This window comes from Coregonus lavaretus (genome assembly GCF_964263955.1).
Source record: "Coregonus lavaretus genome assembly, chromosome: 3".
Classification (NCBI taxonomy): Eukaryota; Metazoa; Chordata; class Actinopteri; order Salmoniformes; family Salmonidae; genus Coregonus; species Coregonus lavaretus.
This window is the reverse complement of record NC_139990.1, coordinates 32,411,765-32,483,679: the sequence shown is the minus strand read 5'-3', so window position 1 is coordinate 32,483,679 and position 71,915 is coordinate 32,411,765. Positions and strand designations below refer to the sequence as shown.

The following is a 71,915-nucleotide window of genomic DNA, read 5'->3' as shown; positions in this document are numbered from 1 at the left end:
CTTTTGCCTTATGGCAAGGTGCTCCATCATGCTGGAAAAGGCATTGGTCGTCACCAAACTGTTCTTGGATGGTTGGGAGAAGTTGCTCTCAGAGGATGTGTTGGTACCATTCTTTATTCATGGCTGTGTTCTTAGGCAAAATTGTGAGTGAGCCCACTCCCTTGGCTGAGAAGCAACCCCACACATGAATGGTCTCCGGATGCTTTACTGTTGGCATGACACAGGACTGATGGTAGCGCTCACCTTGTCTTCTCCGGACAAGGTCTTTTCCGGATGCCCCAAACAATCGGAAAGGGGATTCATCAGAGAAAATGACTTTACCCCAGTCCTCAGCAGGCCAATCCCTGTACCTTTTGCAGAATATCAGTCTTTCCCTTATTTTTTTTCCTGGAGAGAAGTGGCTTCTTTGCTGCCCTTCTTGACACCAGGCCATCCTCCAAAAGTATTTGCCTCACTGTGCGTGCAGATGCACTCACACCTGCCTGCTGACATTCCTGAGCAAGCTCTACACTGGTGGTGCCCCGATCCCGCAGCTGAATCAATTTTAAGAGACGGTCCTGGCGCTTGCTGGACTTTCTTGGGCGCCCTGACGCCTTCTTCACCACAATTGAACCTCTCTCCTTGAAGTTCTTGATGATCCGATAAATGTTTGATTTAGGTGCAATCTTACTAGCAGCAATATCCTTGCCTGTGAAGCCCTTTTTGTGCAAAGCAATGATGACGGCACGTGTTTCCTTGCAGGTAACCATGGTTAATAGAGGAAGAACAATGATTTAAAGCACCACACTCCTTTTAAAGCTTCCAGTCTGTTATTCTAACTCAATCATCATGACAGAGTGATCTCCAGCCTTGCCCTCGTCAACACTCTCACCTGTGTTAACGAGATAATCACTGACATGATGGCAGCAGGTCCTTTTGTGGCAGGGCTGAAATGCAGTGGAAATATTTTTGGGGGATTAAGTTCATTTTCATGGCAAAGAGGGACTTTGCAATTCATCTGATCACTCTTCATGACATTCTGGAGTATATGCAAATTGCCATCATCAAAACTGAAACAGCAGACTTTGTGAAAATTAGTATTTGTGTCATTCTCAAAACTTTTGACCACAACTGTAGTTACACAGGTGACATGCTGGTAAAAATGAGGTAAAACGGATTTCAGTTTCCCTGCATTAAATCACAGGCCACAAGAAGCACACTATTGGAATGCTCACAATATTGTTTCTACTCTTTGGGCTGATGATTGAATACAAAGTAGCCTATCGTTCGTCTCATTTGACCATCTGACTACAATGTTTCATTTACGGTGTTATTTGTGAGGTTTCCCTCCATGTCCTTTGACATTGTAAGTAAGTCAATAAGTCACCTGGAGGGTAAAGGAGATTCCAGGATCTGCTGTTTGAAGCAACTGATGTGACAAACACCATGCATATGCGTGCTATACTGACTGTAACTACTCCATCAATTAATTAAGTCAGTGGTGTACTATTGTCAGTATGTTTCACATACACACTCCACTGCTTTACAATTTTTTTTTTTTTTTTAAGCCAGCTTTCTCTGGAAACTGCAAGAATGGTCCTTCCTCCTGTGCAAACAAAAAGGGCCCCAGAGCGCCACCCCTATTAATTCACAGTAAGCATAGGAGTGTTCAAAGTCCATGCATGCAATCCCTGTTAAACAATCAATCAACAGACAGGAGAGGGGTGCTGGGTGTCACACAGTGACTGTTTTGTTTGGAACATCTCTCTAGTGTAGCTGGCACTGAGGCTTCCCTGTGTGAAAACTCTTAAACCCTTTTGTACCAAGAACTGTCATCGTAAGTGAAAATAATCCCAACCCCCCAAAAAACAAGGCATCTCCTGTGCCTAGGATTGTGTAAAATGTGTGATGTTGGGCACAGATCTTCTCTCCCTGTGCATTAATTTGATGATCTGGCTGTGCACAACTATCAGTGTCACAGTCAGTGTGTGTTTTAAAATAACCAAGCAGGTAGTGTTGTCATGCTGGCCTCTTGCCCTCAAACAGACTTCAGACACAAAGGTGCCTCAGTAAAGTGAGAATCAGGCCCTCTTGTTTACATGCCATTTCTAACAAAACTAGCAAACCTGCCAGTAATGACTGTAGCAGTGATGTCATAGTGGCTCTGAGAGCCGTTCACAGCAAAGCCCATTGCCTGTATTGTAATTAAACCTACACAGTATCTTTCCCACTCTACTAGTATCAATGGCTGCATCTATGCCACAACAGCTGCTCTGCACTGTCAAAGCTTGTATTCAGATAGCTAATGGATTCATCTGGGAAATGTCAGGAAGTCCTGCAGTAGGTGTTTGAAGCATCTGTAGATTCTTCTTTGTGTTATAAATTATTATACACCAGGCCAACACATTGTTGGAAATGTTGATGGGTCATATAAGGTCGTCAATGTATTAAGTGTCACCAGCTCACTCCTGTTTTCATGGCTGAGTGACTATGCAAATATGGATGGATGCACCAGCACACCAAGATCAACATGACATAATAATCACATCACAAATAATCACAGAAAAATTATGGCTGCAAATAGTAATCCTCTTTTACCTATTGTCTAATGATATTTAATCCCCACAATTTAAATTCACTAACACAACAATACATTCCGTACAAATATTTGAGGCAGCATTCCTTTACTTTAATCGTTTTGGACGTAATTTTGGTATGTGATCTACCAAAGAATGTCTTGACGTCAGACTGTACCTGACACCAAAAAAGCCTTGTCCCTTTGTCTAAATGTCTTTCTTTCTTTCTTTCTTTCTTTCTTTCTTTCTTTCTTTCTTTCTTTCTTTCTTTCTTTCTTTCTTTCTTTCTTTCTTTCTTTCTTTCTTTCTTTCTTTCTTTCTTTCTTTCTTTCTTTCTTTCTTTCTTTCTTTCTTTCTTTCTTTCTTTCTTTCTTTCTTTCTTTCTTTCTTTCTTTCTTTCTTTCTTTCTTTCTTTCTTTCTTTCTTTCTTTCTTTCTTTCTTTCTTTCTTTCTTTCTTTCTTTCTTTCTTTCTTTCTTTCTTTCGCAGAATGTTGACCTTGCTCAGGGAGCTCAGTGACTGGGTCTGGCAGGACCGGCTGTGGTTCCCAGCGGGCCTGGGTTGGGCCGACCTCAAGGACCGGGATGGCCAAGTCTTCGCTAAAGGAAGGGATCTCTGGGTCATCTTCCCCATCGCAGTATGCTTCCTGATTATCCGACAGATATTTGAGAGGTCAGTACTCAAGGCCCAATACCAATAATCCTTTGGGCCCTGGTCAGAAGTAGTGCACTATAAAGGGAATAGGGTGTCATTTAGGACAAAACCAATACCTCCCCCTCCTCACATTGCAATGGCCTCGCTATGTTCCATTATTTTTGCTGTTGTTTTTGACCCGTATTGCTCAAATATTGTTTGCCTGTTCATCTAGCTATGTTGACTTATGTGTTCACTGCAACAACCAGAACTGATTTACAGTCCCTACAACACTTTCCTCTCCTCCTTTGCTTCCTTTGACTATCCAGGACCGTAGCCGTTCAACTTGCCTCTTTACTTGGAGTGAGGGAGAAACCGCGTGTCAGAGCTGCTCCCAACATCACACTGGAATCCTTTTTCTGCAATGCATCAAAGTTCCCCTCACAGGTAATTGCACAGCATAACTGTAATGCCAACACCTTCCTAATCCTACATGTAGGAAACTACCATACAGTTCCACTGACCAAATCCAAGTGACCACTCAGTTCAATAGTTCACACAAATGCCACACAACTCCTTAGTCAAATCCAGGCACGATTCCTACATTAAATCAACCATTATTTAAAGTGCATTTAAAATCGCAACACACTTTACAGTAAAACAATATAATGAAGGAGACATTAGCACATAAGATGTTGAAGGGATAATCCACCCCAAACCACTAATTCCTATGATTAACATTTACATTTACTTCATTTAGCAGACGCTCTTATCCAGAGCGACTTACAATTAGTGAGTGCATACATTATTTTATTTTTTTATATTTTATTTTTTTATACCCCCCGTGGGAATCGAACCCACAACCCTGGCGTTGCAAACGCCATGCTCTACCAACTGAGCTACATCCCCTGCCGGCCATTCCCTCCCCTACCCTAACGACGCTGGGCCAATTGTGCGCCGCCCCATGGGTCTCCCGGTCGCGGCCGGCTACGACAGAGCCTGGATTCGAACCAGGATCTCTAGTGGCACAGCTAGCACTGCGATGCAGTGCCTTAGACCACTGCGCCACTCGGGAGACAACAGTGTTAAATAACACTAATATGTGAAAACAACAATGTTTTTTGTGAACAAATGTTTCATTTTGTTGTTATAACAAGGTTGGTAGCAACATGTGAAAATCATTGGAAATCTGTTGCAGTTCAAGTCGACTACAAACCCCACAATGCAATGTTCTCTCTGGGCTGGTTGGCTAGCTAAACTCAGCAAAAAAAGAAACGTCCTCTTACTGTCAACTGCGTTTATTTTCAGCAAACTTAACATTTGTAAATATTTGTATGAACATAACAAGATTCAACAACTGAGACATAAACTGAACAAGTTCCACAGACATGACTAACATAAATTGAATAATGTGTCCCTGAACAAAGGGGGGATCAAAATCAAAAGTAACAGTCAGTATCTGGTGTGGCCACCAGCTGCATTAAGTACTGCAGTGCATCTCCTCCTCATGGACTGCACCAGATTTGCCAGTTCTTGCTGTGAGATGTTACCCCACTCTTCCACCAAGGCACCTGCAAGTTCCTGGACATTTCTGGGGGGAATGGCCCTAGCCCTAACCCTCCGATCCAACAGGTCCCAGACATGCTCAATGGGGTTGAGATCCGGGCTCTTCGCTGGCCATGGCAGAACACTGACATTCCTGTCTTGCAGGAAATCACGCACAGAACGAGCAGTATGGCTGGTGGCAATGTCATGCTGGAGGGTCATGTCAGGATGAGCCTGCAGGAAGGGTACCACATGAGGGAGGAGGATGTCTTCCCTGTAACGCACAGCGTTGAGATTGCCTGCAATGACAACAAGCTCAGTCCGATGATGCTGTGACACACCGCCCCAGACCATGACGGACCCTCCACCTCCAAATCGATCCCGCTCTAGAGTACAGGCCTCGGTTTAACGCTCATTCCTCGACGATAAACGCGAATCCAACAATCACCCCAGGTGAGACAAAACCGTGACTCGTCAGTGAAGAGCACTTTTTGCCAGTCCTGTCTGGTCCAGCAACGGTGGGTTTCTGCCCATAGGCGACGTTGTTACCAGTGATGTCTGGTGAGGACCTGCCTTACAACATGCCTACAAGCCCTCAGTCCAGCCTCTCTCAGCCTATTGCGGACAGTCTGAGCACTGATGGAGGGATTGTGCGTTCCTGGTGTAACTTGGGCAGTTGTTGTTTCCATCTTGTACCTGTCCCGCAGGTGTGGTGATCGGATGTACCAATCCTGTGCAGGTGTTGTTACACGTGGTCTGCCACTGCGAGGACGATCAGCTGTCCGTCCTGTCTCCCTGTAGTGCTGTCTTAGGCGTCTCACAGTACAGACATTGCAATTTATTGCCCTGGCCACACCTGCAGTCCTCATGCCTCCTTGCAGCATGCCTAAGGCACGTTCACGCAGATGAGCATGGACCCTGGGCATCTTTCTTTTGGTGTTTTTCAGAGTCAGTAGAAAGGCCTCTTTAGTGTCCTAAGTTTTCATAACGGTGACCTTAATTGCCTACCATCTGTAAGCTGTTAGTGTCTTAACGACCGTTCCACAGGTGCATGTTCATTAATTGTTTATGGTTCATTGAACAAGCATGGGAAACCGTGTTTAAACCCTTTACAAAGAAGATCTGTGAAGTTATTTTGATTTTTACAAATTATCTTTGAAAGACAGACGTTTCTTTTTTTGCTGAGTTTAGTTAGCAAACGTAGCTACACTACACACAAAAATACCAAAGTCAATATTAGCATGTGAAGTAACTAGCTAGCTGTAAAATCGCTTGAAAAAAACGGCACTATCAATTTAGGAGTCTAACTTGCAGTTCATCCTTCCCATGTTTCCCAGAGACACACACGGTGCATTGAAAGATGGTACTTGAAGGAGAAACTGAGGGTGCATTCGTAAATTCACTCTAGCTATCAACTCCGGTTTCAGAGCACTATCGTCTGAGTGTGCCAGAGAGCAGAATAACTGAGGAATTTACGAATGCGTAACACCCATTGAATATGACCGGTGTCAGTCAACGTTGGCAAAAAAAACGTAATTAAATGATTGCCTGCAGCACAGTTAGTCACCAATGCTCTAGATGACATGTAAACAACCTAACCAGCTCTGCTAAGGTGAGTAAAATGGTCAGAGGGAGTTGTTCTCTCATTCGTGTCTGGAAGTAGCTAGCTAGCTAGCCAACTTTAGCCAGTTAGCTTAGGTGCTTGACTGCCGTTGTGAGGTCAGATCGCTCGGATCAACCCTACTGGACAATCTGACAACCCTCTGAATTTACGAATGGCCAAAGCGCACTCTGAGCGCACTCAGGCACTCCAGAGTGAATTTACGAACACACCCTGAGTTGAATAATTTGGTAAACTGTTTAGATTGAGCACATCTAAGCGAAATATATACTGTACTTCGTCATGACGATATAAACGGATGGATATGTTCTAGACAAGTAAACCATCTATTGGCTAATTTGGCGATCTGGGGTGAAGGTAATTATTTTAAAAGCGTTATGAAATGTGATGTTGTGTTATCCCCCATCTCCTGTGACGAGAACCATGTAGCTATGACACATTCATACACGATTTCCTGATTTCACAGAAGGGCCACAAAGAGGTTTAATCATTGTGCGATCCGGAATGGCTCATAGGAGCAGGAGCCTATCTTGATGTACAAGTACACCCCCTGAACAGGACGCTAGTCTAGCTCAGGGCCTTACCCCCAATTTACAGTCTGGACTCCCAACCTTCCAATCTCAGGGCGGACACTCTAATCACAAGGCCACTGAGTTGGTACACTGATTAAACATAGGCCTTCACCAAATTGACAGGAGTTTCATATTATTATTTATTTTGGGGGGTAGATTATCCCTTTAATTTAAGTCTGTTGCTCTTTAACCCTCGTTTCACTCTGTCAGAGTTCAGTGGAGGAGTTAACTAAACAGTCGGCCTGCTCGGTGCGGCAGGTCCAGAGGTGGTTCCGGCGGCGGAGGAACCAGGAACGGCCGAGCCAGATCAAGAAGTTCCGGGAAGCCAGGTACCCTCAGCAGCAAAGTGCAAACCCACAAGCCTTATGTTTCTATCTGTGGTTATACAGTTGGAGGCTACAGTCATTTCTGTATTGAATATGGTTGAAATCAATTGTTTTAGCAAAGAAAGTATAGTACCGCTAACTGAAATGAATAGTAGCGGAGCAGATGAAAATGGTTGAATGGAACTTGCACTTGCCAACATTTAATGAATTAAACAACCCTTATTTATTTCCGACGTGGGCGTATTTCTATTGTGTAACATGTTAGGTGTCATGTGCCTTCTGTAAAAGTGCCTGTTATTGTCTTTACCGTGATTTGACGCGAGTCTTATTCACCTGATCAAAATACAAGCTCTCTTGTATAGTTTACAGGTAGTTGTAGCTTATGTTTTACTTTGTCTTGAAGGAGCCGTAGTTTGCATTGTCTATCTGTGTGTACATATGACATTGTTGTAAGCTGTGTGAAATTGTGTTCTGTTCATATGGGGTTTCTGAGGTTGCTGTGTGTTCTCTTACAGTTGGAGATTTACCTTTTACCTTCTTGCTTTCATTGCTGGCCTGGGTGCCCTAATTGATGTGAGTACCACCATTTACTGTTGGCATATATTTTCTCTAGCAATGCTTTGCCTCTGTAATGTTTTATACATTTGAGTGTGCCATTTTGTGTTTGTTGTGTTTGAGACCGAAATCCTCACTAATATGTGAATCTCTTCCCAGAAACCATGGTTCTATGACATGGAGGAGATGTGGAATGGCTTCCCCACACTGGTATGTCCATTCTGTGTCACCTTTTTTCATCATATTTTCTATAAGACTGTTGGTCTCTAAATCTTAAATTGGTTTTAAATGTTTAGTTGGTCACAAGCAAAGGAGTTTTCAAAGGTTTCCAGTACGTGCTTGTTTATCAAATTGAATGAGCTGCCTGATAGAAGATACCAGCTTGGCATTTCTAGACACCTTTTCTAAATGTTACGAAAATGTAGGCATGTACTACTTTAAGTCACTTTGGATAGAAGTGTGTGCTAAATACCATATTTTTTTATATTCAATGTTTGGTCTTCCCTCTTATAGCCACTGCTGCCTTCTCAGTACTGGTACTACATGATTGAGCTGGGATTCTACATATCACTGCTCTTCAGTGTGGCAACAGATATCAAGCGCAAAGTAAGTGGAGCCTAATTCAGAAACCTTTACAATTTACATACAGTACCATTACAATGGCAACAGGAGAGACTGTTGTCAAGAGGGCAGAGGGAGAGAGAAGAGACATAGCTAACCACATCTCTGCAGATGTCAGTTTGGGTATCACAACTAAGTTATATGACCTTCAGTTCACCACAAAAAATATAGTAGTTTCGGTTGTAAGTAATTTCCCCTCTTCCTTGTTGTGTGTATGTCTCAGGCAGGGAGGGGTGTTGATGTGTCTAGGGCATCTGTGGGTTAATGTGTGACTGGCGCACTGTGGAAAGGTATGGCAGTGGAGACTGATTGACCATGTTCTCCAGCCGTATTTATTTTCCAGCCGGCGAGTCCAAATGAAAGGTGGCAACTCTTCAAAACAGTCAGCAGACTTGACTGAAATCCAGTCCTGTTTGTCGGTTGATTTGACAGACACAAGGAATTAATAGGGCTGATCCAAAACAATGGTTTTAGAGACTTGTTTGGGATAACTTTTTTGTTGTTACATTAGCTCTAATTGCAGTGGAATTCCGAATTGGGCATTTTTGCTCGCCTCAAGCTCATGGCTAGGGTTTTTAGTTCAGTTGTAATTGGAAAGTGCACATGGATACATGCACTCAGTGTTTCCATTATCCATTTAGGCACATTAATAAATTGGCGACAGCCTGTATGACTTCCCATCTGTTTCATGTGTCAGGTAGCCAGCATGGATAGAATGCAAGTATGTACTAATTTGCCATGTAATAATTATCATGTGCGAACTATCGCCACGGTCTGTGTCATGGTGAAACTTGCACTCCTGTAGATCTGAAATAATTGGCTGGTGAAACTTGCATCCAGCCAACCAGAAAAGCAAGGCGAAGCAATTCAGTCAAGACAATTCTTGTCCTGCAAATAAATATTCAGCAGTGTTAAAGCTCTCATTAAAATAACTGTAGTTCAGAACAACGCATCCAAAATAAACTTGATAATCAAGTTGCGAGTGAGGAATGTCATGACCATGGTGCCATATCCATCAGAACTATAACTAGTTTCAACAAGATTTTAAAGTGAACAACTACCACCTCCCTCTGTTATGACTGAAGCTGATGTGCAGTGCACAAAGTAAACATAACATTTGCATAACTGACACTCCCCCTCTCTCTCTTCCAGGATTTTAAGGAGCAGATTGTTCACCATGTGGCCACTATTCTGCTGATCAGTTTCTCGTGGTTGGTCAACTACATCCGTGCCGGGACTTTGATCATGCTGGTGCACGATGCCTCAGACTATCTACTGGAGGTACAGCCCCCCACCCCATACCCAATCGTATTACTCCAACAATGCAATACAATGTCATGCAAAAAGGCATCTGGCTATTTCACCATTACAAACCTAAAGAAACTATATCCATTCCATGATAAGTATAGAAGAGTGAGTGTTATTTCTATATGGACAGTAATTGTATTATCATTATAATAATAAATGGTGCTTACAGAATTTCTACTCTCACAGAACTGGTCATACTGTTAAGCCTGCCATCTAGAGGAGAATATTATAGGAAACGGCAACCGAATCGTTATTTCTTTTATTTTATTCTTCTTCTTCTGTTGCTTCTTTTTAGTCAGCAAAGATGTTCAACTATGCAGGATGGAGAAAGACCTGCAACTACATCTTCATCCTGTTTGCAGCTGTGTTCATCCTTACCCGCCTCGTCATACTCCCCTTCTGGTAAGATGCTCAGATCTTGGATGACACTCATCTGCATCCTAGAGGTGGACACATATTAAGCCTAATCCTGGACTAAGAAGCGTTTTCAACTGAGCTTTTCCATTGAGCTTGCTTTTTAGTCCAGGACTAGGTTTAATCTGCGTCTGGGAAACTGCCTCCATATGTCTAAAGAACCGATAACTAAGTGTAAAGTATTATTTGTCATTTTTCAGTGATACAGGATGCAATGCATTCTAGTGATTTACTTAGGTTGTTGTCAAAATGCTTTTGACTGCTAATGCAGATCTGTATTGACTAGATCTGTCTGTTTCTTCCCCCAGGATCATACATACTACGTGGGTGTACCCATTGACCCTCTATCCCCCTTTCTTTGGGTTCTACTTCTTCAACGGGCTGTTGTTTGTGCTGCAGTGTCTGCACATCTTCTGGGCTGGCCTCATCCTGCGCATGGCCATCAAGTTCCTACCCGGAAATGTACGTATTCCCAAACCTTATCACTATAGGGAGGTTTCCTGGACACAGATTGAGCCTAGTCCAGAGCCCTATATGTGGTTTGAGGAGTTAGTAAGGTATCTCTGAGTTCAACTCGGGATAACCGGTACCACAAACGTGACTCACCTTTTAGCCAGGTACATTTCTTTGGCAATGAATCCTTCAGAACTAACCTGCTCTTGGGCAGGTTAACTCAGGGCTAACTCCATTTATTCTGAATGAATTGTCTGAGCTGCGAGTTGAGGACCAATAAAATCATATTCCCTCTAGTAAAGATTGCATCATCATCACCTTCAAGACGACTGATTAAATATTTTATTAGTCAAATGTATTTTTGTGTTCAGAAATAGTAAATGTTAAATACCTATCACATTACACATTTAGTAATGACAGAATGCATTTGAAATTCACGCATAGTAAAACTTGTGTACGACTTAATACAATTATTTTATTGATAGGAGTGGGGAAAAAGGTGCTCAAACCACGTAGGGCTCTGGAATATTAAGCTTTTAGAAAACCCTGAGTAGATCTAGCTTCAATCGTAGTATACCCCTAAGGACTAAAAAGAAAACTCAGAGAATTTCCATTGAAAGTGCTTTTTAGTCCAGGGTGAGGCTTAATCTGTGTCTGGGGAAACTGCCCCTATGTCAAACTGTTCTGAGCCTTACTGCTCTACTTTCAATCACCCAACTGTACATGTAAACCTACTGTTCGACATCACCACTCAAACTCAACGTTTACATACAATTATTTTGATATGTAGTTGTCTGACCTAGCTAACTTAAAGCTAGAGTCCTTCATTGAAGCAATAACAAATCGGACACCCCGCCTCTGTTTTGGTAAAAAGTTGAGGGATGGGCCTGGAGAAAAGTAACCACTCTCAAATTCATAGACTGGGCTATGGATGCAAGGACTGATTATCCATTATATAAAAATGATAGTTTTAACCATGTTTATTACTGTTTGTTTACATTGCTTATAAACATTGTTGTAAAATAAGCTTGTATTTTGGGTTCTGATGTGGTACGACAGTTTAACTAAGCTCATGAGGCATTTATAAGTTATATTCTTCAAGAATCAATAGGTACATTTATATGCAGTGCCTTCAGAAAGTATTCACACCCCTTGACTTTTTCCACATTTTGTTGTGTTACAGCCTGAATTTAAAATTGATAAAATGCAGAATTTTTTGTCACTGACCTACACACAATACCCCATAATGTCTAAGTCGAATTATATTTTTTGACATTTTTACAAATTCATTCAAAATTAAAAGCTGAAATGTCTTGAGTCAATAAGTATTCAACCCTTTTGTTATGGCAAGCCTAAATAAGTTCAGGAGTAAAAAATTTGCTTAACAAGTCACAAGTTGGATGGTCTCACTCTGTGTGCAATAATAGTGTTTAACATAATTTTTGAATAACTACCTCATCTCTGTACCCCACACATACAATTATCTGTAAGGACCCTCAGTTGAGCTGTGACTTTCAAACACAGATTCAACCACAAAGACCAGGGAGGGTTTCCAATGCCTTGCAAGGAAGGGCACCTATTGGTAGATGGGTAAAAAAATAAAAATCACTACAAAGATACAGGCGTCCTTCCTATCTCAGTTCCCGGAGAGGAAAGAAGCTGCTCAGGGATTTCACCATGAGGCCAATGGTGACTTTAAAACAGTTTTATGGCTGTGATAGGAGAAAACAACTGAGGATGGATAAACAACATTGTAGTTCAGGGATGGGCAACTTTGATGGGGGTGGGTTCCACAAAGAAAACGGAACTCGGCCCCGTGTAGCTCAGTTGGGAGAGCATGGCGTTTGCAACGCCAGGGTTGTGGGTTCGATTCCCACGGGGGGCCAGTATGAAAGATGTATGCACTCACTAACTGTAAGTCGCTCTGGATAAGAGCGTCGGCTAAAATGATTAAAATGTAAATGATGAGGGGCCGCAGTGGCCCACCACCACCTTGCAAGCAAAACATTTTAGCGGCCCCCCTCGTGACAGCGAAGATGAAATAAATCAGTTAATTTCCTGCAATGATGCACATTTTGCCATGGGGCGTAGAGAAAATGTTGCAGTTTTAAAGCAAGTTTGATGCAATTCTACAAATTTTGCCATGGGGCAGAGAAAAATTAGCAGTTTTACAGCTGATTTCCTGCTATTCTACACATTTTGCAATAGGGTAGAGGCAAATGTTTGCAGTTTTTAATATGATAACTGATGATCAGTAATTTGACCTTACTACAAGTTTAGATAGCTGGATGCTAGATTAATCTACCAATCTAAAAAAAATATATGCTGACATGGGCTAATTGAGTGACTGCTGATGCACAACCAAATTTCGAAATTGCACCTTGTGTATTTTATTATTCTAACTCAACAGTTAAAAACATTTTATATATTTTTAATTGGTCCGTGGGCCTACAAAAGGGCAGCTAGTTTCCCATCCCTGTTGTAGTTACTCCACAATACTAACCTAAATGACAGAGTGAAAACACTGAAGCCTGTACAGAATACAAATATTCCAAAACGTGCATCCTGTTTGCATTAAGGCACTAAAGTAAAACTGCAAAAAAATGTGGCAAAGAAATCAACTTTGTCCTGAATACAAAGCGTTATGTTTGGGGCAAATCCAACACAACACATCACTGAGTACCTCTCTTTATATTTTCAAGAATGGTGGTGGCTGCACCATGCTATGGGTATGCTTGTCTTCGGCAAGGACTAGGGAGTTCTTTAGGATAAAAAGAAACGGAATTGAGCTAAGCACAAGCGAAATCCTAAAGGAAAACCTAGTTTAGTCTGCTTTCCAACCGACACTAGGTGACAAATTGGTGGCATAGTTACAGTTTTGACTTAAATCGGCTTGGAAATCTATGGCAAGACTTGAAAAGGGCTGTCTGGCAATGATCCTGACCCTGAAGAAGGCACAGTGATGCCGAAATGTTGGTGGTTTTTTACCCAATAAATAACTGGGAGTTTATACATTAACTCTTTATTTGTTGTTATAGCTTACAGTTTATTCTCCGTTAGTCAGCACCTCTACACAAAGTGATGTTCTCTAGGTGTGCGCCAGCTCATGCTTTTTATTTGTATAGCAATTATCATCAACCTATTTGACAGAGCTTGAATAATTTTTAAAAAAAATAATGTGCAAATATTGTACAATATTGTGGGCAAAGCTCTTAGAGACTTACCCAGAAAGACTTGCAGCTGTAATCACTGCCAAAGGTGATTCTAACATGTATTAACTCAGGGGTGTGAATACTTATGTAAATGAGATTTCGGTATTTCATTTTCAATAAATTAGCAAATATTTCTAAAAACATGTTTTCACTTTGTCATTATGGGGTATTATGTGTAGATGGGTGAGAAAAACAATCTATTTATTCAATTTTTAATTCAGGCTGTAACAACAAAATCTGGAATAAGTCAAGGGATATTAATAATTTTTGAAGGCACTGTAACTTTAAAAAAAATTTGTTACCTTTTGCGGCATAAAGTCATGATATTTTCATCTGATTTGTCAATCACTTCAAAAGGGCTCCTTTACTAGGCTACCAGCGCACGTTCATCCACACGCAACATATTTCCAGCCTCCAAACAGTTGTGAATGGAAAGAGGCATCGGTTACACAAACACCAAAAAGTGTAATGACATTTGGCAATTGTCATTAGGCCAGAATTTATGCATCCACTGCTGTCCGCACGTGTCTGGGCCACTCATCTGCCTTGGCAAAATGTCGGTCTTCTCTTCGAACCACATCGCATTTTGGAGCGTAGACTATACCACCTGTTTTCAAGTCCATTCGCTCATTTTTCATGCCTCTGACATACGGTAATGATAAATAATGGTGTAGTAGCCTACAGTTTTCTTGACATTTTGTTTTCATTATAGGCTCATGTTTTACCAGTATGGCGTACCCCCCACTATTTATTTTGCCGGGACGCCGTACCACCTTACTCTCACCCCTGGTTAGTACTAGTAGCCTAGTCAATGCAATATTGGCACACAACGGCATAAATGTAAACCTTGAATTTGTAGGTTTAAAATATCCCTCTGGTGGCCAGGGTTGACCTATTTTTTAAGAAATGCCGTTGGTTGGTGGATAAAGTCTAAGACAGTGGTCACCAACCTTTTTTGGAGTCGAGATCACTGAGTCAAAAGGCAAGCCGACCTCTACCGCTCAGATGTTTTTTAACATGATTAAAAAAAGTTATGTTAAGCCTATGCAACATTAACCTATTAAAAACATTACTGTAGTAATGGGGTTTGTTTAGTAGGCTTTAGGCCCAATACATTATCACCACATGTTGGCTTTGCTTGAATTGCCCTGACAATGCATTGTTGTTCTCTCAGACAATTTTTGTTTTATATATTTCAACATTTGAGGTAGGCTATATGATCACACCGGTAATAGATCAGTTGTTGTGTTACTTGTGAGGCACAGCTGAGTGAGCATAAATGTAAATAATTAGCTTTTTTATTTTACTGGGTTGATGGTGTCTGCCTCTGATGGTCAGTCTCAGCAGAGGGAGACGGCAACAAACTCAGAGGGCCGCTCTCCCTTTCCTCTGCTGACACTGACCAAAAAGGGGGGACAGTCTTCTTGTTGTTCAATTTAGTTATTTCCTTTAGACTTTGCTGAGGCCATATGGTTGTTTTTGTCTGTCTACTTGGCATTGTTTAGAAGGGCTACTTTGTCTGTCTGTATAATTATTCCATTGCTGATATGTCTGTCGCTTGCTGGTAGGGCTGGCCACGACAACAACAACAAAATCTTGGTCGACCGAGAGTCGTCGGTTCTTTCAACCAATCGATTGGTCGAAATTTTAAAACATGTATTCTTACTTATCTAGACACACCCTATGTTTGAATAAAATCAACTATATGTAGGGTACTGAGCTTGTCTGATGTTTTAAGCAATGCGATTTAAAAATGAAGACACACAAATTACTAAAGAGGGAGCCAGAGATCAATATAGCCTAACCAGAAGCAAAAAAAACGGTTACCGATGCTCCTCCTCCCACTAGAGCATGTGAGCTGAGTTGAGAGGTTGGAAATCCTGCTCATGGAGCGGTGTGCAAGCTCCTTTCCAACCGCTCCGCTCTGCGCTCACAACCCGCACTGCCGCTCCAAATTCGCTCCATTCGTTAAAATCACAATTTAACCAACACCGATCTATTTTTGTGACTACCTGGACCTACCATTTGGTTTTGAAGTATTGAAACCAAAACCATATGGATTTGAATGAAAAGTATTTGAATAAACATGAAAAGGTGAATGTAAGAAGCTAACATAATTTCAAATAGGCTACATGTTATATTAAACAGCATATAAACACTAAATAGGTCAGGAGCCAGACAGGGAGCCTAAGAAGGAACGGAAATGAATTATTTCGGCTATATTATTTCAAGGCTATAGCCTACAAAGAAATACATTGTGAAGCAATGTAGTGGTCGGCCCTACTTGCTAGTATTATTTATTCTCACCCAGCCATGTTTACCAAGCGACAGGTCATTGGAAAATAAAATGACAAATGTAGCTTGTACAAATGTTGTGGTTGAGTTATAGGCTACAGTTTCGATGTAGCCTTTTAACTGAGGATCTAAATACATAACCCCATGAAACTGATTTGAGATCAAATGGTTGGTATGCAGATGCTGCATGGACATTTCACCTGTAAAATTTGAAGAATTATCATTCACTATTGACAGTGAGAAATGTGAAGGGAGGTTCTCTACGAGTAGATCAGAGAATATGCACAAAGTAGAGAGTCCTGCACATGTGCAGAAGCCCCGGGACCTCCAGCCGCTAGGAAGGGGGGTCCAGAAACTTAAGTGCCTTAACTTAAATGCACTAATTGTAAGTCGCTGTAGATAAGAGCGTCTGCTAAATGACCTAAATGTAAATGTACTCTCTCTCCCATCAGGATATCGTTGAGGATGAGAGGAGCGACAGGGAAGAGACTGAGTCAGACGAGGAGGACGAAGACCATGAGAAAATGAAAAATGGATTTGTGCAGAATGGCAATGGCCACACAGTGCATAACAACAACCACCGCCACAGCAAAATGGAGTGATTTGTTACAGAGACACCAAGGAGGATGTGTCTGGAAAGGGGAAGAGCAACTCTCACGCGGCCTAGGCCATGAGGCCAAAGTAGGGCAGAATGGAAGGTGGAAAAGCCACACACACACACACACACACACACACCGCTGAATGATATATACACAAATAATGCTAAAGATTACACTCCTTACGAGGCCCAGATGGGTTTCACTGCTCTGTAGATCACACTAGTTGAAGGAGGGGGGAGTTCAGGAAAGACTGCAATGGAAACAAACTGTGTGCATGGTCTATGAGCTGTCCAGTGCCTTAGCAACAAACTGTTATTCCCTATTATTTCTATCCATCCCCCTCTATTTCTTACTGTTCTCTGAGTCCTTACATTGCAAATAATTCACTAAGGCAGGATTTCCCAAATTGGGTCCTGGGTCCTGTGTTGGTTATTTGAATCAGCTGTGTAGTGCTAGGGCAAAAACCAAAACGTGTACCCAGAGGGGGCCCCAGGACCGAGTTTGGGAAACCCTGCACTATGGTGCCTAGCTGTACTCGCAGCTTCCCATCCTGAGTTATGGAAAGCGATATAACTAATTGTTGTTCACAGGGGCATTCCCTTCCTGCATGCTTGGTTAACGCTCTGAGTATTGCTAGACTTAAACTTGACTGTTCAAATGCTGCCTTCTCAGTACACTGACACCCGTCCCAGATAATGACACACTGAGGTAAATGACATGCCATGTGCTAACACTTAAAACTGCCAAGAGAGATGAGGTGCTCTTAATGACCACAACATGGTACAGGTCAGTGTAAGTGTTCAAATCACCATGTCAGACCACTAAAGCATACAGTAGCGATAATGGAAAATGAGTCTTTGTTTTTTGCACCTACCATTTTGTTATTGGATTGTAGTAGAGCAGGCACTACTATTGTTGTCATGGCATTCTTATTCAACCTGGACTGTGCCAGTGTTGTTAATGTTCTTTGGTAAAATGTTGTTGAAAAAAATATGGCGGTTAATAATTAAGTTGTTTTAACGGTTTAAAAGCTGGCAAGTTTGGTTTGCATTGTGTGGATATTTGTCTTAGTTTATGCCGGTCTCCAAATGAAATGGCTCTTGGGGAGCAGAAAGCACACAGCTTGAAATAATACTTTTTAAATGTTTGTTCATGTTTTGAAAATAACTTTTTAGTTATCAGATTTGATTTTGTTTTATTTCTTTATTTAAAAAGTCCAGTCACTGATCCAGACACATTTCAGAGAAATGGTCCAACCTACCCAAACCAGTCCAACACTTAATTCAACCAGACTGGAGGAGAATATATTCATTAAAATCTGTATTTTTCTGCCCATTCGTCCAAAAATGCACTTTATGGGTTTCAGTTATGGGTCAGCATAGACCCAATACAACATAAAGCAAAATGAACATCCAGGCCATACTGTATGTCTATTTGAGTGAGTTGGATTATGATTGGGGCTTACAATTACACTACAGTTTTCATTTCTTATTTATTTCATTTTGTAAAGCGTTTGGTTCAATTCATTAGGTTTTTTAATAAAATGGGACACCAAAGTATGTTTTATTTCAGTTTTGCAAGTGCCTTATCTGTTATGTGTAAAAAAGAATCTCACAATGTCTCTTTTTCAGTCTTTTTCATTTCCTGTCTAGCATCTTTCTCTTTCTTTATTCTCCAATATGGACTAATTGGTCACAGGTGGTACACTATATAGGAAATGGTGTGCCATTTGGGATGCACTTGATCTCCCTGCAGTGCTGTAACATGTTATTTGTTCCCCTTCACTTCTTCATGTCTCAACGCAAAGACCAATCCCTATGACCCTCCCCCCTTCCCTCAAAAACGCTTTTCCCCTACTAGTGTTTTTATTTTGTCATATTGCAAAGATATGATAAAGGTTATTGTGGATGAAATGGTTGTCTTCTGTGATTATTTATTTCTGAATACGTTTTGTGTGTTGTCTGGTTCAAAGTACAAACCATGGAAATTCCGTAAAATGACTGAATGGTCCCGTCTGCTTTCCATTCCTAATTCCTCATGCTAATTATATTGTGTCACTAACCTTCCATTGTCCTAATGCGGGCTAGCTACAGTCATATCAGATGGGGGTAAAGTTAATTTGACTGAGTTGCCGTCTCAAGGGGATAATCTCAATTGCATACTCCTCGCGGCCTCTCTCCTTGCATCCTTCTCAAAACCCATTGGAGAAGGTCAGAGGGGAGGGACCTCTGGCTTTCTCTTACAATGGGTTTTGAGATGGATGCAAGGAGAGAGGACACCAGGAGTATGCAATTGAGATTATCCCAGAGTCTCTGTTGGACGTAAAAGAAGCAGTGATCACTGCTGCATCCGGCTTCCCCATCTTCTCTTAGTCATCCTCCATACAGCTTCGCGGATCAAATTATATTTTTCACTAATCTCATCCTCCAGTCGGCTCTCTTTTTCTGTCGAACCTACATGCGGTAGCAATTGAGCCTGGGAACGAGGTCACTTACTCACTAACATTGCTGCCCCTTTTCTACTTACTTGATTTGTACTTGGGCTATTTCAGACATTTTAATTAGAACGAATGAATGCCTTTGGCCATGTTATTAAGGGTTTGTTTGCATAACCAAATGTTACTTCTCCTTTGAAGATAAGAGTAATGTTTCTCTGTTGGTGGTGGCTCCAGTAGTCTGGTTTAAATTTAAATGTGCACATAAATGCTAGAGAGTCATTTAGCAGACGCTCTTATCCAGAGCGACTTACAGTTAGTGAGTGCATACATTTTTTTTTTTTTCATACTGGTCCCCTGTGGGAAACGAACCCACAACCCTGGCGTTGCAAATGCCATGGGGGGCAATACGTTTTGGATCCTTAGGCTAGGCCTGCTTAACAATGGTATAGTTTGAAAAGCTTGTCAGCATTTGAGTGGCTGCAGATCTAGCCAAAAGATAGTGGTTGGACTATTGAAGAATATTGTTTTGATATTTCTTCTTATCCATATGTCAATGAAACCAGATACCATACTCTCTCTTAAGGTCTTCCTGACAGGGAAACAAAGGACAGGGGTAATTGATTCACATGTGAACTCCAGGGAACATTATTCAACTCCTGTTAAACTATTTATAAAGGCTTTAGCGCCAGGGGGAGGTCGCATGTGCCCATGGATGTGTGTGTTCCCGAGAGTGTATGTGTGTCTGCCTGTGTATGTGTAGAGTATTTTGTGGGGTGCACATTTTTCCTCTGATTGTGACAGGGTGGGAGGATGAAGAGATCTGTAATAGAAGGATTGTGTTATGTAAGAAAAAGCAATAAGAGGGGAGCTGAAATTGAGAGATCCCTGAGAGCTTTGACAGGTGGGTTCATGTTAAAAGGGGTTCGGAAAGGTTCTGTGAAACAACAGGGAGACAGATAGACCTGTGCCATTTCTTCATACATATGAAAGACATAAGCAGGGACGGTGAGTTTTAATCTATGTTTTATGTTATCAGATTCATTCGGAGTTATGCTCTTTGCGTTTAAGAGGGAGATTGTCATTACTGTTTGTCATTACTTGTATAACCATCAAAATAGAAATGTGTGTATCTTAGTTGTTTAGTTGAGTCCATTCAAATGCTATTTTGCCACAGTTGGAGCTTTTCATATGTGTAAATTTTTATTATAGGACTACTGCTAAGTACTTTGACTGTTTTGTGTAAACACAAACGAAATGTATTAATCGATATGAACTATATCTCTTGTTGCAATTTCATATTAACTGTAAAAATTGTGTTATGTTTAAGATGCTTAAAATAAACAATACTTTTATATACACGTGTGTACAAAATATTGAAAAGAGAAACACATTTAAGTATTATCGGAATATTGAGAATATCAAAGGGTGCTCCTAAATATGTACAAAGTACTGTATTAGCTCTCTTTCTTTTTTTTGGTCTATTTCTTCTCCGTCAGAGCAACATGTTTGTATGAGTGTATGTCTTCTTTGTGAGCAATACATTAACAAGGGTACACGTACACCTCAGAGCCAGTGAGTGTGTTTGATTAAGGTTAGACTGATAATGATGTTTCCTCTCCCATAGGAGGACACTCGCTGGGCTGGGGGCCAATGTGGTGTTCACTTATGCTGCAAGTGACTTACCTTACAAGACTTACCTTGGATCTCTAATGAGATATAATATGATTTACATTGCAATTTCATGACAAGATATTACCTACCTGAGAAGACGACAACTTACCTGGCAACTGATCTCAACATACAGTGAATATACATTGGAAGACAAGCCATAGGAAAAGCAGCTAACTCTCAGTTTTCTTAATTTATCCTGTTCATATAATAAATAATATGCCATTTAGCAGACGCTTTTATCCAAAGCGACTTACAGTCATGCGTGCATAAATTATTATTTTTTTGTGTATGGGTGGTCCCGGGGATCGAACCCACTACCTTGGCGTTACAAGCGCCGTGCTCTACCAGCTGAGCTACAGAGGACCATCCAGGACAACTATTATCTGCCTAAGGAATCCCACACCTGGGACCTGTAACACAAGCATCTCTCAACCTACTACTGACCCTTACCTTGTTCAGTCACATGGACCAGCACCAGCCAGCTCCCCCTCTGTCCAAGCTGGAGGTGGATGTGGACCTGGGCTTTGCTCTCTTCTTTCTCGTCCTCCTCTGCTTCTTCCTGCTGCTGACGGTGGTGCGCTGCGCTCAGACAGTGGTGGACCCTTATGGCGCCATCTCAATCTCCACCTATCAAGAGGAACAGATCACCAATTAAGAAGAGAGGCCCCCACAAAAGAGAGGCCCTCACAAATCATGTGCTGGAGAGAGTTGACATTCTGCCACTCACCATGCTGGAGATATACAGCATGAATCCCTTAGCTGTGTGAAAAGATAGGCTAAATGAGGGATGTGGCCATGAAGTGCTTTGAAAGGCTGGTCATGGCTCACATCAACACCATTATCCCATAAACCCTAGACCCACTCCAATTTGCATACCGACCCAACAGATCCACAGATGATGCAATCTCTATTGCACTCCACACTGCCCTTTCCCACCTGGACAAGAGGAACACCTACGTGAAAATGCTATTCATTGACTACAGCTCAGCGTTCAACACCACATTGCCCTCAAAGCTCATCACTAAGCTAAGGACCCTGGGACTAAACACCTCCCTCTGCAACTGGATCCTGGACTTCCTGACGGGCCACCCCCAGGTGGTAAGGGTAGGTAACAACACATCTGCCGCGCTGATCCTCAACACGGGAGCCCCTCAGGGGTGCGTGTTCAGTCCCCTCCTGTATGCCCTGTTCACCCATGACTGCATGGCCAGGCAAGACTCCAACACCATCATTAAGTTTGCAGACGACACAACAGTGGTAGGCCTGATCACCGACAACGATTAGACAGCCTATAGAGAGGAGGTCAGAGACCTGGCCGTGTGGTGCCAGAATAACAACCTCTTCTTCAACGTGATCAAGACAAAGGAGATGATTGTGGACTACAGGGGAAATAAAGAGGACTGAGCACGCCCCCATTCTCATCGACGGGGCTGTAGTGGAACAGGTTGAGAGCTTCAAGTTCCTTGGTGTCTACATCACCAACAAACTATCATGGTCCAAACATACCAAGACAGTCGTGAAGAGGGCACGACAAAGCCTATTCCCCCTCAGGAGACTGAAAAGATTTGGCATGGGTCCTCAGATCCTCAAAACGTTCTACAGCTGCACCATCGAGAGCATCCTGATTGGTTGCATCACCGCCTGGTATGGCAACTGTTCGGCCTCCGACCGCAAGGCACTACAGAGGGTAGTGCGTACGGCCTAGTACATCACTGGGGCCAAGCTTCCTGCCATCCAGGACCTCTATACCAGGTGGTGTCAGAGGAAGGCCCTAAAAATTGTCAAAGACTCCAGCCACCCTAGTCATAGACTGTTCTCTCTGCTACCGCACAGCAAGCGGTACCGGAGCACCAAGTCTAGGTCCAAAAGGCTTCTTAACAGCTTCTACCCACAAGTCATAAGACTCCTGAACAGCTAATCATGGCTACCCAGACAATGTCCCCCCCTTTTCTTAAAACTGCATTGTTGGTTAAGGGCTTGTAAATAAGCATTTCACTGTTGTATTCGGCGCATGTGGCAAATAAAATGTGATTTGATTTGAGTTTATATCATTTAAATTAGCAACAAACTTTGGTTTATTTGGGAGATTCAGCAGAAATAGCTAGGCCAGTGTATAATACAAGATGATCACCACTGAAATTCGGCATGCCACCCCGAATCCTCTCCAAATACTACTGCTGCACCATCAAAACTTGAATCAGAATAATTTCCACAATGGCAGCTGAGTTGCACTGTTCATTTGTATCCTTTTGTAAATCAAGTTTTTGCATGACCTGTACTATATGTATTTCTCTAGTCTGTACATTCCCTGATGAGTGATTCATGTTTAATGCGTTGACTGTATAGGGTTTAATGCCAGACAATCTTATCAGATCATGCAATGTTTACTGTATCAGAGGTTGATACTCTTTTTTATTTTATGAAAAATTAGAAAATCAGAGCATGTGGAAGTTGTCACAATTTAGGCTGAGATGTATGGAGGTAAATCATTGTCATAATGATTTGAGCATTTAGAATATATTTATAGTTGTAAACACAATTTTCAAATGTGTAACTGATGAGTTGTGAACATGAAAAAAAGTCATGTGTAGTTGTAATCGCATTTGCAAACTTGTATGTTAATATGTGAAAGCAATAATTGCATCTGTACACCTGCGCATGTCAAATTCGCACGCTCAGACTTTTCGCACCATGACAAAAATATTTGCAGAGAAAGAGAAAGAGAGAAAGAAAAATAGAGAAAGAGAACATGAGCTCTGGGAGGTGGGACCTGTTTCTTCTAACCAATTAGATTAAGTTTTCATAGACCAGCATACTCTATACTGGTCGGTTGGTGACAGCTCACATGGGCCGTGTTGTCTGGAGCAACCACCTGTCAATCACGACATGCGTTACCAGTTTCCTTAAGGAGACGAGAATATTGGGTAGGATTTAGACCTTCCTTGTCTCTGGTCTACACTCCAGTCCAGTTGGTGGCGGTAATGCACCATAAAGTTGTTTGCCAACCACCATAAAAAATCCACAGACGAAGAAAAATAAGTGTCACCAGTTTACCACTGACTAATTGTGCAATGTCCACCAAGAATCATAGCTGTGTCATGGCGGGTAAGTTTAAATGTCTTTCTTTTATGGCTAGGTAGCAAGCTTTTTATTCTTTGTAATATGTTTTTGAAAGCTATTGTCCAAGTCATTGTTATTAAGAGTTTGTAATGCTAACGTAGTCTGATACTACCTACCAAAATCTATTAGGTAAAGTTATTTTGCATGCTATTTTTAAACTAGCTAGCTTGATTCTGTATGGAACCATAACTACACTGAACAAAAATATAATCGCAACATGCAACAATTTCAATTCATATAAGGAAATCAGTCAATTGAAATAAATTAATTAGGTCCTAATCTATAGATTTCACATGACTAGGAATACAGATACGCATCACAGATACCTTTAAAAAAATAAGTTAGGGGCGTGGATCAGAAAACCAGTCAGTATCTGGTGTGACCACCATTTGCTGGAATATTGGCGGGAACTGGAACACGCTGTCGTACAGGTTGATCCAGAGCATCCCAAACATGCTCAATTGGTGACATATCTGGTGAGTATGCAGGCCATGGAAGAACTGGGACATTTTCAGCTGCCAGGAATTGTGTACAGATCCTTGCGACATGGGGCCGTGCATTATCATGCTGAAACATGAGGTGATGGCAGCAGATGAATGGCACGACAATGGGCCTAAGGATCTTGTCACGGTATCTCTGTACATTCAAATTGCCATTGATAATGCAATGGTGTTCGTTGTCCATAGCTTATGCCTGCCCATACCATAACCCCACCATCACGGGGCACTCTGTTCACAACGTTGACATCAGCAAACCACTCGCCCACACAACGCCATACCCGCGGTCCTTCTTCTGCCCAGTACATTTGAAACTGGGATTCATCCATGAAGAGCACACTTCTCCAGCGTGCCAGTGGCCATTGAAGGTGAGCATTTGCCCACTGACAACGAGCACACAGATGAGCTTTCCTAAGACGGTTTCTGACAATTTGTGCAGAAATTCTTCGGTTGTGCAAACCCACAATTTCTTCAGCTGTCTGGGTGGCTGGTCTCAGTCGATCCCGCAGGTGAAGAAGCCGGATGTGGAGGTCCTGGGCTTGCGTGGTTACACGTGGTCTGCGGTTGTGAAGCCGGTTGGACGTAAATTCTCTAAAAATACGTTTTGGCGGCAGCTTATGGTCGAGAAATTAACATAAAATTCTCTGGCAACAGCTCTGATGGACATTCCTGCAGTCAGCATGCCAATTGCACGCTCCCTCAACTTGTGTGACAAAACTGCACATTTTAGAGTGGCCTTTTATTGTCCCCAGCAGAAAGTGCACCTGTGTAATGATCATGCTGTTTAATCAGCTTCTTGATATGCCACACCTGTCAGGGGGACGCATTATCTTGGCAAAAGAGAAATGCTCACTAACAGGGATGCAAACAAATTTGTGCACAACATTTGAGAGAAATAAGCTTTGTGCGTATGGAACATTTCGGGGATCTTTTATTTCAGCTCATGAAACATTGGACCGGGAATCAGAAAGCAGGTGAGTTTTAATACTGACAAGATACAAAAGAACAAACATGGGAAGCGTACTGAACGTGAGAGAAAAACCAATAACACCTAATGACTGACGACAACAGAGGGCTAAATAAAGGGGAAGTAATCAGGGAAGTGATGAAGTCCAGGTGTGCCAAATGATGAGGCGCATGTGTGCGTAATGAAGGTTGCCAGGTGTGCGTAATGATGGGTTGCCAGGACCGGTGGTTAGTAGACCGGCGACATCGAGCACCAGAGAGGGGGAGCGGGGGTAGACGTGACAGATCAACACTTCACATGTTACGTTTATAATTTTGTTCAGTATAGTTCAAGCCACTGTCAGCCACATTAGAATATAAAGGTATTATTGGACTGGTGCCCAGATATCACTAATGCTACATGAGTAACAGAGAGGGCAGTACAGACTTAATTTTGTTAAGTATTAATTGAGGACCCAGGTGAGGAGGGACACAATTTTGTTGGCCGCCAGGTCCTCTGTAGCCAGTTCCTGCACCCTCATGGACACCACGTTGTGGTAGAGCTTGAAGAAGAAGCACTGCTCACTGTGGCCTCCAGCCTTGCCCATGGCGCGCTGCAGCACTATCAACAGTTGCTTGGCCAGGTCGTCCGACAGGCCCTGCACCTTGCCAATGTAGTTTCGAATGAGGTTCATGTTGTTCGTGTTTATTACTGCCCGTGCGGTACTGATCGTACATGAGGTCATTCCATGAGCACTCCAGGTTCATCAGCTTGTGGCGGCCCTCCAGCAGCTCGGCTTGCTCTATCATTAACAGAGTGTCTGCCACCATCTCAGGCATTGCATAGGGAGGAGAAATATGAATACACAAATACATTGTAACTGTACAGTGTCACATACACTCAATAACTGGTTGTGCCACCTTTAGCTGCAATGACTCCAACCAAATGCTTCCTGTAGTTGTTGATTTGTCTCTCACGTCGCTGTGAAGGAATTTTGGCCCACTCTTCCATGCAGAACTGCTTTAACTCAGTGACGTGTGGGTTTTCAAGCATGAACTGCTCGTTTCAAGTCCTGCCACAACATCTCTATTGGGATTAGGTCTGGACTTTGACTAGGCCATTCCAAAACTTCCAATTTGTTGCTTTTTAGCAATTTTCATGTAGACTTGATTGTGTGTTTTGGATCATTGTCTTGCTGCATGACCCAGCTGCGTTTCAGCTTCAGCTCACAGACGAATGGTCTGACATTCACCTGTAGAATTCTCTGATACAGAGCAGAATTCATGGTTTCTTCTATTAAGGCAAGTCGTCCAGGTCCTGAGGCAGCAAAGCATCCCCAAACCATCACCTTTGGTTAATTTGTGGTCTGTATATTTTATCATTTCATTGAGGATACCATCAACACCACAGGCCTTATTGGGTTGGAGGGTTTGTATTTTGTCCTGTAGTTCATTCAATGTAATTGTAGAATCCAGTGGGTTCTGGTAGTCTTTAATAGTTGATTCTAAGATTTGCATTTGATCATGTATCTTTTTTTGCTGTTTGTTCTTTGTTACAGGGCCAAATGGATTGGAGAAGTGGTTTTTCCATACATCTCCCTTTTGGATAGATAGCTCTTCGTGTTGTTGTTTGTTTAGTGTTTTCCAATTTTCCCAGAAGTGGTTAGAGTCTATGCATTCTTCAATTACATTGAGCTGATTTCTGACATGCTGTTCCTTCTTTTTCTGTAGTGTATTTCTGTATTGTTTTAGTGATTCATCACAGTGAAGGCGTAGGCTCAGGTTTTCTGGGTCTCTATGTTTTTGTTTGGATAGGTTTCTCAATTTCTTTCTTAGGTTTTTGCATTCTTCATCAAACCATTTGTCACTGTTGTTACTTTTCTTCGGTTTTCTGTTAGAGATTTTTTGATTTGATAGGGAAGCTGAGAGGTCAAATATACTGTTTAGGTTTTCTACTGCCAAGTTTACACCTTCACTATTTACTTTTACATCATTTAGCAGACGCTCTTATCCAGAGCGACTTACAGTTAGTGCATACATTATTATTATTATTATTTTTATTTTTTCATACTGGCCCCCCGTGGGAATCGAACCCACAACCCTGGCATTGCAAACACCATGCTCTACCAACTGAGCTACCTCCCTATTACACTGGAACGTTTTATCCAGGAAGTTGTCTAAAAGGGATTTAATTTGTTGTTGCCTAATTATCTTTTGGTAGGTTTCGACATTACTTTCCTTCCATCTATAGCATTTCTTAATATTATTCAGTTCCTTTGACTTTGATGCCTCATGATTGAGTATTGCTCTGTTCAAGTAGACTGTGATTTTGCTGTGCTCTGATAGGGGTGTCAGTGGGCTGACTGTGAATGCTCTTAGAGACTCTGGGTTGATGTCAGTGATGAAGTAGTCTACAGTACTACTGCCAAGAGATGAGCTATAGGTGTATCTACCATAGGAGTCCCCTCGAAGCCTACCATTGACTATGTACATACCCAGCGTGCGACAGAGCTGCAGGAGTTGTGACCCGTTTTTGTTGGATATGTTGTCGTAGTTGTGCCTAGGGGGGCATATGGGGGAGGGAATGCTGTCACTTCCAGGTAGGTGTTTGTCCCCCTGTGTGCTGAGGGTGTCAGGTTCTTGTCCAGTTCTGGCATTTAGGTCGCCACAGACTAGTACATGTCCCTGGGTCTGGAAATGATTGATTTCCCCCTCCAGGATGGAGAAGCTGTCTTCATTAAAGTATGGGGATTCTAGTGAGGGGATATAGGTAGCACACAGGAGAACATTTTTCTCTGTTGAGATCATTTCCTTTTGAATTTCTAGCCAAATGTAAAACGTTCCTGTTTTGATTAATTTAATAGAGTGAGTTAGGTCTGCTCTATACCAAATTAGTATACCCCCTGAGTCCCTTCCCTGTTTCACACCTGGTAGTTTGGTGGATGGGACTACCAGCTCTCTGTAACCTAGAGGGCAACCAGTGGGTCCGTCTCCTCTATACCATGTTTCTTGTAGGATGACAATGTCTGTATTTCCGATTTCTTTGGTGAAGTCCAGGTTCCTGCTCTTTAGGCCAAAGGCAGATGACCTCAGGCCTTGGATATTCCAGGATGAAATAGTGATGGCTTTGTGTTCCATAAAGTGTCTAATGTTGTTGGTCATGTGGTTTGGCTCATAATAATGGCTGGAATGGAGCGAATGGAATGGCATCAAACACATATAAACCAACTCTTTAGTATTATCCCAGTTTACCTATTTGCTTATGGTCTTGCCTAGCGAACAGTTTTTTAAATTATATGAAAAAAAAATATTCAATTTTATTTGGAACGGCAAGCCAGACAAAATTAAACGGGCCTATTTATATAATGAATATGAATTCGGAGGACAGAAATGATTAAATATTAAAGCATTAGACCTATCACTAAAAGCTTCAGTCATACATAAGTTATACTTAAATCCAAACTGGTTCTCTAGCAAATTAGTAAGATTGTCTCACCCAATGTTCAAGAATGGCCTTTTTCCCTTTATTCAGATTACAACCACTCACTTTCAGTTATTTGAAAAGGAAATAATCTCCCAGATATCACTATTTCTAAAACAAGCCATAGAAGTTGGTTGCAATTTCAATTTAATCCTCCAGAAACAACAGAACAAATAATGCAACAAATATTGTGGTTAAACTCAAATATACTAATTGACAAAAAAACTTCTTTTTTTTGACAAAATGTTTAAAAAAGGTATAATCTTTGTAAATGATATCATCGGTAGGACTGGTGGAGTTATGTCGCACATGCAGCTAACAAAAACATATGGAAATGTCTGCTCTACCCAAAATTACAACCAAATAATTGCAGCCTTACCGCAAAAATGGAAGAGGAAAGTGGAAGGAGGAGAAAGTAAGGAACTTGTCTGTCGGCCTTGCATTAAAGAACATAATTGGTTAAGGAAAACTGTGATAAATAAAAAGGTATATCAGTTTCATTTAAGGACCAAAGGATTGACAGCTGTCCCATATAGATTGCAAAATAGTTGGGAAGAGATTCTTGACGTACCGATCCCATGGCATAGTGTTTATGAACTGATACGCAAAACGACACCGGATTCAAAACTTAGAATCTTTCAATTTAAATTATTATATAAAATGATTGCTACCAATAGAATGTTATTTATATGGGGGATACAATTTTCCCAGCTCTGCAGATTTTGCTGCGAAGAGACAGAATCATTAGATCATTTGTTTTGGTACTGTCCATTTGTAGCTTGTTTTTGGACACAGGTCCAGGAATGGCTAAAGGATTGCAATATTTACCTGGAGCTAACCCTGCAGATAGCTGTGGTCCTCTGTAGCTCAGCTGGTAGAGCACGGCGCTTGTAACGCCAAGGTAGTGGGTTCGAACCCCGGGACCACCCATACACAAAAAAATGTATGCACGCACGACTGTAAGTCGCTTTGGATAAAAGCGTCAGCTAAATGGCATATTATTATTATTATTATTATTATAGCACTACTGGGTGATCTGAAAAGTCATAGTCAATCGATCAATAACATAATAATACTATTAGCAAAAATGTTTATTTTCAATTCACAATCTGTAGAAACAATGAGAATAGAAAGGTTCAGAACTTTTGTAAGACATCACAGTACAGTTGAAATATATATGGCAAATAGAAATCCTATATGGATGGTGTTAAAAGATAGATGGGAAGTGTTAAATGGAATTGAAGGATGGGACTAATAACAACTAACAACAAACAATAACAAGATAACTAATAATGTAGGCACGCTGTGTCCATAATAAGTGCATGGGTTGTAGGTTGGGAGCTTTTGTGAAGGAGCACAGTTAGAAAGATATGGCATATAGAAGCAAACCGGATGGACATCATGAAAATGATCGGAGAGGTTGAGAGCAGAAGAAGTTCAGGAGAAAGAACAAACAAAATGTAATTACTGTAAAATTGACTGTGTCCATAAAATGTAGATAGTGGGTATGGGCTGGAAGTAGAGGCCTAGGCGTTGTTGTTCACTAGTTTACTCCAAGTGGGGAAAGGGTGGCGGGGTTGGAAAGTAATAAAGGGGAATATATATATTTTTTTAAAGGATATGTATGTGTGTGTATGTGTATATATATATATATATATATATATATATATATATATATATATATATAAAACATGGGGGATTGGAAGTGAACAGCACCAGCTGTTCCGGATGACTATGTGATCACGCTCTCCGTAGCCGATGTGAGTAAGACTTTTAAGCAGGTCAACATTCACAAGGCCGCAGGGCCAGACGGATTACCAGGACGTGTACTCCGAGCATGTGCTGACCAACTGGCAAGTGTCTTCACTGACATTTTCAACATGTCCCTGACTGAGTCTGTAATACCAACATGTTTCAAGCAGACCACCATAGTCCCCGTGCCCAAGGACACTAAGATAACCTGCCTAAATGACTACCGACCCGTAGCACTGACGTCTGTAGCCATGAAGTGCTTTGAAAGGCTGGTCATGGCTCACATCAACACCATTATCCCAGAAACCCTAGACCCACTCCAATTTGCATACCGCCCCAACAGATCCACAGATGATGCAATCTCTATTGCACTCCACACTGCCCTTTCCCACCTGGACAAGAGGAACACCTACGTGAGAATGCTATTCATTGACTACAGCTCAGCATTCAACACCATAGTGCCCTCAAAGCTCATCACTAAGCTAAGGATCCTGGGACTAAACACCTCCCTCTGCAACTGGATCCTGGACTTCCTGACGGGCCACCCCCAGGTGGTAAGGCTAGGTAACAACACATCTGCCACACTGATCCTCAACACGGGGGCCCCTCAGGGGTGCGTGCTCAGTCCCCTCCTGTACTCCCTGTTCACCCATGACTGCATGGCCAGGCACGACTCCAACACCATCATTAAGTTTGCAGACGACACAACAGTGGTAGGCCTGATCACCGACAACGATGAGACAGCCTATAGGGAGGAGGTCAGAGACCTGGCCGTGTGGTGCCAGGACAACAACCTCTCCCTCAACGTGACCAAGACAAATGAGATGATTGTGGACTACAGGAAAAAGAGGACTGAGCACGCCCCCACTCTCATCGACGGGGATGTAGTGGAACAGGTTGAGAGCTTCAAGTTCCTTGGTGTCCACATCACCAACAAACTATCATGGTCCAAACACACCAAGACAGTCGTGAAGAGGGCACGACAAAGCCTATTCCCCCTCAGGAGACTGAAAAGATTCGGCATGGGTCCTCAGATCCTCAAAAAATTCTACAGCTGCACCATCGAGAGCATCCTGACTGGTTGCATCACCGCCTGGTATGGCAACTGCTTGGCCTCCGACCGCAAGGCACTACAGAGGGTAGTGCGTGCGGCCCAGTACATCACTGGGGCCAAGCTTCCTGCCATCCAGGACCTCTAATCCAGGCGGTGTCAGAGGAAGGCCCTCAAAGTTGTCAAAGACTCCAGCCACCCTAGTCATAGACTGTTCTCTCTGCTACCGCACGGCAAGCGGTACCGGAGTGCCAAGTCTAGGTCCAAAAGACTCCTGAACAGCTAATCATGGCTACCCGGACTATTTGCACTGCCCCCCCACCCCATCTTTTTACGCTGCTGCTACTCTGTTCATTATTTATGCATAGTCACTTTAACTCTACCCACATGTACAGTGGGGAAAAAAAGTATTTAGTCAGCCACCAATTGTGCAAGTTCTCTCACTTAAAAAGATGAGAGAGGCCTGTACTTTTCATCATAGGTACACGTCAACTACAGTGGGGAAAAAAAGTATTTAGTCAGCCAACAATTGTGCAAGTTCTCCCACTTAAAAAGATGAGAGAGGCCTGTAATTTTCATCATAGGTACACGTCAACTATGACAGACAAATTGAGAAAAAAGAATCCAGAAAATCACATTGTAGGATTTTTTATGAATTTATTTGCAAATTATGGTGGAAAATAAGTATTTGGTCAATAACAAAAGTTTCTCAATACTTTGTTATATACCCCTTGTTGGCAATGACACAGGTCAAACGTTTTCTGTAAGTCTTCACAAGGTTTTCACACACTGTTGCTGGTATTTTGGCCCATTCCTCCATGCAGATCTCCTCTAGAGCAGTGATGTTTTGGGGCTGTCGCTGGGCAACACGGACTTTCAACTCCCTCCAAAGATTTTCTATGGGGTTGAGATCTGGAGACTGGCTAGGCCACTCCAGGACCTTGAAATGCTTCTTACGAAGCCACTCCTTCGTTGCCCGGGAGGTGTGTTTGGGATCATTGTCATGCTAAAAGACCCAGCCACATTTCATCTTCAATGCCCTTGCTGATGGAAGGAGGTTTTCACTCAAAATCTCACGATACATGGCCCCATTCATTCTTTCCTTTACACGGATCAGTCGTCCTGGTCCCTTTGCAGAAAAACAGCCCCAAAGCATGAAGTTTCCACCCCCATGCTTCACAGTAGGTATGGTGTTCTTTGGATGCAACTCAGCATTCTTTGTCCTCCAAACACGATGAGTTGAGTTTTTACCAAAAAGTTATATTTTGGTTTCATCTGACCATATGACATTCTCCCAATCCTCTTCTGGATCATCCAAATGCAGTCTAGCAAACTTCAGACGGGCCTGGACATGTACTGGCTTAAGCAGGGGGACACGTCTGGCAATGCAGGATTTGAGTCCCTGGCGGAGTAGTGTGTTACTGATGGTAGGCTTTGTTACTTTGGTCCCAGCTCTCTGCAGGTCATTCACTAGGTCCCCCCGTGTGGTTCTGGGATTTTTGCTCACCGTTCTTGTGATCATTTTGACCCCACGGGGTGAGATCTTGCGTGGAGCCCCAGATCGAGGGAGATTATCAGTGGTCTTGTATGTCTTCCATTTCCTAATAATTGCTCTAATAGTTGATTTCTTCAAACCAAGCTGCTTACCTATTGCAGATTCAGTCTTCCCAGCCTGGTGCAGGTCTACAATTTTGTTTCTGGTGTCCTTTGACAGCTCTTTGGTCTTGGCCATAGTGGAGTTTGGAGTGTGACTGTTTGAGGTTGTGGACAGGTGTCTTTTATACTGATAACAAGTTCAAACAGGTGCCATTAATACAGGTAACGAGTGGAGGACAGAGGAGCCTCTTAAAGAAGAAGTTACAGGTCTGTGAGAGCCAGAAATCTTGCTTGTTTGTAGGTGACCAAATACTTATTTTCCACCATAATTTGCAAATAAATTCATAAAAAATCCTACAATGTGATTTTCTGGATTTTTTTTCCTCAATTTGTCTGTCATAGTTGACGTGTACCTATGATGAAAATGACAGGCCTCTCTCATCTTTTTAAGTGGGAGAACTTGCACAATTGGTGGCTGACTAAATACTTTTTTTCCCCACTGTATGACAGACAAAATGAGAAGAAAAAAAATCCAGAAAATCACATTGTAGGATTTTTAATGAATTTATTTGCAAATTATGGTGGAAAATAAGTATTTGGTCAATAACAAAAGTTTCTCAATACTTTGTTATATACCCTTTGTTGGCAATGACACAGGTCAAACGTTTTCTGTAAGTCTTCACAAGGTGTTCACACACTGTTGCTGGTATTTTGGCCCATTCCTCCATGCAGATCTCCTCTAGAGCAGTGATGTTTTGGGGCTGTCGCTGGGCAACACAGACTTTCAACTCCCTCCAAAGATTTTCTATGGGGTTGAGATCTGGAGACTGGCTAGGCCACTCCAGGACCTTGAAATGCTTCTTACGAAGCCACTCCTTCGTTGCCCGGGCGGTGTGTTTGGGATCATTGTCATGCTGAAAGACCCAGCCACGTTTCATCTTCAATGCCCTTGCTGATGGAAGGAGGTTTTCACTCAAAATCTCACGATACATGGCCCCATTCATTCTTTCCTTTACACTGATCAGTCGTCCTGGTCCCTTTGCAGAAAAACAGCCCCAAAGCATGATGTTTCCACCCCCATGCTTCACAGTAGGTATGGTGTTCTTTGGATGCAACTCAGCATTCTTTGTCCTCCAAAACGACGAGTTGAGTTTTTACCAAAAGGTTATATTTTGGTTTCATCTGACCATATGACATTCTCCCAATCCCCTTCTGGATCATCCAAATGCACTCTAGCAAACTTCAGACGGGCCTGGACATGTACTGGCTTAAGCAGGGGGACACGTCTGCACTGCAGGATTTGAGTCCCTGGCGGCGTAGTGTGTTACTGATGGTAGGCTTTGTTACTTTGGTCCCAGCTCTCTGCAGGTCATTCACTAGGTCCCCCCGTGTGGTTCTGGGATTTTTGCTCACCGTTCTTGTGATCATTTTGACCCCACGGGTGAGATCTTGCGTGGAGCCCCAGATCGAGGGAGATTATCAGTGGTCTTGTATGTCTTCCATTTCCTAATAATTGCTCCCACAGTTGATTTCTTCAAACCAAGCTGCTTACCTATTGCAGATTCAGTCTTCCCAGCCTGGTGCAGGTCTACAATTTTGTTTCTGGTGTCCTTTGACAGCTCTTTGGTCTTGGCCATAATGGAGTTTGGAGTGTGACTGTTTGAGGTTGTGGACAGGTGTCTTTTATACTGATAACAAGTTCAAACAGGTGCCATTAATACAGGTAACGAGTGGAGGACAGAGGAGCCTCTTAAAGAAGAAGTTACAGGTCTGTGAGAGCCAGAAATCTTGCTTGTTTGTAGGTGACCAAATACTTATTTTCCACCATAATTTGCAAATAAATTCATTAAAAATCCTACAATGTGATTTTCTGGATTTTTTTTTCTCAATTTGTCTGTCATAGTTGATGTGTACCTATGATGAAAATTACAGGCCTCTCTCATATTTTTAAGTGGGAGAACTTGCACAATTGGTGGCTGACTAAATACTTTTTTTCCCCACTGTACATATTACTTCAACTACCTCAACTAGCCGGTGCCCCCGCACATTGACTCTGCACCGGTACCCCCCTGTATATATAGCCTCCCTACTGTTATTTTATTTTACTTCTGCTCTTTTTTTCTCAACACTTTTTTGTTGTTGTTTTATTTTACTTTTTTATTAAAAATAAATGCACTGTTGGTTAATGGCTGTAAGTAAGCATTTCACTGTAATGTCTGCACCTGTTGTATCCGGCGCATGTGGCCAATAAAATTTGATTTGATTTGATGCAGACAATTACATTGATGGAAGTTACAATCTATCTGCAATATTAAGCTGATCTACCCCCCCCCCCAAAAAAAAAAAAAAACTGTGTTTGATGTATTTGATACTATTCCACCAATTCCGCTCCACCATTACCACAAGCCACCTGCAGGAACCAACCCTATGAACCATGCCAATGTAGCTTTTTTGTGTAGCAGTATATAAGAGTACTGAAGGGACAGCCCTGGCAGAGCTTGTGGCAGACTTGTACTTTGTATGTGTGTTTGTTGTAACCGCTCCAGTTAACTGATAATAAAGAGTGATTCATTTAATATTGACTTTAGGTGTCCCTGGTGTTCAATTTCCACCACAGTATGCAATTGAGATTTTACAAAGATTATGAATATACTGACAAGATACATGTCTCGTTGTCCACAAAGGGGCACGGCGGGCTGTCTAGCTCCCGCCTATCTTTTCTTTGGATTGGTGGATACATCTCATTGTTGTAATCTTTTTTTGAATATTCGATGAGGGTTGTTGACGTCAACCACCTGTATTCAATGGTGAGGGACGCTATGCTACTAGCCTCATACCATGAATATGCATAGCCATCGCAAGGCACATCCGATATAAATAGCTTATTTTCAAAGTTGCCGGGATGTCACGTGTCCTACTTATATCAGTACACTAAAACAAATTAAGCATTATGAAACTTCTATTCGATCAAATAAACACCACGTAGAAAATAAGCCATTCATTAAAAAAAAAAAAAAAAAAAAATTGACACTTTCATTGACCTCGATACAAAAACACCTTGCTTGGTGGGCGAAACAACGAAAGAACGCCACCTGCTGGATGGAGACAGATTTTCCGTTGAGTTGGGCCTCGCTCTTCCTCTTTGTATCTTCCCAGACACTTGAGGAACCTTCATGTATGGAGTGACCACTTCTCACATCACAACGTGGAGCAAAGAAGAACGCCTAATGAGGATATGACATCAATATATAATTTTACAAACATTATGGGCAACATTATTAACTAGATACATTCAACCAAATATATTACAGTAGATTTTTGCTGTAGCTACTAGCTAGGTATTATACACTGTCTGCAGTGCACACATCTATCCATCGAAGGAGAACACAAGGGGGTAACGTTACCACCCACTGCCATGTTTGCAAGCGTCTTCTAATTCATCACGGCGGTGGGGTTAGTAATAGTTAGTCAGCCTGCACGTCTGGTGCTTTTATTTCGACCAGAGAATATGCATGGGAAATAGGACACACTACCTATACACGATATATACACTGCCTGCGTTAAAAACACAAAGGTTTAAGAACCGCAGCATGTTGAAAAAAATAGGCGAAACGGAACAGCCGGCGATATACCCTCCCCCTTGCCTTGGTTGCTAAAGCTAATTTAGCTAGCTGACTGGCTAAAGCTAACGTTCATTTAGCTAGCTGACTGAGTTAACGTCGTTCGCGGAAGTGGACAGTGAATGTTTTTTTTGCGGGAAGCTTCAGGTGAGAACATAAAGGTTTTTGGAAAACAATTTGGTTAACCGAAGAAAGAGTATTCAGCCATAGTTAGCATGTAGCTAGCTATACAAGTTTACATAGTTACCCGTAAAACATTTGGATTAGCTACCCGTAAGACATTTGATTTGGATTAGCTAGCATAGTAAATAGCTACTAACGTTAGCTAAATATCGAGTTGAGTTTAACTTTGCTAAGCTAGCTAGCTAACGTTACTACCGGTCGCATTAGATACGCTAACGTTAGTCTGATTAATCAGGCTTTAATACACAATTCACGTTAATTGGTTTACAAATAATTGTTTATTACAGCCTGTTTAATCAGACTACGATAACGTCAGCTTGCTACCTCATAACATACACTTTCTTCGCCGTCGTTGGACAGTTTGGACCTTTTCCATTACAGTAAAATAATCATTCGTTTATAGCTGCATGTTCTTTTAAGCTTACGCTTGATACCTCTTTGAACTAATGAAAGGCGTTGTGTTTGTCTTGTTTTATCAGCAACTGTAACATTTCACGGGCCAAATGTGTTGATTTGTTGGGCACATGCCATTGATGATCTGTTGTTCAATCAAATGGCTCAATGTTTACATTACTCAGTCAATTTAAATATCTAAACAAATAACGAAAACAACATTTAACTGCAGGCTATGCTATGAGCTCTTAGAAAAACGGATGGATATTGTCATGTTTTGTCAACAGGACCAGAGCACAGACCTACTGCTGAAAACCTGAGAGCACCCATTAGAAGGAAGCTTTCACAGTCTCCCAAGTCATGGAGAGTGGGGATGATGAAATGGAGATGACCGTGGGGGAGCTTCAGGGCTGGATACAGGAGGAGGTGGAGAATCAAAACTTGGTGAAACTCAGGAGGACCCAGCTGGCCCAGATGCAGAACCTAGTGCAGCGGAAGGAGAAGCAGGCCCTCTGCACCCGCAGCCTTTTCAACACCGCCTGCGAGTAAGTGTTTTTCAGCCTGTTGGCCTAAGTTTTTAGCCTGGTCCTAGATCTGCTGTCATGTTGACTTCTTGTCACTTTCTCATGCCAAATAGAAATGTTTGGCTTGACCGTGAGCAGTGGCGTTGGCAAGAGCACAAACAGATCTGGGATCAGCCTGTAAGTGTTGTTTTTTGGTCTGCAATGCTTGCATCTTATTTTTATTGCAGCTTATTGGATGACTGTCATTCATATTCCATTGACCCAGCTCAATGTAACATCGATAGGTTTAGGCTACTACATGATACTAGAATTTTCCCTATACCCATCATGAGGTTGCCACAACCTAGCTACGAATGAAAGTTTATAACAGGTCAGAGAGAGAGACAAATTGGAGTAATCAAGGCGACAGACATTGACAAATTCAGTACCGCCTTGCACACTCTTGCCTACATCTAGCTGATCTAGGATGTAATCATTAGTCCAAACGTTGCAAACAAGAGTTTCTATTGACAATATTCAGGTAGGTTTATCCCCGTTTTGTTCCGAAAATCGGCAGAATGAAAACAAGGGGTGTGCAGAGTACTCAAGTGGCGGCAGGTAGCTTAGTGGTTAAGAGCGTTGTGCCAGTAACCGAAAGGTCACTGGTTCTAATCCCCGAGCGACTAGGTGAAAAATCTGTCGATGTGCCCTTGAGCAAGGCACTTAACCCTACTTGCTCCTGTAAGTCGCTCTGGATAAGAGCGTCTGCTAAATGACTAAAATGTAAATGTACTCTGACAAAACATGTATTGTAACGGTGTCGTAATTATCAGTGATCAGAATAATTCACTCACTTTAAGTCACTCACAGTCAATCGTCTCATGGCACAAGTGTCCCCTTCTCCAAACATCATGTATGAATTAGAATCCGTAGCTAGTCATTGTTGTTCAATATACCTATTTCGTATCGACTTTGCTGAGGCGATATGGTTGTTTTTGTCTGTCTACTTGGCATTGTTTAGTAGGCCTACTTTGTCTCTGTATAATTATTCCATTGCTAACAACGTCTGTCATTATGTTGTGATCCAAGCCCATGGTTGCTATTATTTCTTCTCGCCCGGGCATGTTTACAGAGCGACAGATCAAAATTACAAATGTAGATAGTTTATTTTGATAGTACAAATGTTGTGGCATTAGTGTCAGGAGAGAAGTTTTCCTCCTCTCGAAAGTGAAACGATATACGGGGCAAGCGAATTAGCCTAGCTTCCTCTAAATCTGTGTCTGGAATAAATACAGGCAGTAGTAGACAGCCATGCATTAGGGTATGTATTAGCCTATTTCATTGATAATTGAATAGGACTAAGTATGTTAATAGCCTGATGTGCATTTTATCTGCCAGGGTTGTTTACCTTTGAACAATGTGTGTGAAGGAACATAACGATGCGCTCTGAGTGATAGCGCACTTGAGGTATAGGCTTTACCGGCATTTAAAGCGCACTTCCGGGTTTTCCGATCACGAGTAGATCCAATTACGAGTACCAACTGTGATAAAACTGAATGAGTATGACGATTGGCACACCCCTAATGAGTACACCCCTGATCACCCGCACACACGGTTCACTTTCAAAGCAGCCACATACAAACTGCATCATTACTTTGCTCTGTTGAGGAAAACTCATTACAGTAATCGGGCAGAACCTATTTATCACCAATAATAATTTATTCAAGCAATTGCAGGGAAAATGTAAGAAAATGTAAGATCACTCTCCGGATAAACCGGAGAGGAACTCAAAAGTATACAGAATCACACTTTCATTTATATACTTCATCTACACAAAGAGCTGCTTACCCCTCCAAGGGGGAGGCAAGCTTACATGAGAGATAAGGGGTACTTGGATCCACTTTCTTAAAACATTGTACAAACAAGAACAGGTTCTAACCAGTTCTCACAGCCTATGGGTCTAAGAAAGGGGAGTGATAAGGTCTTTAGAGTCTTAACAGATGGAACAAGAATTCAGCCTGGCTGGGCCTTTAGGAGCCAGTAACAGATCACTCCTTTGTGCAGTGTGTGAAGAGGGTACTGGACAGCTGTGGAAAATTACCAGTGACGTAGTACCATTCAACTCAAGCATTTACATAGCATTAGACTGTAACATAACCATTTTCCCCCAACAGCTCGTTGTACAATTCCTTCTCGCATCTACGCAGTCTCCTCCTCTCATCTTTTGGACTTCAGTGCACAACACAACAGCTGTCTGTGACCAGGCAGAAAAAAAATGTCCAAGCCAAACCTTCATACCATAAGCGCTAACAGCTACACATCGTTTTCACCATATTAGCTAATGTCATAGTCAACATAGCTACTAGAACGAAAGCGTTAGTAAACCCGCTACAGTCACTCAGTACAGTGTAGCAGTTACCCTGGGGGCCCCGGTGGCAATAAATGAATACAACCGAAAGCTTACCTTGACTTGGAAGCGTTTCAGTGTTGGATAGCCTTACATTGGATAGCCAGCTAGCCAACATAAATAGCATTCCTCTCTGTTTGAATCAGGTGTTTGAGTAGGCTGAATTAGCTAGCTGCATTAGCTAGTAAGTGAAAGTGAGAAAATATGAAATATAGCTAGCTCTCTCGCTGCTGCTTCTCTTGAATTTTTTAAGAAATTCATTTGTTAAAACCTGTTAAACTATTGGCTTTCTCTCTTAGTCAACTATTCACCACATTGTATGCACTGCAGTGCTAGTTAGCTGTAGCGTATTTGGTGACGTTAATATATTTAATATAGTTTTATCTAAAAAGGATAACTTTTTTAAAAATATTTCACTTCATTTTTCAGAAATGTACTGAGTAGGATGATCCTCCCTTTCCTCCTGAGGAGCCTCCACTGCAGCATATACATGTGAGACTGTTGGGTCTGCAGCAGTGCTTTTGGACTCGTGGCTGTGGATTTGTTGTGCACTGATTTGACTGTTGACATTCCGAAGGCTGCAGTTCCGAATTCTTCGGAAGCCTCTTCCCGATAGCTAAAGATCCGAAGCTTCTGTGTAGGATTCTGTACTTTATGCACAGTCTCTGCTCTACTCGTTCTGCTGTCCAGAGAACAGGCTACTCTGACGAATCTTTGTTTAATGAAGTTTAACAAAGCTAAATCAATGTCTGCAAGATCACATAATGATAGATTCTACATAACAGAACCGACTATAATAGCATAGTATAACGTTACTGTAAGACAAAAAACACAACCTAATTTCTTATGAGATTTTAGGATGATTGTGTGATTGGTCACATTTTTCTCTCATGCGGACAAAACTCAACAGTGCTAGGCAAAATATGTGCTTTGATTGAAACAACACAGGTATGCTACAGTTTGTTAAAACCATCTGCTCTAAAATTAGCTCACTGTACATAATTCAAAACAAAACTACTTCAAAACAACAGTACATAACTCAAGAAGATGTAACTGCATATTCCCATAACTGTTTTGAGATCAAATAGTTGGTATGCAGATGCTGCGTGGGCGTTTCACCAGTAAAACTTTAAGAGTTATAATTCATGATTGAGTGAGATGTGAAGGCAGGGTTACCATAAAAATGTGTGCATAGAGGTAAAGAAATATATGCACAGAACGTGGGGAAGAAACTTCCAGGGGGGCGAAACAGGGTTGTTACCTTCGGGGTCTCTACCTTGACTGTTTCTCCACAGGTCTGTGGTGGAGTGTGAGACCGTTATGAAGGATCTGTACAGCAAACTGGGCATGGAGTACAGAGACACAGACTCTGAAGATGAAGGAGTGGGCCAGCAAAGCGTCATCGAGATCGATGATGGGGATGCGGACAGAAACGACAACACCATGGCCACAGACAGTGGTAAGGGATTGAGGGAAATGTTGTTTCAATGGGAACACAGAGGGGATGTGACCCTCAATCCCAATCAGTTATGCTTTATTCTTTAATGAATCTCCTTTCGATCTTTTTCTCAGTTGCTGCTTCCGAATCTGCTCCTGAAGGAGTCCCAGCTACAGACAGTGACACAGAAAATGTGAGAACAGCCAGATAGGATGCAAATGCACGTGCGCACACACAAACACACACACACACACTTCTAGGTGTGTGGTCTCAGCCATGCTCCTGACATGCTTTTCTCTCATTCTTCCTTAGTACAATGACATGGCAGATTACATGGAGAGCATGCCATCCTCTCCAGCTGTGACCAACCCTTTTGTGACTGTAACTGTTGCCCCAAATGAAGCCTCAAACTCTAGTGATACTCCAGCAACTCCCCTTGCTCAATCAGATTCTGAACCACCAAGTCCACAAGAAGACAGTGGTGATGAGTATACTCCGTCAAAATCAAAAAAGATCTCAACAAAACGTCCCGAGTCCAGCAAACGTGGACGGCGGAGAAAAGGTGAAGGGAAGAGAAGAGAATCTGCCCGAACCAAGCATCAAGTTGTGTCCTACAGGAAAGACTCGCCTCTTGCCCCTACAAAGCCCAGAGCAGGTGACTCCTCTGCATTGACGAAACAGCAGAACTCAAGCAAAGGTGGCACAGCTTCCCCACCAAAATCACAAGAGCCCGGCAAGAGTGAGAAATCTGCTGCCAAACCACAAGAGGCCAGCAAAAGTGGTTCCAATGCTCCATCAAAACCACAAGAGGCCAGAAAAGGTGACTTATGCTTTGCATGTTGGATTTCAAATGTCTGACCTTGTTTTGTGTTATTGATCTTCTCTAAATTGCTTGCAACTTGTTGTCAATGATATCTTCAATGACAATCTTTAGTGCTCATGGTGGTCTTCTCGCTCTCTGACAGAAACGTCCACTCCGTTTGTGGTGACCAGCGTGTCACAGGCTCCGACCCATGCACCCAACCCTGCCACTCAGCCACCCCCCGGCCTCACAGAGGAGGAGATCAAGACTGACATGATGGTCCTGGCCAGGAGGAGGACCAAGACCTGGCACCCAGGCAAGATTACAGAAATCAAACCAACAGGTAAGAACACACACAACCACTGATTATTTATATTCTCATTGTATTTGTTTGTAATGGTGTAGATATGTCCGTTGTCTATGCTTGATGTGTTTTAATGTATGCACAGAGCCGCAAACAGAATGTCCCCATGGGGATAATAAAGACATTGTCTTTTCTTATCTCAACAGTCACTTAAAATGTATTCCTAAATCTTTGCTTTTATATCAGTAAATGTCCTTTACGGAATTCTTAGTTTTCTCCATGCTCTCTATATCTCAACCGTTGATGCTCCACAGAGAATGGAAGCAGGTATAAGGTGGACTTTAGCGAGAAGGGGAGGAGCATGCTGTCAGGACACCACATAGCCTTTGACCACACTGCTTCGCTGGAGCGGCTGTACGTGGGTGTGCGTGTGGTGGCCAAGTTCAAAGACGCCGACCAGTCCTGGTTCTACTCTGGCATTCTGGCTGAGCTCCCCAACCGAAAGAACCGCATGAGGTATGAGAGTAAAGTGTGTGTGTGAGTAGGGCTGTGGCGGTCATTACATTTTGTCAGCCGGTGATTGTCATGCAAATAACTGCCGGTCTCACCTCGAAGCCAGTTCTTCTGCATTTTTTCATTGTTCCCCTCTAATCAGAGACTGATTTAGACTTGACACCAGGTGTGTGCAATTATCAGGTAGAACAGACAGCATAACAGCCCTTTGTGTTAGTGATAGTATTATGTGTATGTGTGGTTGGATGATATTATATGTAAACATTATGCTGAAATGATCCATCGATGTCTTAGTAAAGCTCTGTGGCGCTCCTCCTTGTGTTTCAGGTTCCTGGTCTTTTTTGATGACGGCACACCTTCCTATGTTGGCTTGCCGGATCTTCACATTGTTTGCAGACCACGTAAGAACAGTCTCAGACCTTTTTTTCTCTCTTACATTTACTCAATACTTCTTGGCTCAATCTTGTTTGTTCCTCCTGCCAAATGTAGGATGTTTTATTCAGATCCAGCTGTTCCCTTGTAGTTGGTGAATCCACCTGTGCCACAAGATATACAAAAGCAATTCATTGGCTTGTACGGGCAGCAAAACTCATACTCGGGCGTTGTCATGCAACAAGTTTAATCTGCAATGTAGGTGTTGGTGAGATTCTTGTAGAAAAACACAGACACACACAAGCTAAGCCTCCTGTCTCTATCGACTTCAGTGCCAGAGGTGTGGGAGGACATAGAGGATGAGGCCAACAGGGAGTTCATCAAGGATTACATCAAGGTGTATCCCAACCCGCCCATGGCCCAGTACAGACCAGGCCAGCCCATCAACGTGGAGTTTGAGGGGATCCAGAGGAGGACGGAAGTAGAGCAGATCGACTGCAGCTTGTTGTGTGTTGTCTTCAAGGTGAGAAGCTACAACTGCTTAATCTGTAAACATTAATTAAATTGATAGTGATGGATTTGCAGTATATTGTGCTTGGTATTCTGGTTATGCTTACCTAACTAAAGTCAAATTCTTCAATGAAACACATAATGCCAAGCCTTTTTTCCTGTATGTCTCACTGTGTGGTAAAGTGTGTCTGTGTGTTGTTCTCAGGATGACGAACATAAGGAATGGGTGTACCGAGGCTCTTTGCGTCTGGAGCATATGGCCAACATGAAGAAACGTGTTGAGGAGGCAAAGGATAAACCAGCAATGACACGGCCCAGCACTGGTAAGTGTCTGTCTATGTCCTTGTTACTCTGTGTCCTGTGGATAAATATGAACACATCTACAGCCTTGTGTTTGTCTGAATGAATGAGCATCTACGTCAGTCATCTGTTTCCTTCCATGGTGTGTACAGTACTTTGTCATTCCTGTACTTGGATTTATAAAGTGGACAATGTGTTTATTTAGCGAGCACACTCTTTGTCCATCACCCAGGGGGAGCAGTTTCGAATACTACTACTATCCACCAGACTAGCACGGCCGCTGCCAACAAACCTCACGTCAGCCCCTCGTCAACAGTTATACCAGCGCAAGTCACTTCCAACAATGTCAGCCAGGGCCAACCAGCTGCTGGTAAACAGTCAGCACCCTTAGGGTGAGTAGAATTTATGTCTGTGTGTTTATACTGTTGCTGTACTCTTCAAAAGTGCGTCTTGCACGAATTTCATGAATATGTATTTCCTGCATACATTTTTTGATTCAATTTTATTAGGGCGGCAGGTAGCCTAGCGGTTAGAGCGTTGGGCCAGTAACCAAAAGGTTGCTAGTTCTAATCCCCGAGCCGACTAGGTGAAAAATCTGTTGATCTGCCGTTGAGCAAGGCACTTAACTCTAATTGCCCCAGGGTCGCCGTCAATAATGGCTGATCCCTGGCTGTGCACTCTCCGAGGGGGTCTTAAGGGGAGTGGGATATGCAAAAATCACATTTCCATTTCACACCACACGCTTGTACAGGTTACACACAGGGCCAATATAAGTACCCCTTATTTGACCTTTGGATCCTTGTTTCAGAAAGGCAACCTTTCCTCCCTCGTTCTTTCTCCCTCAAACCCATGTCGTCTTCTCCCTGATCACGTCAGGAGGCCCTACGGCCAGGATCGTACAACCGACAAGGAGTCGTCTGTCATCACAGCTAAAGGTTCGGTCACCTTCACCCCCCACCGTTGCTGCCCGGCCTGCCTGAACTGCATCAGGTCAAAGGTGGAGGCCAAGCACCGTGGACGCAACCCGCTGCTCGTCCCCCTGCTCTGTGAGTTCCGCCGCATGAAGGGCCGCCGCCGGGTCAATAACAAGGTGCGTGTAGGGTGAAGTTGCCCCTAGATGCTGATCTTGGGTTAGTTTAGCATTTTCCCCTCTAATGGTTAAGGTTATGATTGGGGAGGTGAAGCTGATCCTAGGTCTGTAACAAGGTGAGCACCTAGCTGACTGGACTGTTTGGAACATTATACTTCATGATACAGAACTCTGCCATTACCTATATTGATGACTCCGCTCCAGGGGGGCTGTGACGTGCCTGACACTGGAGAATTGGGAGCAGAGCAATTGACACATTTCCATTGTAACAGATGGAAAATAATGGATCATTCTGTTGTCATCCAAGGTTCATACTTCTTGTAGTTATTCAAAACTCTGGTATGGTTATGCTCTCTCTTTATGTTTTCTCACCTCCTTCCTCCTCCTCTGGCCCTCTGTCTCTCAGACGTATTTCCACATCTTCTACCGGTCTCCGTGTGGCCTCAGCCTGAGCAACATGACTGCGGTGCAGGACTACCTTCAACAGACCCGCTGTGACTTCCTCTTCCTGGACATGTTCTGCCTGGACCCCTTTGTGTCTGTGACCACCACCCACCAGCCCCGGCCCTACAAGATCAACATCCCAGACCTGACGCTGGGCAGAGAGAACCAGCCGCTGTCCTGCATCAACGAGCTCAACAACATCCGGCCACCCTCGGTGATCTACAACAAGCAGCGCGTGGCAGCCAGTGGGGTCTCCCTCAACACTAGCTCTGACTTTCTGATGGGCTGCGACTGCACCGACGGCTGCAGGGACAGGTGTGTCCCCCAGGGGTTAAAGTTCTCCATCACTGCGACGTATTTCCGTAAAATGTTTGAAAGGACTGGACTAGCAGTTTAATACATGTACAAAATAATCCTCTTTCCCTAAGAGCATGATGGTCATGACTTTTTTATATGAAAGGGGAGGTTAACTTGGCCCCGCAGACAATCGATTTGAGATCGACTTAAGTTTCAGTCATGGGATTTTTGTTGTTGTTGCTTTAACCCCTGGTGTGTCATGGTGCCATGTTTTTGATACTCCTTGATTTCTGTAATGTAAAGGTAGTAGCTGAAGAGGGGTGTAATTCCCTAATGTGGCACATCTCAAATATTCCAGGTCAAATTACAGCTCATCTATATCCATTCACCCAATGGTGATGTCTTAATCCAAATATATTCAGGGGTATATAGGGTATGTGGAGGTTGTTTTGACATATGTATTTATGGACATGTATATTGTGTTGATGTAGGTCGGCATGCTCCTGTCACCAGCTGACTGTCCAGGCCACAGCCCTGTTGCCAGCGGGCCCTGAGGACGTTAACGCTGGCTACACACACAAGAGGCTGGAGAAACGCCTCTCCACAGGGTGAGGCTGTCAATGTATCTCTTCATTTCCATCTTGTCAATTATCCATCAGTCGCAGTATCCATTTGACTGTTGGTCTCAGTTTTCTCCTTTCTCTCAGCTCTTTCTCTGCATTTGTTATCTGTGACATGCTTTGAGAGCAATGTCTGAAAAGCCCTTATTATTATAATAATAATAATAATATCTATATCAACCACCTCCCTCTGTCTGCAGTATATATGAGTGCAACGCACTGTGCCGCTGTGACCCACGGGTGTGCTCTAACCGGGTGGTGCAGCACGGCCTTCAGCTGCGGCTACAGCTCTTCATGACCGTGGGGAAGAGCTGGGGAATCCGCTGCCTGGATGACATTGCCAAGGGCACCTTCATCTGCACCTACACTGGTGAGTGAATTAGGAACCCAATCTAACCTAATTTAACCCAACACAGACAGACAATCTGCTGTTAAGTATGACTTCTGTTGATTACATACTAGGGCTGACCCCATTTTAGTCGTCTGGTCGATTGTGTGGTCGATAGGCTGTTGGTCAACCGAGATTTCTTTAGTCGAGCAGTAGCAAAAATGCGCTTTCTCCCACGCTGGATAGCGGTCGCTGTCCGTGGTTCTGAAACGCATCAGTGCGCTGTTGAATTGCCGTATTTTCCTAGACCATGTTGCTATGTGCATAATGGCAAATTTAACCAGCATATTGGTGTTGAGAACAATGCGGCGGAGGCAGCAGCAGAGTTAGGAGACGAGAAACAGCCCTTGCCTTAATTGTGTAAGAAAAGTGAGGAGAGAGGAAACCCTACCTTAGTTAGTTCTAGAATCAATAGTAGGGCTGACCCCTTTTAGTCGACTGGACGATTGTTTGGTCGATAGGCTGTTGGTCGACTGAGATTTCTTTAGTCGAGCAGTAGCAAAAAAATATATATGTCATGGCGTACAAGACACCGGTCTGATTGGGGCCTGTCTGAGTGGACTGATCCATTGTGGAGGCTGTGGGGATGGCACAGTCCATCAGTCTAAGATGTGCTACTGAAATTGTATATGGTTATATTACGTAAGAACAATGGTGCAATACTATTAAAAAATAATATTATTTTATAACAAATGCGCTTTCTCCCTCATTGGATAGAAGTCGCTGTCCACGGTCCTGAAAGACATTAGTGCGCTGTTGAATTGGCGTCTTTATAATAGCAACGTTATCCAGCATATTGGTGTTGAGAACAAGGCAGCAGCAGAATGAGATGAGAAAACAGCCCATGCCTTATTGTCTAAGAAAAGTGAGGAGAGGAAACTGCAACTTAATTAGGTCTATACTGTTAACCTAACTGTTAAATGTGCCTGGCTTTATAAATCATAAATATATCTACAAAATAAAGACAGATCCTGCTTCTGTTGCCTGTTTGAGTGTTTGTTTAATAGCCTACTGATTCCGTGATATTTATAATAATAATAACGCTCCTTTTTTTTGATCTCCTTCTTATTGTTGTTATTATTACTAATATTATTATTATTATAATAATAAATAATGTCATTATCATTAGTAGGCTTAGTATAGCAGCCTTGTATAACCACCATCGAGCTGTAGGCCTAAGAGCGCATCCTGTTTAGAAAACAAAAACAATAACTGACTCGATAAGTTGAACTAAGTGCTGCGCATAAGCTATATATGAATGGCCTACATGTAGCCTATCAACTTTCAGTGAACACTTTTGTTTATATGTTTTGTGCATATAAATTGAATATTGCCAAATGCATCAGTAAAAAAATATTGACCCTATTTAATGCAACCCTTGCTGTTAATAGATCGCAAAGCAGCAGCATACAACTGACCTAAACGTTTGGAAATGATAAGTTCACTTTCTCATCCATAGCCTTAAAACGCATCTCAAGTGCTCACATCTGAAGGCTGGGGGGCATTTAGGACATACTGCAGATCGTTAAATTATCCTAATGATTATGATCACACTTCTTCAATTCAAATATTATGGCGACACTAAAGGAAATATGGTTTGGTATGGTTTAGAAACTTGGGAACCAAGCTCGAGTTATCAGTGTGGCCCTATCACCTGGACATGTTGAAATACTGTATCTTCACGCCTAGAATAAAAACCTCCAGGTTTCCTTCATAACTGTCAATTTATTGGGAAAACAGAAAGAATTACTGGGGTCAGTTTGGAAAAAAACTAATCCCGTTCAAATCGTCTTCTGGAATAACGGACATTCTAGTAATACTAGTCCCGTGCTAATAGGTCTTTGGTCACGTGCATGCGATGCATACATGTGTCATGTAAAGAGAGCAAGGGTTGAGGGAATAGGGAATGTTTTTCCTAATCAAATTAGGGATTTCGGTAACACAACTTTTCAGTCAGAAATGGCTGTTATTATGTTTAATTATCGGACAGTGCGATAAACACTTTGATGTTCTGTGGTGGTCGCTGCAGCAGGGAGGAGAGAGTGACAGCCGGTGCTAGTCACATACACTCGCTGTCTTCCTATTTTATTTTTTACAGTGCAGCAAGTCTGAGCCAGGCGGCACAATCAAATCAATTGCGGTCGGACTCCCTCTAGTCATTTGTGTGTCTAAATTATTTCATCAAACAGTTTGCCAAAAGCGTCTGACAAGCTCAGTGCATATAGTTGATTTGATTAAATACACATTTAAAAATGTCTACCAATCGATTGGTCCAAAGAACAGACTACTCTTGGTCGACCAAGATTTTTTTTTTGTCGGGGACAGCCCTATTACATACACTATTACTCTTATTCTGCAGTGTATATATCCTTTTAGTGCTCAATCCCTCTAGTAATGTTACCCTTTTCTTCTTCTCTCCCTCTACTATTGCAATGTCATTCTTCCTGTTATACTGCACACAATGCTCACAAATTTTTCCTTTGCCGTCTCTCCCCTTAGGGATAATCATGAACAAGAAGAGTTTGAGCACAGAGGGCAACATGTACGTGGTCAACCTGAACCACATAGAGGGAGCTGAGAGCAAGGAGGGTTACGAGAGTGAGGTCCGCTACTCCGACAATGAGTCAGGTACAGACACGCAGAGCCTGGCCTCACCTGCAGCCGTAGCATCAGATCTACCCTATCTGTGTATTATGTTTATATTAATGTGAAAAAGATACACTGGGTTTCCATGTCGATTCATGAATTGTAAATGCACATACCCAGTGGAGACACAGAGAGCAGGGAGTGCAAGGAGAAACAACAGAACTGACCATCTCTGTAATGTTGCGGCCTCTGTTCTCCATCAGGTTCAGAAGAAGAACCCATAGAAGAAGACAACAGTGAACATGATGATCACTGTGATGGAGGTGATGATGAGGAAGAGGAGGGAAACCACGATAAAGAGCATCTACGTATAAAGAAGAACTCGTATGATGAAGAAGAACCCAGTGACTATGAGGACAATTATGAGGACAAGGATTACGATGTCAGTGAAGATGATGGTGGCTCTGATGATGACTTCAGGCACAAAGTCTCCTCTATGGAGAGGAGCTACATCACCCGCAGGCATGCCAAAATACTACAGGAGGGTAAGAGGAAACAGTATACACAAAAGTATAATGAGAGAAAAACAAACATGGAGGGAAACGAAAAAGCTTACTGAGGTTTAGTAGAGCATTCATTCTTATTTGGTTTGATAAATGTTGGTCTCTCAAAATACTGTTGGAAGGTAGAGGAAAGTAAAGCACAGACAAAAATATAGACAGAAACGTGTTTATGAATTCTCCACTTTTGTTTCTGGATTTAAAAAAAATAAGTTATAGGACTTTGGTTCCCAGACTAATCAAATGACACTTCTCTCATAGACCCAGCGAAGAAATCGGGCTCTGATGCCAAACCTTCTGACCAGCAGGATGGTACAGCAGCGGGAAATGACAAGGAGGCCTCAAATGCCACTAGGCGTTTCTTTGATGGCGAGGAGTCATGCTACGTCATCGATGCAAAGCTGGAGGGGAATGTGGGTCGCTACCTCAATGTGAGTCATGAGGAGAAATAATCAGAGGGGATCGTGTTCGATCGTATGCCCTGATTGTATGATTTTGCCTATATCCATACTTATCAGAGATTCGCCAACTCAATATCTTATCCTGTTTTTCTCTCTACAGCATAGCTGCCACCCAAACCTGTTTGCGCAGAATGTTTTTGTGGACACACATGACCTTCGATTCCCCTGGGTGGCCTTCTTTGCCAACAAGTAATGACCTTCTGTTATGACTTATGGGATATTATCTATCGCTTGTGCTAATAGTTGGTATTTTGAGAGTCCAAGCCAGGATTAATGTGTTCTGCTCATGCCTTTGGCTCTATAATAAATGCCCATGCCCAGGTGGACTAAAGCATGTGCATTATAATATGCACTTCTGTATATTCATCATATTGTCTCTGTATTTTTCAGGCGCATCAGAGCTGGTACAGAGCTGGCGTGGGATTATAAATGTGAGCTTGGTGTGAAAAGGTCATCAAGAGTCCTTAATTGTCGCTGTGATCCAGAGTGCAGGGAAAAGTTATGAAAGCCCATACTACATCTTCCAGCTTCACCGCTGCAGTCAATTTATGAATATGCTGTAATAGATAGTCTTAACCATTTTTCAATAAAAACATTTAACGTTTTTGTATTTTAATCATGCACTGCCTGAGTTTTTTTTTTGTTCATATTACAATTCTTAAATTGTGCTTTAATAAATTAATTCAGAAGTATTGAAATGTCCTTTTATAGCATTCTTAATTTATTCTGCAAATGTATTCTGCCAGAATAATATTTCTGTAAACTATATTCACACATTTTGAAATTGTTTCTAAAAAAAACTTTTGTAAAGGTATTAAACATGAGTGAAGGCTCTAGCTCGCACTTGTGAAGAAGGCTCTGGTCAAAGACGGAACAGTAGCTCTGTGGTCTGGCTGCGGCTGGAAGAGTGTGTTTTAATTAGGTGTTGTTTACGTGTGGGGAGCAGTGCTAGTAGCTTCGAACCATCCCGATCTCGCGAGCTTACATTATGTTTCTCTATAGCGAAACAGAATGTAAGCTCGCGATATCAGGATGGTTCGTACGAAGCTAGAGCGCTAGCTGAACAGATGGTGAAGAGAAAACGAAGAATTTAAGCGCAAACACGGATTTCCTGTGGGATAAGCACACAGGCCTGGTTGATAAAACGGTAAAATAATATGGAAATACACGTGTGCACGACATTGTTTTCGGGTTTCAATGTCAAGCTGATCCACGCGAGTCCAATTATAGTCAGCTAGCATCAAAGCTAACGAACGCGAGTAGCTAGGTAACGCTATGTAAAATGGCGGTCAAATTAGCTAGCTAGCCAATGCAATGCTAGCAATAGGGAGCTAGTTAACCAGCCGAACTAAATATCTATTAGCTACATATTGTCAGATAGTTAGCCAAACATATTTATTTATCTGAACAAAATTGCTTTTTATGCAATTATTCACGAAAGCAGTTCGTGTGACTGGTGCATTTCTGCGAAATATCATGGCGTCGGCTAGCTAGTATAGCCAGCCAACTCGACTGTCTGAATACTGTCGCTAGTGAGCTAGCTAGTCTGACTCAACAAATTGCCATTTGTCAAGATACTTAGCTAACTAGTTGTCTAACTACACATTTTTGGTCATCCCATGTCTTTAGCTATCACACTTAGTTAAACTGGCACAGTGATTAACTCACGTCATTACTTAGCTAACCTTTGCATTTAGCCAGGTAACATCAACTAACTAGGGACAGTAGTTGGTTTATTAGCCAACTAGGTAACATTAGCTATTAAAAGGCCACCCCAACCTAACAGCGCCTTCAGAAAGTATTCACACCCCCTGACTTTTTCCACATTTTGTTGTTACAGCCTGACTTTAAAGTTGATTACATTTAGATTTTTTGTCTCTAGCCTACTGGTATTGACCTAATCATGTGAAAGTGGAATGATTTTGTTAGAAATTTTTTGGAATTAATTAAAAATGAAAAGTTTAAATGTCTTGCTTAACAAGTGTCATAAGTTGCATGGACTCACTCTGTGAAATAGTGTTTAACAGTGGTGTAAAGTACTTAAGTATCTCTACAAAACTATTTATAGTTTTGACCACTTTTACTTTGCTACATTACTAAAGAAAATAATGTACTTCTTACTCCATACATTTTCTCTGACACCCAAAAGTATTTTGAATGCTTAGCAGGACAGGAAAATGGTGCAATTCAAGCAACTTATCAAGAGAACATCCCTGGTCATCCCTACTGCCTCTGATTTGGCGGACTCACTAAACACTCATGCTTCATATGTAAATTATGTCTTAGTGTTGGAGTGTGCCCCTGGTTAACGGTTAAAAAAAGGAAAATGGTGCCATCTGGTTTGCTTAATATAAGGAATTTTTAATTATTTATACTTTTACTTTTGATACTTAAGTATATTTTATCAATTGCATTTACTTTTGATACTTAAGTACATTAAAACCATATACTTTTAGACTTTTACTCAAGTAGTATTTTACTGGGTGACTTTCATTTTTACTTGAGTCATTTTCTATTAAGGTATCATTACTTTTACTCAAGTATGGCAATTTGGTACTTTTTCCACCACTGGTGTTTAACGTGATTAAATTACATCATGGACTTCAGGAGACAGCGGAGGGAGCACACCCCTATCAACATCGACAGGACCGCAGTGGAGAAGGTGAAAAGCTTCAAGTTCCTCGGCGTACACATCACTGACAATCTGAAATGGTCCACCCACACAGACAGTGTGGTGAAGAAGGCACAACAGCGCCTCTTCAACCTCAGGAGGCTGAAGAAATTCGGCTTGGCCCCTAAGACCCTCACAAACTTTTACAGATGCACAATTGAGAGCATCCTGTCGTGTTGTATCACCGCTTGGTACAGCAACTGAACCTCCCGCAACCGCAGGGCTCTCCAGAGGGTGGTGCGGTCTGCCCAACGCATCACCGGGGGCACACACTGCCTTCCCTCCAGGACACCTACAGCACCCGATGTCACAGGAAGGCCAAAGAGATCATCAAGGATATCAACCACCCGAGCCACGGCCTGTTCACCCCGCTATCATCCAGAAGGCGAGGTCAGTACAGGTGCATCAAAGCTGGGACCGAGAGACAAAAAAACTGCTATCTCAAGGCCATCAGACTGTTAAATAGCCATCACTAGCCGGCTACCACCCGGTTACTCAACCCTGCACCTTAGAGGCTGCTGCCCTATGTACATAGACATGGAATCACTGGTCACTTTAATAATGTTTACATACTGTTTTACTCATTTCATTTGTATATACTGTATTGTACTGTATTTTAGTCAATGCCACGCCGACATTGCTTGTCCCAATATTTATATATTTCTTAATTCCATTCTTCTACTTTTAGATTTGTGTGAATTGTTAGATACTACTGCACTGTTGGAGCTAGGAACACAAGCATTTCGCTACACCCGCATTTGATTTGATCTCTGTACCCCACACATAAAATTATCTCTAAGGTCCCTCAGTTAAGCAATGAAACACATTCAATGACAAAGACCAGGGAGATTTTCCAATGCCTCGCAAAGAAGGGCACCTATTGGTAGATGGGTAAAAATAAAAAAGCAGACATTGAATATCCTTTTGAGCATGGTGAAGTTATTAATTACACTTTGGATGGTGTATCAATACACCCAGTCACTACAAAGATACAGGCGTCCTTCCTAACTCAGTTTCTGGAGAGGAAGGAAACTGCTTAGGGATTTCACCATGAGGCCAATGGTGACTTTAAAACAGTTAGAGTTTAATGGGTGTGATAGGAGAAAATTGATGATGGATCAACAACATTGTAGTTACTCCACAATACTAACCTAATTGACAGAGTGAAAAGGAAGCCTGTACAGAATAAAATGTTACATTTGATACCTCCACCACCTGTTCCTCACCTGGTTTGCTTTGACTAGTTTTCTTCCTTTCCCCCACCATGCAGCTGTTGTGTATCCCTTCCTTACTGAGTGCAATCAAACCCCTCACCAACTGCAATGAAATACCAAGTAATATGTCTTGTCACAGATGCCACACTCGAGACGGTACCCGTCCTCAGAAAGGGCCAGCCGGAGCAGCTATCAAGACCGAGACAGAGGACGCAAGCAGAGGCACCGCAGATCGCCCTCTTTTTCCTCTAGCAGTGACCGGGATAGAGACAGAAGGGGACGGGGAAACCGACAGGAGGGAAGCTACGCTCGCTCCAGGAGGTGTGTTTGTATGGTTGTATTATATTTGTGTACTTGCATACTAAATAGTTGGTATGGAAGCTTTTGTACTGTATGATAGTTTAGTTTATCTGGTATAAATGTTTTTTTTAAACTCTCAATAGGTTAATGTACCAGTATCAGAGTGCTCTGATGGCATTCATTGAATAACGTGTAACCTGAGTTTCAGCAATGTGCCGCCTTAAATGGTCAGAGACACCACTGCTCTAACCCGTTGTGTTGGGTGCTTCTGTTGCAGCTACGATAATCGTTCGGCAGACCGCAGGCCATACGACCGACGCTATTGTGAGGGCTACCGGCGCCTGGACCAGAGCCGCGAACGAGACCGCGGAAACCGGGAAAGGGAACATGGAGGTGCACCAGCAGCAGCCGACGGTTACTACGCACGTGACTTCTCACCGAACATGTGCGACTACCGGCGGGGGCGCGAGAGGGAACGGGAGGAGTCGTACCGAAGGAAGGGCAGCAGGCGTAAGCACAAACGAAGGCGGCGTAGAACCAGGTCCTATAGCCCATCCTCCTCGGTGAGTACAGCCCGGCCCGAGCTTGTCCTTTAACCCTCCCGCTCCTTTCTTTCTATCTTTCTCTACTCCTCTCTTTCCCTCATGTCTTTCTGTCTCTACTTCTCTATAACCTTCTTGTCCACAGCTCCTGGACTTGGTAAGTAGTACAATCTTTTTTGTTTTGTTTTTGTCAGCAGGATTTGAATAGTTTTGTCTTAGTTAATTCCAGATTTACCTTCTACAATCTTCTCATAAAATGTGTTGTGTAGTGAGACATTGACTGTTTTTGGACACACGTTGTGGATAAAGCATAATCCACATTCTCTCCTTCTGCGTTAAGTAGACAAATGAGAGAGGGGACCATAGGGTGGGATGTATCTATGTATTACTGATTTTAATCTTGAAGAACTATTTTCTGCTTGATTGCCTTATCATCCTCTCATTTTATTTGTTTTCTTGGGAAGTACTCTGCTTCATTTTATGTGGGCAATATCATAGCTTGATGTAGATATTTTTGGTATTTTATGAATTGGCTTTTTGTTCATGAATGGATATGCAGGTTGCTTCCTTATTTGTAATAACACGGGTTAAAAGGTAGAGGGGGAGAGAAGCAGAGGACAAAATGTGATCTTTGACTTGTTCCCTTGCACTATATCCCTATCGTTATATATTTCCTCACGTGGTGTCATACGAATCGCCCTATGACCACCAAACCCACCTACAACCACTACGTCAACTACAACATCACCCTCCTCCTCCCTCCTCCTCTACCTGTGCCGCCTTCCATCGCCGTGGCTACGGCTGCCCCTGAAAACCCCCTGTCCCCTGTCGGTCGTGTCGTGACCTGCTAATGCCGTGGGGGCTGAAAACAGCGGAGTGACAGCCGGACGCGGGCACTGAGTGTGAGGGACGACGAGGAAGGGCACCTGATCTGTCGGAGTGGGGACGTCCTGCAAGAGAGATGTACTCACTGCCACTACTCTATCGTAACCCTTCTCCATATGAGTATTTAAAACCATAGAGCATTCACTGACAGGGGAATGCCTGATGATGATGCCATGGTAGAATGCTGTTGGCTCTAGCTCAAAAAGCAGGGTGGATAGCACACATTTTTTTGAGGATACCGGTTTTAGATAAATACTGCTCGTTGTGTTGAGGCTATCCCACTGTGGTTTTATATCAGAAATATTAGATTTTTTCCCTAACACAGCATATCCTTTTAACTTCTTAATTGTCTCTCTTGCGCTTTAGTTTAAACTCAAGTCCAGGTCTAAATACATGTATTTTTTAGTAATACTTTCATTGGGAAAAGCAATTAGGAACGTTTATGTTTTGAATAGTTTTCCAACCCCTCATCTAGCCCTTTCCTTCAAAACTAACATGAGGCCTACCTAGTAAACATCCATAGGGCCTCTACAACATTTAAGTTGTCTGCAGTGTTGCATTTTTGATGCTACACTTTATAAAATTATTTTTAGTGGTAAATTAAGAGCATGATTTATATGGTTAAAAACCACATTATGATCCATGATCTCATAACACCCACCCACCTCTTAACATATAGTTTTACCATTTTCCAGCTCGCATCCCTGGCATGACTTGTATGTTATCTTCCAGTTTGAAACCACATTTATTTGCTTAGTGTGCACATTAACACTTATTTCACAAGTTTTGCTTGAGTGGGTTTTTCAATTACATAGGTTAACCAGTAAAACCCAACACATTTCTCCCTCCTGACGCCCTTGCTCTAAAATAGGCACACCACCACAACATCTGTAGGAATATACTTTTTTGTTTTCCTTCCTATAGGCTGCTGGGGGGCACTCTAAATTTTTCCCATTATTTGTTCTGGTAGTGTGTGGACCCCAATTATCATAGGTTATCTAGGACCGTGTAAAAGTAAAGATTTTCTTTAGGCATTCCATTTGTCCACAACCTGAAAAGGGGGATGGGTGCTAGCATTGAAACGCCTGTCACTTTTTTTGCCTTGGTGTCCCTGCTCTGGTCCACATGTCTAATTCTTCTCTTCCCTTCTTTCCCGCTCTCTTTCCCGCTCTGTCTGTCTTCCAGATGAGATTGTCAGCACTCTGGGGGAAGGCACCTTTGGGAGGGTGATGCAATGTATTGACCATCGTCGGTATGTATCCACATAAAAACAACTGCTCTGACTGTTAGCTGGTGGCCCTTTAAAGCCTCCGGAGTCCTATTTTTTTTCTCTTAAGTGTTCCCTCTCCCTGCACTAGGTGTTTACTATTTACAAACAGTAGTTCTAGAGTTAGAGCCCTCCTCCTTCAGCTGATCCTGTTATTCCATCATGTCGTGGCCGTTTGCTGAGGGTGGATTAGCGCCTGCACTTAGGCTGAATATAGACCTCTGTGTGCTTCCCTATGGGCCCTGGTCAAAAGAAGTGCACTATAAAGGAAATGAGTTGCCATTTGGGACGCAGCCTCTGCCTCGCTCACCCTCCCTTTAATTATGGAAGAGCGTCGTCACTCCGTGCCAGTAGAAATGCAAACCATGCGCGGCAATGATACCCCGTGCAAATTTGTTCCTTGCTAATGTCCCTGCCTATGCTCCCTTAAGCACAATACGAGTTTGAACTTTAATGTGATAAAGCCATACTTAATTTTGGGAACATAACATGTTGCATAATCAACATGCAAGGACAAGGGAATATAATTTACTCATCACAATACAGTTTGCTTGTATGAAATAAGGTGGAATTGCATGGCTTTGAGACCCTATTTTCTCAACAAGGTTATAGAATTGGACAAATTAAAGAGACTGAAATATCTGTTTTCAAAAGCTATCTTTAGGGTATCCATCTTTTTTTAGCTACCAAACCTGTGACACCAGGTTCCCAAGCAACGGCACTAACTTGGGTTATGTAGATGGACCTACTTTAGGGAATCACAGCTTTGCACCATAAGGTATTCCCTCATGTATTGTGTGTCTATATTCATATGTGGTGTGGTTAGTTATATCTTTGTCATGCATACTGTATGTGTCTTACAGGGGAGGGGCCGCTGTTGCTCTGAAGATCATAAAAAATGTGGAGAAATACAAGGAAGCAGCTCGTCTGGAGATCAATGTGCTGGAGAGAATCAATGAGAAGGACCCGGAAAACAAACAGTGAGTAGCCTACTACTGACTCAGACCACTACGGTGTATTGTTCAGTACCAGGGATTTTTCTGCCATTTAAATACTTGGGCGGGCCACCTAAGCGTTTTTTCAGGTCGGCTGAGTCAAAACAGTGTACTTTTTAAAAACAAATAATTACATTCCTTTTCTGAATGGAAAAACACTTTCAGTGTAAAATTAAATGACTAAAATCAGATATAAAGTATGTAGAAAATAATGGACCTATATATTTTGAAGTAATATAATCTTTGAGAACTAACAATCACTAAAATAAAAGCTAGACAGTCAGGGAGACTTGAAAATTCCAAAAACAATGAATTTAGCAGTATTGATTTTATTAGGTTTGAGCAAAAGAGGCTTATTAGGTTTAACATTTTGAGCTTTTTAAACTGCACAATTTTCTCTCAGCTCCATGGCAAACTGTTTAGAATTGCAGGAAATTAGCATTAAAACTGCACAAATGTATCTCGGCTCCATGGATAAATCTGTAGAATTGCATGAAGTTGGCTTAAAAATGCAAGCATTTCTCTACATCACTGAGATGGGGGGCCTCAGAAATTCAGCCTTGCTGACCATGCCCATTGCCACACCCACCACCTAAACACCTTTTTGATCCAGAAAAAAACCTGATTACACACGATCCTGTATCATTTTGTTTTTATTGAATTATGTTTGCTTTGTTAGTTACATGTAATATGTAACCCCTCTCCTCATCTTTCCTCCCAGCCTGTGTGTGCAGATGTATGACTGGTTCGACTACCACGGCCACATGTGCATCTCCTTTGAGCTGCTGGCCCTCAGCACCTTCGACTTCCTCAAGGAGAACAACTACCTGCCCTATTCCATCGCCCAGGTCCGACACATGGCCTACCAGCTATGCCTGTCTGTCAAGTGTAAGTTTATATATTGATTTGTTTATTTTTAAAAATGATTGCCTTTATTTAAACGGGTAAGTCATTGAGAACACATTTTCTTTCACAATAACAGCCCGAGATAAGTGCACTCAGATACTAGCAGTCAACTAGTCATAATTCTCGCTCCAAAGCCTGGCTGTCAATTGTAAGTGCACTCCGATATTACGCTACTATCTTGTATTTATTGCCTTTATTTAACCAGATGAGTTATCAAGAGCACATTCTCTTTAACAATTTCAACATGACCTACCAACTGGCATAAGTCTCACTCCAACAACCAATGCCCTACATAGACCCCAAACACTACCATCACACAATCCTTCATTCATTCCTTTTTGTTGATTTAGCCTCCCCCTCCTTACTCACCTAGAGAGAGGTTGGAATTGGAATGTAAGGCCACCATTGTTTGCAATAAGAAGCCTTTAGCCACATAAGGGCATCGTTGGTTCAAACACACCTATTAGAAGAGTGCTCTTTTCGTGGACCACCATCGAATGTGAATGGCTGTTGGGATTTTAACTGGGATTTTCTCCTCACAGTTCTTCATGATACCAAGTTGACGCACACAGACCTGAAGCCAGAAAACATCCTGTTTGTCAATTCTGACTTCACTATGACCTATAACGTAGAGAAGGTGAGACGAGGAGTCAGACCTCAGGATAATAGGCTTTCTGCAGAGCCTGTTTTGCTTTCATAGGATGCATCCCAAATGGCACCCTATTCCCTAATAGTGCACTACTTTTAACCAGGGCCTGTTCAAAAGTAGTGCACTACATAGGGAAATGGTTGCCATTTGGGACAGAACCTGAGTGTCATCGCAAATGCTTTGGCAGTCAGATATTGCCTGAAGTGCAAATGATGATTAGGCCTAAATGTCCCAAAGCAAAACAAATGGGAAGCATTTTCAGTTTGGATACAGGTATGGTTTAATGTCAGAAGCATGAAAATAGATAATGTCAAGGTTACTAGATATCAGGAATGGACTAATCAAGGTGTCACTGACTAGCCCCTTGTCTAAAAGTTTAGCTTTACTTGTTTCATGAGGTTTGAAATCAAGTTTGTGCATTCTGCCTTTTAAAAAAAAGAAGAAAACAAAGTTCTAAACCATGTCCTTTTCACCTTCCTCCCTACAGAAGCGCGACGAGCGGACAGTGAAGAGCACAGACGTACGGGTGGTGGACTTTGGCAGCGCCACGTTTGACCACGAGCACCACAGCACCATCGTCTCCACAAGGCACTACCGCGCCCCGGAAGTCATACTAGGTGAGTGACCTCCCACTTCAGACTCCAGAGTTACCCCTATCTTCCTTCAGGCCAGTTAGATGAACAATTGGATGAGGACTGTTCTAAACTAAGGGTGGTGTAACCACTACATTGGCAATGCACTGCTATAGTCTGTCTGGTTGCTTCAATTGGGCGAGGAGGGCTATTCTAAAACAGAGGGGGTGTTCCTTGGCAGTGGCATTGAACTGCCATAGTCTGCCAGTTCTGTTCCAGTCAGGTAGACACTGAACAACAATCCACAGTCAGACACTAAGCACAGTTGACCGGCTTTAGTGCATGAGATGAGAAATAGTTGAGTGTGCTTGCTCAGAGTTGAGCTGGGTTGATTGTCTTTTCACATACTTTCAAAGCTCAAGGTGTAAACTTACCCTTGGCCTCCTTGTTCTATTTAAAGAAATTCAATCTTCACCCTCTTGATCTACAATGCTTGTTGTGAAGTCACAACCAATGTTTAGGCAGAAAGCTGCTGCTGCTGAAACTTTGGTTGTTGCTTTTGGTAAATCGAAGCACTGGAGCAAGCGTGTGAGTCTAGGGTCTTTAAATTGAGCTTTTTCACTTTTTTATTCGGTTCCACCAGCCTACACAGCACCAATTCAGATGTGCATTAAACAATAAGGGGCCATTTCCTGGACACAGATTAAGCCTAGTCCTATACTGAAAAGCAAGCTAAATGGAGAATGCCAATTGACAATACTTTTTAGTCCAGGATTAGGCTTAATCTGTGTCCGGGAAACCACCAGAATATTTGTTTACCCATTCTGTGTTTTGTCCTGTAGAGCTGGGCTGGAGCCAGCCTTGTGATGTGTGGAGCATCGGTTGCATCCTGTTCGAGTACTACCTGGGCTTCACCTTGTTTCAGGTAAAACCCCACTTCCCTTCCCAACCCCATGCTGTCTGTGGCGACAGCTGCCTCCAAGATTTCTCGGAGTCTGGTCGATTCAGGTTGTCAGGAGTGAACGAAGCCCAGAATGGCTTGCTGCCTGGTCACTTGGATTGGTCAGCCCGGAATCGGACCAGTATCACACCAACATGTGTACCCACAAATACATTCGCACACTCTGAGCCAGAGACCGCAGCAGATAAACACAGCTGCTAATCCTATTGGGATCAACCCTTGGTTGAGGTTGTCCTCCGTGTTCTGAGTTTTGCCTGGCTACCATAGGTGATAGCTCTCACATTCTATTCTGCTCATTCTGTTCAAAGCTCTCAACTTCAGCCACATTTTACTCTGTTATCAGTAAAATTGTTGCAAGATAGGTGAGGTCTCTAATGCTGTATGTTGGCAAAGGTCTAGTTGCTGATATCCACTATCTACATTTATGGTCATTTATACACTGAAAGAGATGAATGGTGATGAAAGAGATGACATTAAGATTTACCTTTGCTATTTTGTTTGTTCATCCCTCCCTCAGACTCATGATAACAGGGAGCATCTGGCCATGATGGAGAGAATACTGGGGCCGGTGCCTTCCAGGATGATACGCAAGACAAGGTCAGAACTCGCACACGACCAGGTGCATCTGTGTAGTTGTAGGTCAAAAAGTAATCCATCACACACCCCCATAGTGTTGTTTTGTCTAGTGTCTAGTTGTTGACGCAGAGCATCAAAGTAAAGTTGTGGGTTTAAGCCACATCAAAGGGCCTGTTAGTAATAGGCTGGACAATAGAACAAGTCAAAATTCACCCAAGGCTGAAAAATGGCCAAAGGAAGTTGGCTGAGCTGGAACACTAATGTGAGGCAATAGCTAATTAATTGAAACTAACCTTCGCAGAGCCTCTTCTGACTGGAGTGATGCTTAGAATTACATTTCCCCTAAATGGCTCAAAATAAATTATCCCTTTTTATTTTACCACTACAATCTGTTCTTAGGACGAAACTGGGGGGGAAAAAACATTTTACATTTTAGTCGTTTAGCACACTCTTATCCAGAGCGACTTACAGTTAGTGAGCGCATACATTTTTTTTTTTCATACTGTGTAGGAGAAAAAAAAACGTGTGTAGAAAGTAAACATCCGCACCTCGACGGTGTCAACTGTGCTTATGTCTGCGTAATGAGGAAGTAGGGAAAAAATGAAAACATCTGACTATTTCTGGTCTAGTGATCGATGACAACCGAGCTCGCTGCCCAGACAACAATGGTCCATATATCCTTTAACCAAAAACACCATACATTAGTTAATTATTTAAAAAAACTTTCTTAAGATGGGTAACATTATCTGCCAAAGTCACACCCCCTTAAAACACCAATCGGCTAAAAAGCTAGGATGGGGCTGGAGAAATGTAACCACTACAATGTACAGACAGATTATTTTATTTAGCAAACATTCTTATCCAGAGCAATTTTCAGGAGCAATGAGGTTAAGTGCCTTGCTCAAGGGCACATCGACAAATGTTTGCCTAGTCTGCTCAGGGATTCGAACACTCAACCTTTGGGTTACATTGTTCATTGTTATGCTGTAAATGGCTATTTTATGGTTGCAAGTGATAGAATTAACTAACAAATATTGTATATTTTGCAATTCTGAGTAAATAATACTTCAGTAAGGATATACACTTTATTCAGTGACCTTAGGTATAGAAACTGATGGTCAGATCAATACATGGCTTCGAAAAATGTTGTTTCAATTGCTAAATAATTCCAATAGATGGCAGCATAAGACCACAAATGAAATCTCAGAAGATCCGTTTTCTTTCCCTGGATACATTTTTCTGCTCCCTCAAAAGCAACACAGGCCTAATACAAGAGATATATCTGTAAAGTAATGAGTAACCATTTTAGAAAATCATGGGACATAGTTTTTGGTTGCATGCTATTTTATGTCAATCATATTGCTGCTATAGACTATAACTGATGCTTTGTGGTCTTGTGCTGCCATCTATTGGAAATATTTAGCAATTAAAAGTTATTAATTCACATAAAGACATTGGTGAGGCAGCTGAGAAATAGTGTATGTTTCTTATTAATACCTGAGATCAGTCTCAAACCTGCCCCACCTATCCCAGTCAATTGCTGGACTTTCACATAGGAGTTACTATGTCACACCCAGTTCAAACCACATCAAGTATTCTGCCTATCATAAAATAACTAATAACAACAACAAAAAACAGCAAAATGCTTACATAGGTTTTGATTAAAAAAATAACAATCAATGCTATTTAGTACTATAATGGTATTTACTAACGTAATATTATTATTAAAATCGTTTCTAAAAATGTTCTAGGCTACCCTACCCAAGAATTAGGGTTAAGGCTAAAATAGGTTATCCATATTGTTAGGGGTTAGGGCTAAAATAGGTTATACCTAGGGTTAAGGCTAAAATAGGTTATAGTAGGTTTAGGGTTTTTAGGGCAAAAAACAGTGTGTTTATAGCTCGCTTGCTCCTCCCTGTGGCCTTCTGTGGGTACTACAAAACTCATTTGTGACCCTTGCTAGGCTCATAATCTGAGGTAGCAACTATGAGCTAGACCTATCCATTTGGTTTGCAACTCAGTGAACCTGCGCAGCATTCGCTCAATTCGATGCCTACGAACGAACAGATTTCGACGCATATCAAATTACCCATAAGCTATTTAGTTTTAATTAAAAATGTATTCTGGCTGTTTAAATCAGCCACATCTTGAAAAAGGGACATACGTTTTGTTTAGGTTTACACCTTTTTCTGAAAAAAAATATGGTTAACCATGACCAGAAAATGTTTGATGGCTATGTGCCAGCCATCGCTAGCACTGTGGGGCAACACAATGTGTACCCAGGCAAACAGTGAGCTTGCTCACCAATAGCCGTAACTTGGTTAATAATAAGTTGCCTGAGGTAAGCCTACGAGTTTAACGTGGGCAGGTCTCATTGCCAGCAATAGCGAAGCAGGCATTGTGATGCAGAACAATGCCTGGGAATATACATTTCGGAAGGCGAGTTGGTGCCACGGTGCTCAATAGAACTAATAGGAGCTGGCAGGGTGAAAAATGCCCTAAAATAAGGCCTGTTTTTATCTCTATATGCCACTCTTCCTCAATCTTTGCAATAATTTCTCTCTCCCCTTAACTCAGGAAGCAGAAATATTTTTACCGTGGCCGTCTGGACTGGGACGAGAGCTCGTCAGCTGGGAGATACGTGAGGGAGAACTGCAAACCCTTACGGGTAAGAGAACAGCTCCTTTTCCCTCCCTTGTGTATCACCCCACTACTTATCTTCTTTCCCCTCTACTTCCCATTCACCCCCTCATGTCGGCTTAACCAGGGATTTCTGATATCAATCTCTATTTAGACATTATTAAAATGAACCCTAACCCCCAATCTAGTATCCACATTTTCCTGATTTTCATTATGCTGATCACATCTCTATATGCTCTCTCAGAGGTACCTGTTGTCAGAGGCCGAGGAGCACCATCGGCTGTTTGACCTGATTGAGAGCATGCTGGAGTACGAGCCCGCTAAGCGCCTGGCCCTGGCAGACTCCCTCAGACACCCTTTCTTCGAATCGGGGACAGCAGGCGATGCGGTGGGGGGGAAGAGCTGGGAGGGAAACCGCGACATCAGCCGGTGACCCCGTGACCTCCACACTCTTCTTTTATCCTTTTAAATTTTTTACAGACTCTTAACGATAGAGCGATTTAAGGTGGAGCAGACCGATATGACCACTTAAGGCGGTACGGCCAAATTTGATGGGCCTGACCAGTCTGTCTGAAATCCTTTGGTCATTCATCACAGCATGGACCTGTTTCCTCCTGCTTACTGTACTGCCCCCACCCATCTCCACAGTTAGGAGAGAGGCTCATGCTGGCAGCTAGAAGACCAGAAGGACTTCAGAAGAAGACAGACCTCTACTTAGTCCTCTCGGCTTCTGCTCCAACAGAAGACAAATGACCAAGAGAGGAGTTTTTAGCCCAACCTTAAACTACCCAGACCCAGCTCCAGTCTTCCGCATGTAAAGGAAAGGACTGGCCTAGTCTGGTGGAACACTAGTGAGAGCAAGAGAAGCTTTGCTATGAAATCCAATATTGTGACCGCTTCATTTGAGGTGAAAGGCTTGGAGAAGAGGGGCATTGTAATGAGTAACGTGCTATTTGGAAACTCTTGACCATGCCACAGCCATCGATCTGGACTAATATTAGCCAATTGGATGGCACGTTTCGTCAATAAGTGATTGACACACCACATTTATTGCTTATATAGGCCTCTCCTATTGATATAATATATCATCTGTATCTCTGTTACGTTATGCAATGCTTTTGAGGAGAGGGATTATGATGCCATATTAATGTAATAATAGTACTCACGACTGGACATGTTTTCTCAGCTGGTCTTCATCTTGTCTGGGGAAATGACAGACCCTCACACAAATCAGACCCCACACAACACAAACTGCAAACTGCCTTTTACATGTGTGATAGTATCAGGCCTGTGGTCTGAGATGAAGCACACACAGGTTCATAATAGTAACGTATGGCATCCCAATGCCACAGGCACACCGCATCACACAGTTTACAGTATTTATTATGAGACGTTACTGGTGTTCATCTCCCTGTACATTAATTTTTTTGTATGAGATTTAAATGTATAAAACTATGTATGATTCTGTAGAATTAAAGTTATGTCCTCCTTTGCCAAGGCTTGTGGTGCCTTTAATTTCAGCTTTGGCCTCTGGTTGAGTTATGGGGAGGCGTTTTGTCTTAAATACTCAACTGTGTCTTTTGAATCCCTAATGTATCTCATGACTGTAGCCCTTATGACTACAGTGTGTGTGTATGTGGCCAAACTAGTGTTGGCATAAGATATAGCAGGCTGTCAGGAAACCCTTGACTGACCCTGGCCTATTGCTCTATTTAGTAGTATTGTACCACCAACTCTGCTGCTACTGCTAACCAAATAGTCTGTAGATAAGTAGTGTTAGGACATGGGCTCTATCTTCTCACCTTCTCAACCCTATTAGAGGAGAAGGACCAAGGTCCCTCCCCTCGGATTTTCTCCTCCGATGTGTTTTGAGGAGGAGTAGAAAAGGGTTTGCAAGGAAAATGAATTGAGATTCACCCATGGACACTCCTCTAAAGTCTGACGTGTGATCTCTGACACAGCAGGCTCACCCACAGGAAGGGCCAAGGACAGGAGGATCAGCTGTGGCAACCATGCAGCAACTAAGTTTTTTTTATTGGATTTTGTAAATTTTTATTACCAGTTTTTATTTCCATCAGTCAAAATGTATAGACATGATGAAGGGTGGTGGTGACTGAGTGACTCTTGTGCTATTTGGGTACAAAGTAGTGGAAGGCTGATGGATCCAGGTTGCATCAATGAGTCACTCAACTTCAATTGGCAGCTATTCTAAAGAAAAGAGAATATCCCCTCGCTGATATTGAAAACAAAAGTGATTCATGCCTCTTAACTGTCTTCCTCAAGACCATGGGTTCTCTCTCTCTACCCCCTCTCTCATGCTTTATTTATGGTCAGATCTACTCATCCATCAGAACTAACAGATATAACCTGGCAACACATAGGTCTGTAACTATACCTACACTGACAGTTCATTACAAACTAACCAAATTCTAAGAATGGGAATGGGTCATTCCATGTCATCATTGAAATCGACATGATGCTTGTTTCTTTCCTACACTGGTTTGTTTGCCTCCCTGTAGGTTCTAATGAGATTAGTGCTTATGTCTTAAACTAATCCTCCTGAGAGGAGGAGACAAGCCACTTTACCGGACAAATGCGCACAAGTCCATCAACCGGAGTACCTCAAGCAATGCTGTTTTGCCACTGAGGAAAAATGTGGATTACCTGACTTTCTTGGATACTGCAAATATACTATTTACAGGTAATAATAATGTGGGTAACACTTGAAAGAGCCTTGCATAGATTTTTGTTGTGATGTCTGTTATTCAGTATGGTTGGCTGTATTGTAAATAATGTAGTCGACATTGGTTCCATTTTGTCATTGATAATGCCCCTTTCTATGACTGTTCAGATCAACTTGCAATCAGAGACGGTGCATGTATTTTGTTTTATGTACTAGCCTTGTGCAGAAAAAATCTTCCCAACCTAATCATTATTCTATCTTTGCCGTTGACAGGTTTGAAAAAAAAGAGGCCATCAGTTGAGTTCCTCCAGCTCTGAGTGAGAGATACTGAAACACTACGCTCAAAGCAGCGCAGACACATACAACTAGAGATGGATTTTATGGTGGATCTTAAGTCCCTGGGTGATCCCATCAAGCAGTTCAGCAATTATGTGTCGGGAACGGGGACCAAACCAGACAACAAAATACGCACCAAAAAGTGCACGGGGGCCCAATGGAAGAGCATAGTCGTGAGCATGGGCTCAATGGAAGAGCGTAATGAGAAGGAAGAGTGTCCCTTGCACCAAAACTTGCAGAGAGCTGTACCAGACTCCTGGCTCAGAGCATACCATGCTGACATTCAAAGAGAAAGGTAGATATGGTTGGCCATTGTTTTTAGTAGATATAAAATCATTGAAGGCCAGTTTCCCAGACAGAAATTAAGCCTAATCCTGGACTAAAAAGTACTTTCAATGGAGATTCTTCATTGAGCATGCTTTTTAGTCCAGGCCTACACTAAATCTGTGTCTGGGAAACCGGCCCGTAGAGCTTATATAGATAAGTATCAAATGTTTAAGAACAGTGCATTCGGGAAGTATTCAGACTCCTTGACTTTTTCCACATTTTGTTACGTTACAGCCTTATTCTAAAATGGATTGAATAAAAATATAAAACTCAATCTATACACAATAGCCCTTAATGACAAAGCAAAAACAGGTTTTTAGACATTTTTGCAAATGTATAAAAATAAATAAACTGAAACCTTACATAGGTGTTCAGACCCTTTGCTATGAGACTCAAAATTGAGCTCAGTTGCATCCTGTTTCCATTGATCATCCTTGAGATGTTTCTACAAATTTAATTGATTGGACATGATTTGGAAAGGCACACACCTGTCTAAGGTCCCACAGTTGACAGTGCATGTCAGAGCAAAAACCAAGCCATGAGGTCAAAGGAATTTTCCGTAGAGCTCCAAGACAGAATTGTGTCGAGGCACAGTTCTGGGGAAGGATACTAAAACATTTCTGTAGCATTGAATGTCCCCAAGAACACAGTGGCCTCAATCATTCTTAAATGGAAGAAGTTTGGAACCACCAAGACTCTTCCTAGAGCTGGCCAGGGAGGTGACCAAGAACCCAATGGTCACTCTGACAGAGCTCCAGAGTTCCTCTGTGGAGATGGGATAACCTTCCAGAAGGACAACCATCTCTGCAGCACTCCACCAATCAGGCCTTTTATGGTAGAGTGGCCAGACGGAAGCCACTCCTCAGTAAAAGGCACATGACAGACCACTTGGAGTTTGCCAAAAGGCACCTAAAGGACTCTTCAGACCATGAGAAACAAGATTCTCTGGTCTGATGAAACCAAGATTGAACTCTCTGGCCTGAATGCCAAGCATCACGTCGGAGAGACCTGAAAATAGCTGTGCAGCGACCCTTCCCATCCAACCTGACAGCACTTGAGAGGATCTGTAGAGAAGAATGTGAGAAACTCCACAAATACAGGCGTGCCAAGCTTGTAGCGTCATACCCAAGAAAACTCGAGGCTGTAATCGCTGCCAAAGGTGCTTCAACAAAGTACTGAGTAATGGTTCTAAATAATTATGTAAATGTCATATTTAAGTTATTTATTTTTAATACATTTGCAAATATTTCTAAAACCTGTTTTTGCTTTGTCAATATGGGGTATTGTGTGTAGTTAGAGGGGGAAAAAACAATTTAATCAATTTTAGAATAAGGCTGTAACGTAACAAAGTGGAAAAAGTCAAGGGGTCTGAATAATTTCCGAATGCACTGTATATCTCTTTAGGAGACTCACAATGCCACTGAAGCTAATGTTTCTGTATTGTGTTACTGTAGGAAACTGAGAGAGAAGAAGATTGAAGAGAGGTCCGTCAGAAGGAGCCAGCACTGCCTCCCTAAGGTAATTATGTGTGTGTGCATGTCACGTGTGGCTGGTCATAATAACAGATGGAGATCACTCGTTCAGTGGACGTCTGATCTGACAATATACCCATTTAATATTGACGGACTAAAGGAGTTTACAGGTGAAACTTGGGAATCACAAGACATATTCTAATTGAACTGACCTCATGTCTCTTGTTAATACAAAGTGCTTGCATGGGTACCATTGGCCAGGATTTTAGACTTAACTTACAAGAGACAGAGACTTTAACCTTTTTTTTCTATCCCCATGTAGAGTAAGACCAATGCCAAGAGCAACCAGAAAGCTGCGAAGGATGATTCGTTGTTTGATGCCTTCCAGGGGCTCAGTGATCGTGACAGGAGGCGCCCAGAGCTCTATGGCCTCAGGCGGGGACCAGTGTAAGGTCATGTGAGACAAAAGACAATTTGTATCTGGCCTCTGCTTCCAGGCTTCGCTCACGTTCGTGAAAGCCTGGGCCGAAGCTACATATCATCTAACACTTTAATCTCGTCCACCAGCAGGCTCTCTGTTGACCTAAACTCAGCAAAAAAAGAAACTGTCAACAGCGTTTATTTTCAGCAAACTTAACATGTGTAAATATTTGTATGAACATAACAAGATTCAACAACTGAGACAAACTGAACAAGTTCCACAGACATGTGACTAACAGAAATGGAATAATGTGTCCTTGAACAAAGGGGGGTAAAAAATCAAAAGTAACAGTCAGTATCTGGTGTGGCCACTTGTGCATTAAGTACTGCAGTGCATCTCCTCCTCATGGACTGCACCAGATTTGCCAGTTGTTGCTGTGAGATGTTACCCCACTCTTCCACCAAGGCACCTGCAAGTTCCCAGACATTTCCTCCGATCCAACAGGTCCCAGATGTGCTCAATGGGATTGAGATCCGGGCTCTTCGCTGGCCATGGCAGAACACTGACATTCCTGTCTTGCAGGAAATCACGCACAGAACGAGCAGTATGGCTGGTGGCATTGTCATGCTGGGTTTGTGCCCATAGGTGACGTTGTTGCCGGTGATGTCTGGTGAGGACCTGCCTTACAACAGGCCTACAAGCCCTCAGTCCAGCCTCTCTCAGCCTATTGCGGACAGTCTGAGCACTGATGGAGGGATTGTGCGTTCCTGGTGTAACTCGGGCAGTTGTTGTTGCCATCCTGTACCTGTCCCGCAGGTGTGATGTTTGGATGTACCAATGCTGTGCAGGTGTTGTTACACGTGGTCTACCACTGCGAGGACGATCAGCTGTCCGTCCTGTCTCCCTGTAGCGCCGTCACAGTACGGACATTGCAATTTATTGGCCACATCTGCAGTCCTCATGCCTCCTTGCAGCATGCCTAAGGCACGTTCACGCATATGAGCAGGGACCTTGGGCATCTATCTTTTGGTGTTTTTCAGAGTCAGTAGAAAGGCCTCTTTAGTGTCCTAAGTTTTCATAACTGTGACCTTAATTGCCTACCGTCTGTAAGCTGTTAGTGTCTTAACGACCGTTCCACAGGTGCATGTTCATTAATTGTTTATGGTTCATTGAACAAGAATGGGAAACAGCGTTTAAACCCTTTATAATGAAGATCTGTGAAGTTATTTTGATTTTTACAAATTATCTTTGAAAGACAGGGTCCTGAAAAGGGGACGTTTTTAATGTATGTGTTAACAGTTGAGACTGGGAACGAGGTTACCTACACTTACCCTTGTGAGACATTGAGAATACACTGAACTCTGGGGAAAAACAACACTTGTGGTGATAAGAAATGATGATGAAGCCAAAGTTTTAAAGGTAGACTAGATGCAGAAAGTAAACAGCATA

The 71,915-nt window shown here is 42.4% G+C and overlaps 3 protein-coding genes across 6 annotated transcripts in view; all 3 read left to right on the top strand.

Annotated features, from left to right (window-relative positions):
- The window catches only part of LOC311126908 (ceramide synthase 2-like), a 21,808-nt gene extending 2,978 nt beyond the window's left edge, over positions 1–18,830 (top strand). Inside the window, exons 2-11 of the mRNA XM_084158605.1 lie at positions 3,044–3,226; positions 3,517–3,634; positions 7,136–7,254; positions 7,767–7,824; positions 7,966–8,016; positions 8,320–8,412; positions 9,580–9,708; positions 10,031–10,137; positions 10,458–10,611; positions 16,562–18,830. Of these exons, the coding sequence (XP_084014731.1) occupies positions 3,045–3,226; positions 3,517–3,634; positions 7,136–7,254; positions 7,767–7,824; positions 7,966–8,016; positions 8,320–8,412; positions 9,580–9,708; positions 10,031–10,137; positions 10,458–10,611; positions 16,562–16,711 (1,161 nt within the window). The 5' untranslated portion in view covers position 3,044 and the 3' untranslated portion in view covers positions 16,712–18,830. The remainder of the gene's footprint in view (positions 1–3,043; positions 3,227–3,516; positions 3,635–7,135; positions 7,255–7,766; positions 7,825–7,965; positions 8,017–8,319; positions 8,413–9,579; positions 9,709–10,030; positions 10,138–10,457; positions 10,612–16,561) is intronic.
- A 17,623-nt stretch (positions 18,831–36,453) lies between these two features.
- LOC311114218 (histone-lysine N-methyltransferase SETDB1-B-like) lies at positions 36,454–51,740 on the top strand. The gene is made up of 20 exons (XM_084157164.1): positions 36,454–37,025; positions 37,742–37,999; positions 41,660–41,823; positions 41,937–41,995; positions 42,115–42,622; positions 42,768–42,947; positions 43,223–43,424; positions 43,749–43,822; positions 44,126–44,316; positions 44,509–44,626; positions 44,836–44,995; positions 45,480–45,693; positions 46,100–46,452; positions 46,926–47,042; positions 47,255–47,424; positions 49,942–50,070; positions 50,292–50,573; positions 50,850–51,019; positions 51,150–51,238; positions 51,440–51,740. The coding sequence occupies exons 2-20, from the start codon at positions 37,815–37,817 to the stop codon at positions 51,552–51,554; spliced, it is 3,480 nt and encodes a 1,159-aa protein (XP_084013290.1). The 5' UTR covers positions 36,454–37,025; positions 37,742–37,814; the 3' UTR covers positions 51,555–51,740.
- A 332-nt stretch (positions 51,741–52,072) lies between these two features.
- Positions 52,073–66,724, top strand: LOC311118333 (dual specificity protein kinase CLK2-like). 4 transcript variants are annotated; one of them, XM_084157615.1, is made up of 14 exons: positions 52,087–52,196; positions 53,657–54,110; positions 55,074–55,255; positions 55,512–55,797; positions 56,649–56,739; positions 57,847–57,913; positions 58,792–58,908; positions 59,645–59,811; positions 60,372–60,466; positions 60,966–61,095; positions 61,893–61,975; positions 62,529–62,608; positions 65,165–65,255; positions 65,472–66,724. In XM_084157615.1, the coding sequence occupies exons 3-14, from the start codon at positions 55,074–55,076 to the stop codon at positions 65,658–65,660; spliced, it is 1,578 nt and encodes a 525-aa protein (XP_084013741.1). In that variant the 5' UTR covers positions 52,087–52,196; positions 53,657–54,110; the 3' UTR covers positions 65,661–66,724. The 4 variants fall into 4 exon arrangements, with proteins under 4 accessions (XP_084013740.1, XP_084013743.1, XP_084013742.1 ...); XM_084157614.1 differs by lacking the exon at positions 53,657–54,110 and having other exon boundaries at positions 52,073–52,196; XM_084157617.1 differs by lacking the exon at positions 56,649–56,739 and having other exon boundaries at positions 52,073–52,196.
- Positions 66,725–71,915: the final 5,191 nt, after the last annotated feature.

Coding starts and splice junctions, on each gene's coding strand:
- LOC311118333 (XM_084157614.1), top strand. CDS start 55,074: ATGCCACACTCGAGACGGTACCCGTCCTCAGAAAGGGCCAGCCGGAGC. Junction 56,740..57,846: donor GGACGTCCTGCAAGAGAGAT/GTACTCACTGCC, acceptor TCTGTCTTCCAG/ATGAGATTGTCAGCACTCTG. Junction 62,609..65,164: donor AGGATGATACGCAAGACAAG/GTCAGAACTCGC, acceptor CCCTTAACTCAG/GAAGCAGAAATATTTTTACC.
- LOC311114218 (XM_084157164.1), top strand. CDS start 37,815: ATGGAGAGTGGGGATGATGAAATGGAGATGACCGTGGGGGAGCTTCAG. Junction 43,823..44,125: donor TCACATTGTTTGCAGACCAC/GTAAGAACAGTC, acceptor TATCGACTTCAG/TGCCAGAGGTGTGGGAGGAC. Junction 44,317..44,508: donor TGTTGTGTGTTGTCTTCAAG/GTGAGAAGCTAC, acceptor TGTTGTTCTCAG/GATGACGAACATAAGGAATG.